Genomic DNA, 72089 nt, shown 5'->3' with positions numbered 1-72089 from the left:
CTTTGGCAATCTGGTGAAGCACAGGGACCCCTCCTTAGAATTATGTTGTTAAAAGAATAAAAGAAATTGCATAGAATTACCAAACAAATTAGATATATTGAAATAGTATCAAAGTATATATTTTTAAAGTTGACAGATCCCAAGTCAAGACCCTTCCTTCCTCATCCCTCCTACCCCCATTTAAATCAACTTTCTTATCTGATCCATAAGAAAAATGAACGAAGCTAGGATTCAGATTCAGACTCTTTCACTCAAATTCATTGGTCCTTGTAAATACAATTTTCCCTACTTGGAATTGTCTTTCCTACCATCATGGTTCCTTCCAAATTTTTTAATTCTTCCCATTCATTAAAGCCCAGGTCAAGTTTCACTTCTTCTAAGACCTCCGATGATTCCAGCCTTCAATGATCGTCTCCTTTAGCATCTGAATTTGAGCCTGGATCATACATATAGTTCTTCTGGGTGCTACTTTCTTGCCACAGAATTTTAGAGCTGTAAGACTTCCTAGAAGTTTCAGTGCAATCTATATCTGAAGCAATATAATCTCTGCCATAACAAACAATTGTCTGCACTCTATTTGAACACCTCTAGTGATGGAGAATGTATTGTTTTAGCTTCCTTTTGAACACTTTCAGTGTTTGGAGAGCTTTCTATCTATTAATATAACTCTCTCTCTCTCTCTCTCTCTCTCTCTCTCTCTCTCTCTCTCTCTCTCTCTCTCTCTCTCCATATGTATGTATATATGGTATCCCTATATGAGTATTGATCTCAAGAGACCTGAGATTGAATACCACCTCTGAACTCAGTTTTTTTTTGAGCAAATCACCTAAGTTCACCAAGTTTCAACTCTACCATCTGAGAATTACCTCTTAGAATCCTTCCATCCAGGCAAGTTTCACATCCTACAACAGGGTCCAGGAACCTCTGGCCAATGGGTAGTATTGGTGTGGCATTGCATTGGTCTGCCGCTGCAGATAGAACTAGAAATTCAATAAGTCCAGCAGCTTTTTGGGGTGAATTGTTTGACCAAATATAGCCCATGAATGATATTATAAATATCTACATAGTCCTTGACAGAAAAAAGGTTCCCCACCCTTGTCCTACATAAAACCCTCCCTGGTCCCCTAGTTAGTGTTCTCTCTCCTGCCCCAAGAATTATTTTGTTTACTTTGTGTACTCTTGTATTTGCTTTTCTTTAAACCTGTTGTTTCCCTCAGCAAAATGTAACATTCTTTTCAGTAAGTGTTTTCATTTTTGTCTTTAGATCAGGCAACAAGTTATGGTAGTATTGCATCTGGAATCAGGACAACCTGAATTCAAATCCAGCCTCAAATATTTCCTAGCTATATAATCCTGGACAAGTCACTTAATTTCTGTCTACCTCAGTTTTTTCATCTATAAAAGGAAGATAACAATAGTAGGTCTGTGGTGAGGATTAAATGAGATGATATTTATAAAGAACTTTATAAGTCGTAAAAGTGCTATAGAAACGCTAGCCATTATTCTATCACCAGGGCCAGTGGGGTGGTACAGTGTTGGAATGGGAATCTACAAGACCTGAGGTCAAATGTGAGCACAGTCCTTACTAATTGTGTGACCCTGAGCAAGTCAATCCACCCTATTTCCACATTTGCAAAATGACCTGGTGAAGGAAATGGCAAACCACTCCAGTATCTTTGCCCAGAAAATCCCAAATGGGGTAACAAAGGTCAGACATTGAAAAACAAATAAACAACAACATTATACCACCAAGTCTCAGAATAGTTCCTGGCAAACAGGGAAAGTCGCCTGTTGAACTGAATTGAAATGTTTTCCTCAGAGGCTTCCTGTCAGGACACTGAAGGTGTTAGAGAAATATGAGGTACAGTATTATTATATTGGGCAGCCTTAATCTCAAAACTCCCTCCCTACAATTTATTCCTATTGGTTCTAGTTTGGTTTTTTGAGACCACACAGAATAGATCTGCTCTCTCTCACTCCCTTTATACCCCCACCCCCATTCTATGACAGTTCAATTATTGAAGGAAGATAAAAGATTTCTATTCTTTAGGATGATTATCCCTGATTCCTTCAACTAATTCTCATATACTGGGGTTTCTAATCTCTTCATCAGCATCATATTCCAGCTTGTTAATGTCTTTCCAAAATGTGACCATTGAATGTGATCATCCATACATGGTCTGACCAGGACATGTCTATGAATATAATTTTAAAATGTGCTTAGCTTGTTTTTGTTGTCATGTCACACTAACTTCTTAGGAGGAGGAGCTCTGTTGTATGTTTACATATACATATATATATACCTACACATACACACACATATATAAAGTCATATATTATATATGTGGGTATTTGTATATATATATATATATTAACATATTAATATTTGTATATGCTTAGTTTCTAGCCGCACTTACTTTTCTCCTCCTACACATCATTGATGATGTACCTTTGGGCCATTTCTTGTGCAAAAGCTTCATGCTGTATTACCAGCCTTATACCTTTTCATTGGACCATGGGTCATATGAAAATGGGTTTCTTTCCAGATTAGGGCATCATAAGAGTAATAGCCACATAACAATGCCAACATTGAGAAGAGGGGCTTCCAGCTCTGCCATTCTTTGATCCATATTTTATAGTCCCTTTCAACTCTGACTTTCCATATTCTGTATTTTGTGATCAAAAATACCTTCCACTGTCGTTTTTTTTTAATTATATTATAAGGTTCCTTTAGACTCAGGCATTCTGAATGTGTTTTCCAGCTTTTTCATTCTATGTTCTAGAGTCCCTTCATCTCTGACATTTTATGCCTTATGTTTTAAGTTTTGCCAGATTTGTTCTTTGCTCTACTTCTAAGAGCCATTCATTCTAATTTTGGTATTCTGTTTTAAAGACTCTTCCAGCTCTGAAATTTTGCATTCTACATCCTACACTCTTTTAAAAATATTTTATTCATTTATTTTTCCAACTATATACAATGATGGTTTTCAACAAGCCTCTTTTTGCAAGATTTTGAGTTTCAGATTTTTCTCTATCTTTTCCTTCACTTTCTTCTTCCCCTCACTGAAAGTAATCTAATATAGGCTATATATATATATATATTAAATATAGATCCATATTAATCATGTTGTGAAAGAAGAATCAAGTTGAAATGGGTAAAAACATTAGAGGAAAAATACATTTTTGATATTTTTGATATTTTTGATCACAGGTATTTTTGATCACAAAATACAGAATATGGAAAGTCAGAGTTGAAAGGGACTATAAAATATGGATCAAAGAATGGCAGAGCTGGAAGCCCCTCTTCTCAATGTTGGCATTGTTATGTGGCTATTACTCTTATGATGCCCTAATCTGGAAAGAAACCCATTTTCATATGACCCATGGTCCAATGAAAAGGTATAAGGCTGGTAATACAGCATGAAGCTTTCGCACAAGAAATGGCCCAAAGGTACATCATCAATGATGTGTAGGAGGAGAAAAGTAAGTGTGGCTAGAAACTAAGCATATACAAATATTAATATGTTAATATATATAAATACCCACATATATAATACATAAAAAACTTTTGAAAATTGGGGCAGCTAGGTGGCATAATGGATAAAGCACCGGCCCTGGGGTCAGGAGTACCTGGGTTCAAATCCAGTCTCAGACACTTAATAATTACCTAGCTGTGTGGCCTTGGGCAGGCCACTTAATCCCGTTTGCCTTGCAAAAAAAAAAACTAAAAAAAACTTTTGAAAATTGAAGATAGTAAGCTTTGGTCTGCATTTAAACTCCTTATTTCCTTCTCTTGAGATGGATGGATGGCATTTTCCAATCACAAGTCTTTTAGAATTGCCTTTGATTTTCACTGCTGGAATGAACAAGTTCACATAGTTGATCATCACCTTATGTTGCTGTTAGTGTGAATAATGTCCTTCTGGTTCTAGGCATTCCCACTATTTCCAGTTCTTTGCCACTATGAAAAGAGCTGCTATAAATACTTTTGTGGACATTCCATGTTCTGTGTAAAACATCCCATTTGCCTCTAACATTCTTTGCTCTATATTCTAAGATCCCTGCTCTGTCATTTGGTTTTATAAGGTTCCTTCCAGTTCTGGCATTCTGTGTTCTGTATTCCTTTTAGATTCCAAATTCTATGTTCAATTTGCTAATGTCCCTTCTAACTTGTCTTCCTAGATTCTTTTCTAAGTTCCTTTCCAGCCCTATTATTCTGTTTTAAGAGTCCTTCTGATTTTCTGTTTCATGCTCTAAGGTCCCCTGCAGCACTGACATTCTTCATTCTAAGGACCATCCCATCTCTGATATTCTATAGTGTATTGTAAGGTCCTTTCTAGCTTTGCATTTAAGGATTGTAAAAGTCTCTTTCCAGCTTATCATCATGTTCCTCAGCTACTCCTGGGGAGTAGCTTTTGGCTAAGGGCTCCTCTAGGGAGAACAAAGATCCCTTGTGACCTAAGTGCCATAGTGTTTGGGGAACATATCTCACAGTTTCTCACGGTTCTACAAATGGTGGCAAGGTGCCCACGGGTGGGCAAGGTATTGCTCATAATTGAAAAGAAAAAAAGGCAATGTCCGCTCCGGTGTGTAATCTCCCGTTGGCAGCTGGATTCTAAAATCCCTTTGTTTTTTTCCTTTCTGCTCACGTCGCCCTTGGCGGATCTGAGCAAGAGGGTTGGGTGACAGGCATTTCATTTTTCATTTTTATTTTAGGGAAGGAGCTCAGAAGCATTTGTTTTGGCAACATGAGAGTATATAAATGTTCTTTGTCCTCCTCAACTTTACTCCCCCCTCTTCCCTCCACTTTGCTTAATTTAGACTCCTAACCTCTCTCTCATGGCCAGAAGCATCAGTGTCCTTCCTGACCCCTGATTTCCTTCTTCCTCCCTAGTGAAGGGGGCTGTTGGTCCCCACCTGTGCAGCCTTCCCAGAAGGTCATCCTGGCCTTGACCTCTCCCCTGCCAGTTCCTCATTCAAGGTTTAATCACTTCCCCCCTAACTCCCCATCCTGCTATTCTTGGCCCTATTTCTGAATTTATCCTGCCTCCTTCCAGGACCCTAGGACACATGAATGAGGTCTGAACTCTGAAAGCAGAGGGAGTAGAGGGTAGGAGATGGTAGGCTGGCACCTGTGACTTCCAGCAAAAAAAAAAAAAAACATAACAGGGAGGACAGACCCTTACTTAAAAGGAATGTGACAGAGTTTAAAAGAGAGCTAGATTTGAAATCAAGAGGACTGAATTTGGAATTGCATCTCTGTTACTCACTGTCTTGTAACTTTGGGCTTGCCCCTTCTTTCTCAGTCTCAGCTTTCTCATCCATGAGAATCTCAAGAGCTACTTTTCAGACTCGTTCCCGTTGGCCAGCCAGGTCCTCAGAGTAGTTTGACAAATACTAATAGATTTGGGGGAATCCTGAGAGGCTGGGTTTCTCTTCCTATCACTCATAAACCTCTACTAATATGTTTCTCATTGGTAGTTAGCAAGAAATAATTAGATTTTAGAAAGGATATTTTCTATAACAGCCTAGTATAAAGAGTTTGTTCAAAACATTTCCCACAAAAAGCCTAGGGGCAACTAACTCAAGTTCACACAAAATCCAAAAGGAGAACAGACTTAAACTTGGAACATTTGATAGTTGTGAAGCACACATGGAGAGAATGAATACATGTGGCCAAGGGGCAAATTCACAACTCTTGTTATTGGAAATCTTTTCTTGAATCCTTCACTGGCATTTTTTTCCTGGTGCATGGGATTATGCTCCTTGAAGCTGCTTTTTCTTTTGGGTGGTTATCATTCTATATCTGTCTTCATTTTGCTTGTTCTCAGTGAGGCTCTCTTTGTCCCCAATCTTTCTATTGTTGGATCTGCTTGTTCTAGTATGAGTCTCTGTTCTCATCTACATGCCTTATCTCCTATTGACCTCTTCACTTCAATAACATGGTCAAGAGAGAGGGAAGAAAGAAAGAAAAAGAAATTCTTTCCTCCCTTCTCCCAAGAGTAATTCCTTCATAGAGGCCTGAACCTGAAGTTCCTTATCAATGGGCAGCTTCCCAGTTAGACCCAAGAACTGCTAATATTTTTATACAAGAAGTTCTCACCTGAACTGAAGGACCACCGAGTATATATTGGTGTTTTGTGTTACAAACCTGTCTAACTTTTGGGAGTATTTTTGGCAAAGATTTTGGAGTGCCATTTCCAAGTCTGTTAGGGACTGTTGTGTATGAGAGCACTTTAAACTATCTTCACCTGGTGTCCTTGAGTATCAGAAGGTGTTTTACTAAGTGCCACCGGAGTGGGAGTGGATTAGGTACTGGGAAGGATATTTAAGCACTTGTATTCTGGTGAATAAATGGAGATCTTGATGAAGTACTTGTCTCCCTTGTCATCCTTATCATCCTTATCTCCCACCAGGGGACTCAACACATGATATCCAACAGGGACTCAACACAAGTCTAGTTCAACTTACAGATGAGAAAATTGAGGTAAACAGGGATAAGTGACTTGCCTAGGGTCACATAGCTAGTAAAGATCTAAGGTCAGATTTGAATTCAGGAAATTGAGTCTTTATGTCTCCAGGTCTTGTGCTCTAACAACTATACCATTTTACTGCCTTAGTATAGGTATAGAGCAGGGGCAGGGAATGTCAAGTCCAGGCTATATAAGGTCTATAAAATCATTTGATCTTGTGTTGCCATGGCAACTGTAATTTATACTAGAAATTAAATGTATCTAGGAGTTTTTTTTGTTAGTGAATTAATTGTTTGACCAAAATTAGCAGGCTAGTTTTTAAGTTGATAATTTAGTATGGGCTATGAATGATATTTCAAACATTCAAATGATCTTGGCAAAAAAAAAAGGTACCCCACCCTGATATAGAGACATAAAAAAATTTAAATCTATGTCAACTTATTGATTGAGATGATAGATGATAGAAGCTTCTCCTTTATGTAAGAATCACAAAATCATAATACTTTATGTTGTAGTAACCAAGATGCTAAAGTCTAGAGGGGCTAATGAGGGCAAGATGGACCTAAGCAAGATTAGGCTTAGGTCTGAGCATAAAACATTATACTATATCAGAGTACTTAATCATGGAGGAAGAAATAGTATTTGGAACTCAAAACTTTTTTTAAATTTTATTTAAGGCAGGGGGTTAAATAATTTGCCCAAAGTCACACAGCTAGGCCACATTTGAACTCAGGACCTTTTGACTCCAGGCTGATGGTTGTCCTTGGAATTCAAAACTTTAAAAAAAATTTTAAATTATTTTTACATTGTAATTGTGGAAAGATAAAATATTATTTTAAAAAATATAGTGAGATAATTTGTCTAGTTATTTGAGAGAAATTGAAAAGAATATTCTGTCCTCTCCTCTGCATTGATTTTTAGGAGATATAGGATTCATTTCTGGGAATCAGAAACTAAGACAGATTAGTCTAGTGAGATGAGCATGGCTATAGCAAAGTTCTGACTAAAACATATTTGGATAAAGGGATGATAATTAGAGAAATTATACCTACTGCTGAGAGATGAAAGGAAATTAAACTAGAGGAAGGGGAAGAGAAGAGAGGAAGTAAATACTCTGCCTTCCAACTCACAAGGAAGGGCCTGGTAGGATTTAGGAGTTGGAACAACAGCAGATGTAATAGGAAAGCCAGAACAGAACTATAGATAATGGAAAAGTGGGAGCAAAAGAAGCTTCAGCAGGGAGGGAGAGACCTGGGCTTTCTGAGTGATTTGGAGTGATGGAATGGAATACACTGATTAATAAGGCTTTGCCTAGGGAGAATGGTCTCACATGAACACATAGCATTTAGAACTGAACCTTAACTGGTTTGATTATTTTCAAAATAACCTAAAGTTATGACTATGATCAGTAGCTATTATGCCTTACAAACATAAAATTTTAGAAAATTAGAATTTCAGGGTATAGAATCCTAGAGGCATGGAATTTAGAATCACAGATCCATTTGTAATAAGTATGTTGCAACTCCCTTTCCCAGAACCAAGCATGTTACATCTGACCTTCAGGGTTTTAACTGTACAAATCCCTCTCCCATGGTCTTTCCAAATGCCCTTCTACAGAGGTTCCCTGCCCATTCCATTCCCAGCCCCAGGAACTTTTACAGTCTATTGTTTACAGGTATTTGTTGGTTTGCACCAAAAGTGAAGATTCTCTTTATACACTGTATCCTATATGCTGTGGGTGTTCTATGCATTTATGCTTAGAACCAGAATATACCATTGCCCCACCCTACCAAAAAAATCTTGTAGTGTGGAAGAACGGATAGGTCTTTAGACTTAAGGGGAGGAAGGAAATAAGTTCTTATTACCTAATATGAACCAAGCACCATGATAAGCATTTTTTATTATTACAAATATTATCTCATTTTATCTTTACAAGAATCCTAGGAGATGTGTTAAAATTTTCCCCATTTTACAATTGAGGAAATTGAGGCAGACAGAGATTAAGTGACTTGTTCAGGATCATACAACCAGGAAGTATCTGAGGCTAAATCTAAACTCAGGTCATTCTAACTCTAGTCCTAGAGTGTTATCATCGGGCTTTAAATTGGGTTCAGATTCTGCTTCAAACACTAATTGTTTGATTTTACTAGGGAAGTCATATAATCCCTTTGCTTTAGTTTCCAAATATATCAAATGAAAGAGTTAAATTCCATGGCCTCCAAGGTCCCTCTCATCTATAAATCTATGATTTTATGATCCATTGTTACTCACATGATTGTGAATCATGGAACACTATCATCTCTGAAGTCTTGAATTTGAGGATCACTCAGAAAACAGTGGATAGGTGATCTGTAGAAATGGCATGTAACCAAAGAAATATATGAATGATAAAGAAGATGAACTGGTTATATAGTTTGAGGTTGTTGTTTTTTTTGAGGGTAAGGGATAACCAACAATGGGTAGCCCATGTGCCTCATTAGTTTCCTCATAATGTCAAGAGAAAACAAGGAAGTCCATCAGAATGGTGGACAACCTTCCTGCTATGAACTTATGGGAATACATGGGCAAAAATGGCACAGGACAGACAAGTAGGGATGAATTATAACTGTAAGGGAAAATATTGGATTATTGGGATGGAAGCCATTGGAATATTTGAGTCTTCTTGCTAACTAGATGCTCACTTGTTAGAGTACAGGTACTATCAATATCAGCTGAATGCCTATGTCCTAGGAAATCCCTCTTTGGGCTTCTCTAGTTACTGCTTTGCTTTAAACTTAACCATCACTTTTGACTCTTCTCTCCCTCATGCCTTCTCCCCTCCCTACCCTCAACACACATGCACACAAACACACAAACACACATGTACATGCATAATCCAACCAGATTCAAAGTCCTCTTAATCATGCCTTCAGAAATTTCTCATATTTGTACCATTCTACCATTCTTTCCACTAATATAGCTTCCACCCTGTGGGTCTCCAGCCTCCATGGGGTCCTTGGAACCTGACAGGAGGGATAGAGTCAGCGAAATGAGTTGAGTCAACACAGGGGTTAAAGGCAGGAGCAGTTGACTGTCTGTTGTTCAGATTTATTTTTATAGTCTCAGAATCATGTATGCATCAAGCAAGCAAGCTAATCATTTCCTTGGTTACAAAAGTGTACAATTTTCATTACCAATCATATAGTTCATATGGTTACAAGTCTGATCATGTAGTTAATTTTTATCCCTGCTCAGGCCATGATGACCTCAACCTGTCTGTTACCTAGTGTATTACTACATTGTATAATTGTTAATTCATTTAAAGTTATTAAGCAATTCATTTAATGGGAAGTTTTTTTATATTTTCTGTGTAAGTAATGTTCTTCGATACACTCCCTTAACAATCTATAGTGAGGGTCATTATGCTTGTCCACCCATCCATTAACTCTTACAATAACCCATTTTCTTTTCAGCCCTTGTTGGTAGAAACCACGGTTACTGGATTTTTTAATTCTGTCCCACGAAACTAAGGCTGTTAGAGTTCACATATCGGTCACCTATACTAACTATTCTTTCATCATCTTTTTCATATATTCCTGTGTATGGTAAGGGGGACAAAACTGTTAATTTCCCTGGAATTTTATCTAACCCATCTTGTATCTGTTTTCCCTGTATATATTCATTCTGACATCTTGGAATTCCCAGTATTGGGTTTTCCAGAGATTTCATAATGTTGAAGCCTTTTGTATGCCTCAGGGAGAGGCAATCCTATTAAATCTGGCCAGAGTTTACAATCTGTTTTATTCAAGGAATTTCTCTGAAATCCTTCCTTTATAGTCATTCTACTATTAGGATGAGTAAGTATTGCAATCAATAATAGACCTATAAATATGGGTATGCATGGAATCCTTATATATATATATTGAAGAAGGAAGTGTTGTTCCATCAGGAGGTGTGACCACCTTGAGTCTTCTTGCTGCGACTGTGTCAAGCAGCTTAGAGACCCTGGCTCCCAACACCACCCCAGTTCAAGCTTTTGTAAGCTCTTACCAGGTCACCTAATTAGTCTTCCTCTTTTCAATTCAGCCATCATGTATCTGTCAAAATAATAATCTTGGCTCCCCACTGCTTATAAACTATAATAATTTGGCTTTTAAAGATATCTTCAATCTGACTGTACTTTACCTAGTTTGCTTTATTTCTCATTCATGCCTTTCTCCCATACTTTGTTCCAGTCAAACAGAACTTGACTGCTGTCTCCTTATCTTGACATGCTGTCTCCTATCTCCTACCTTTGTGAGTTCCCCTAGGCAGACTTCCTGCCTAAAATATGCACAGTTTTGACATTCTGACCTAGGCTTGCCTCCCTTTGTCTTCTCTTTTTCTCCCATTTCTTCATTCCTTTGAGGATCAAGTCAGGACAGTCTACTCAGTAAAACCTTCCTTGATCCTCCCAGTTGAAGATGTTCCTTCTGACCTTACATGTTCTGGGACACTTGGTCTACATCTTCCCTTTGCCCCTACAGCATTCTATCTTGTACTATAATTGTCTGGGAAAAGGTTCTTTCTTCTCTTTGAAGGAAAATAGGATCATAAGCAACTGGTAACCAATCAAATCTGGAAGGGGATATGTAATAAAAAAAACATTTTATTTACCTATTTGTTGTTTTTTAATTTATTGGGTTCCAACTTGTTAAAGGTTATGATTTTGTCCAGTATTTTGCATGTTTCTTTAGGAGTTTTCTGTCAATAGTTTTAAAGTTTATAATAAAAATTTTTAAGATCTTTAAGGACAAAGATTGAGTCACAACCAGAACTCTAGCATTCACAGAGTACCTTAAGGTTTGCAAAACACTTTTTCAGGCATTGCCTCATTTGATCCTCATAACAACCCAGGGAGGTAGGGATTATTATCCTAATTTAATGAATGAGAAAAATATACTCATTCATTAAAAGACTGAGTCAGAGTCACAACTCTTAGGCACATAGGTGGTACAGTAAGTAGGATGTGAACTTGGAATCCAACTTCTGACTTTTCCTAGATTAATGAGCATGGGAAAATCACTTAACTTCTGTCTGTCTCAGTTTCCTCATTTGTAAAATAGGAATAATAATAGCACCTACTTCCCAATGTTGCTATGAGGATCAAATGATAATCCCCTCCACCATGCTGCTTCATAATAGACACAGACATGGAAGACACACACATAGAAAATATGCTTGTCTCAGGTCAAAGCAATTCATGCCTCTGGCCCTGCTGAGCAACTGATGTACTCTGGTAGGTCCCTGATGTAGGGAGCCTGCATTGATAATATTTCTCCTATTTAGCCTCTTTAGAGCCAGGCAATTTTCTATCATGCCTCCCCAAAGCAGAAAAGAAGCTGTCTTCAAGAACTTAATTCTATGACATCTGAAACTCCAACCTTGGGACCCTGTTGTTTTGACTGGCAGTTGCTTCAGTCATCTATATCATTTAGGCCTACAGTCCAGCCATGCCTCATTTTCTGGATATTTCCATATTAACATAATGCTCAGCACACAGTGGACATTTAAATGGTTTTTCATTTGTTCAGAGCGGCTGCCTGCTTACCCTAGTAAAGGGAGTTTGTACTCAACAGAAGTAGTTCCTTAGATTGTCAAACATATGACAACCTTCTATCTGTTAAATGAGGATAATAATACTGCCACTATCTAGAGTGTTAGTGAGAGAAGTCAATCCTGTGACGTTGCAGAATTAATGATTAGTGATGCCATCTTCAAAAAAGGCATAATATCTGGGGGTAATAGTTCTGCCATGCTGTACCCTGGCCAAACCCTCCTGACAGATTGTATTTGAGAGCCACATTTTAGGAAGGACATTGTTAAGACAGGGAATGTCTAACAGACATAGTGAAAGACCTTGAGATTATACCACAAAAAGATCAAGTCATAGGGAGCTGGAATTGAAGGTGTTTAGACTGGAGAAGAGAAGACTTATGGGAGGTCTTGACAGCTGGCTTCAATTATTGAAGGACTGATTAGTGGAAGAGGGATTAAGGTTATTCTAGGTGGTATAGCAGTAAGAGGCACTGGGCCCAGACTCAGGAAGACTTTAGTTCAAATCCCATCTCAGATATTTACAATCCATGAGAGCAGCTTTACCTCAGCTTCTTCACTTGTAAAATGGATATAATAATTATTTTCCCCAGTTTTTATGAGATATTTGTAAAGTTTTTTGTTAAACTTAAATTTCTATATGAATGTTATTATTTATTATTACTATTATTATTAATCATTATTACTGAAAGTCAATGTACTCATTGTGTATAGAGGGTTGACTACAGAGTCAGGAAGATCTGGGTACAAGACCAATCTCTAATACACCATACTCATCTCAATGCCTCAGGTGACTCCCTAAGTGCTGGTCTTTTTTGGCAGAAGAAGTTTCTGGTCTGGAATTCCTACAGCAATTAAACATTAGGTCTGATTAAAATAAATTATTACTGAGTCATCTATGTATGCAATGGTGTGATATAGGGAACTACTAGAGCCATCTCAGATTGGTTGACTCCAGTTGTTTGATTTTTAGAGGGAGTATTTATGTCTCAAAAACTGGCAAACTACAAATCAGGGTTTGATTGATTGTTATGTTAATTGTCTAGATTTAAAACGGCCAATGGAAGAGAATGTCAATAATGCAGATTAAAGGCAAAAGTGTTACATAAATACATTTTTTCTTTTCTGGATAGCCAGTGATTAAACATTTACCAGTACACTGGTCTCATTTGCTCCTCCCAACAACTCTATGAGATATATCAATCATCTTCATCATCACCATCAGTTCCTTTTTATACATGAGGAAATTGAAGCTAAGAGAGGTTCTGTGATTCTCCCAGGACTGAGTGACTGAGGCAGGATTTGAAAACCACACTCTTTGAGAACCAGAGTTTACCAGCATATCCCTGGACTGGTGATGGAAGAAAAAGAGTATTGCATGAGTTAGGAGATTATGGATGTAGAACATAGAAAATAATGCCAGACAGTTTTAATAGGTCAATTTTGCTTATCAAATTTTTTCCCTTTCTTTAATTCTTTGATATAATGGATAACTATCTGAAAGGGAAAAGGATAAGGGGAATGTTGGGAATAAAGATAAAATCAATTTATATTTTAAATAAAAGATTACAGAAACATTTATTAAGCACTAGATATGTGACAAATACTATGCTAAGCATTGGTTACCAAAGCAAAATCATCAGTCCCTTCCTTCAGGAAGCTTACACTAATTGGGGGGGGGGGGGTGATCTTAGATAGAAAGGAGTGATAAAGTGGGCAGGCAACAGAACTTTTTCAGGAAATTTACAAGGGCAGGTAGGTGGCACAAGAGATAGAATAACTGGCTTGGAGTTAGGAAGACACATTTTCTTGAGTTCAAACTTGGTCTTAGATGCTTACTAGTTTGCATGGCCCTGGTCAAATCACTTAACCCTATTTACCTTAGTTTCTCAACTGTAAAAAGAATTGGAATAGGAAATAGCAAACCTCTCCAGTATTACTACAAAGAAAATCCCAAATGGAGTCCCAAAAAGTCAAATATTACTGAAACAAATGAACACAAGGATGGTGAGTGATTTAAATTCCCTTCCAAGCTCATTATACTCTGTAGGACTAAAATCCTAAAATTATAATTCATGAACTGTAACTGATGTGTTAATCTTTCACTAGTCAGCCAGAGGACATAATTAGCCCAGAACAAAAGCATTTATTAGAGGAATAAAGTGAAAGGATTTGCAGTCTAACATTTCCCCAAAATCTAGGCTAATCTATCTCACAATGAAAAGGACAAGAAAATACAGAGATCATTTATGAGGAACCAATATGTGAAAAAAGTACAAAATGGCATGCTCTACCTCCAATACTGCAGGACCCCTGATACCACCTTGTAATTTTTCTCTTGTCTTCTTCACTGGACAAGATATTTTGGCTAAAGAGAGATTCTCTTCCAGATTGACTAGTTCTACTCACTATCAAGTGCTTTGTTCAACTGAGCACATTGGGGCTCTCTCTAAGGCCGTTTTGCTTAAATGGTTGACTCTAGGCTCAGCTGATATTCTTTCAGGTAGACTAGAGGGAGACCTCCAATCTCAACAGCTCCTTCTTCAGATGCTGATCTCTCTTTAATAAAATTTCTATCTCTATAAAAATTTGGAATTCAGAAAACAATATCCATAAATTTTCCTTTCAATCTCCCTACAAACACATGTCTTCCTAAGCCAAATGCTCCTCTGCAGAAAACCATTGTTGACAGGGAAAAGAAAATTTTTTCTCTCCTACGCAATCTGCAAGATACAAAAAGCGAGTTCTTAAGAAGTCAGAACTTCCTTCATAGTTTACTCACTACACCAGGATCACTTCTTCTCAAAGTATAGTCCAAGGAATCCTGGAAGTCTCCAAGACACTATAAAGGGAGTCTCCAAGACACTATGATGTCAAAATTAGTTTCATAATAATATCAAAAATGTTATTTGCCTACTAAAATACTGCCTTTTCTAATTACATTTCTATGTTGTCAGTTTTTCTTCAAAACAACACATGGCAACAGATTGAATGAAGAAGTAGGTACATGAATCCAGAAACCCAGACATTTAAGAGATGTCCAAAAATAGGTAAAAGCAATTTCATTCTCATGGTTTTTTGAAAATATAGCTAGTTTTCATAAAAATGTTATTTATACTTACATATGAATTTTTTATTATTTTAACTAACTCATAAATAATTTTGAAATATGTTAGTTTTGATTTCTAATATGATACAATAGCTGTACATACAAATACACACAAAACTCTTTGGAATCCTCAGTAACTTTTGAGAGAGTAAAAAGAGTCTTGAGACCAAAAATTTGAGAATCAAAGCTCTAATTGATTGTCCCAAATAATCCTTAACCACTTTTTGATCTTTTCACATGCATATGAACCATTTTAAGTGAGACATATGAAATATTTTCAGATGGGAAAACTCAATTCCTCATACCATTCTTAAGCAATAAATGGACCACTCAAGGTCTAATACCTTGTAATTCATTTAAAAAAAATTAAATTGATTTCAATCAGCAAAAATTATTCATCCATTCCAACCAAAGAAGAAAGAAAAACAAAACCACTGCTATACACATATATAGCTAAGCAAAACAAATTTCTGTGTTGAACAGGTCAAAAAAGATATCTCATTCTGCATGCCTAGTCTCTCACCTCTCTATAAGGAGATTAGTAGCATATTTCATCATCAGTCCTCTGGAATCATGGGATCATTACTATGTTCAGTTAATATTATTGTCTTTGCATAAATTGTTCTCCTGGTTCTGCTCACCTCACTATGTATCTAATCATACAAATCTCCCAAAGTTTCTCTGAAACCATTTCTTTTGTCATTTCTTACAGCACAAGTAGGAGTCTATCACATTTATAACTTGTTCAATTGTTTCCAAATTGAGCTAGAAAATCTGGATTTTGACAATAGTTTTCCTGGGAAATTTAATTTTGGAGATTCTTTGAGGTGGCTAGCTGGTGGAGTTTTTCCTATTTCTACTTTATCCTCTAGTTCTGAGAGATCTGAGCAGGTTTTCTTTCTTGAAATTTATTATTTCTTGATTTCATTTCTTGAAATATGATGTCTAGGTTTGTTTGGTTTTGGTTATAGCTTTCAAATAGTTCAGGTTTGTTTTTGTATTTTTCCCAATTAAATGTAAAGATAGTTTTCAGTACTCATTATTTGTTTTGTTTTTGCAAGGCAATGGGGTTAAGTGACTTGCCCAAAAGTCACACAGCTAGGCAATTATTAAGTGTCTAAGGCCATATATGGGGTACTCCTGACTCCAGGGTTGGTGCTCTATCCATTACATCACCAGCAGCCCCCCAGTATTCATTTTTTGTAAGATTTTGAGTTCCATTATTTTTCTCCCTCCTTCCCCATGCAGCAAGTGATTGGATATAGGTCATACATGTACAATTATGTTAAGCATATTTCCATATTAGTAATGTTGTGAAAGAAGAATCAGAACAAAAAGGGGGGGAACCATGAGAAAGAAAGAATAAAACAATATTTTAAAAGTGTAAATAGTATATACATATTTGAAGGGCATATTTGAACTCAGGTACTCCTGACTCCAGGGCCAGTGTTCTATCCACTGTGCCACCTAGCTACCCCCCAAAATGGTATATTTTTATCTGCATTCAGGCTCCATAGTTCTTTCTCTGGATGTATCCATCATAAGTCTTATGGAATTATTTTAAATCATTGTCTTGCTGAGAAAATTTAAGACTATTATGGTTGATCATTAAACTCACTTCACTCAGCAATAGTTCATTTGTCTTTCCAGGTTTTTCTGAAATCCACTTGCTCTTGATTTCTTACAGAACAATAGTACTCAATAACATTTATATACCACAACTTACTTGTTCAACCAATGTCCATTTGATGGGCATCCTCTCAATTTTCAATTCTTTACCACCACAGAAAAAGCTGCTATAAATATTTTTGAACATGCGGGTCCTTTTCCCCTTTTTATGATCTTTGGAATACAGATCCAATAATGGTATTGCAGGGTCAAAGGGTAGGCACAGTTTTGTAGTCCTTTGGGCTTTGTTCCAAATTACCCTCCAGAATGGTTGACTTAGTTCACAACTCCACTATAAGTGTAATAGTGTGTCAGTTTTCCCACATCCTTTCCAACATTGATCATTTTCCTTTTCTTTCATCTAAGCCATTCTGTTAGGTGTGAGATGATATCTCAGAGTTGTTTAAATTTACATTTCTCTAATCAATAATGATTTTGAGCAATTTTTCATATGATTATAAATAGATTTAATTTCTTTATCTGAAAACTGCCTGTTCATACTTTTTAACCATTTATCAATTGGGGAATGACTTGTATTCTTATAAATTTGATTCAGTTCTTTATATATTTTAAAAATGAAGCCTTTAATAGAGACACTGGCTATAAAAATTTTTCCCAGTTTTCTGCTTTCCTTCTAATGTTTTTACTTTAGTTTTCTTCAGTTTACTTTAGTTTTCCTTCTAATCTTGTTTATTTTGTATGTGTAAAAAACTCTTTAATTTAATGCAATCAAAATTATCCATTTGGCATATTATACTGCAATCTATCTCTTGTTTGATTATAAATTCTTCTCCTCTCCATAGAACTGACAAATAAACTATTCCTTGTTCTCCTACTTGGCTTATGATATCATCCTTTGTCTTTCATACCATCCTTAATATCATGCACCTATTTTGACTTCAACTTGGCATAGGGTGTGAAGACGTTGGTCTATGTCTAGTTTCTGCCAGACTATTTTTCAGTTTTTCCAGCAACTTTTGTCAAATAATGAGTTCTTATCCCAGAAACTGTGATCTTTGGGTTTATCAAACAGAAGATTACTATAATCATTTACTTTTTTTGTTGTTACTAATCTATTCCACTGACCCACCACTCCATTTCTTAACTAGTACATATAGTACTGCTGCTTTATATATAGTTTTAGATCTGGTATGACTAGGTCAACTTCCTTTGCAATTTTTTTTTCATTAATTCCCTTGATTGATTTTTTTTGTTTTAGTTTTTGCAAGGCATTGTAATGGTGTAATTTGGGCAATGACTTGCCCAAAGTCACACAGCTAAATAAGTATTAAATGTCTGAGGTCACATTTGAACTCAGGTCCTCTGAACTCCAGGACTTTATCCACTACTCCACCTAGCTACCCCTTCTCTTGATTTTTTTTTTTTAGATTTTTGCAAGGCAAACGGGGTTAAGTGGCTTGCCCAAGCCACACAGCTAGGTAATTATTAAGTGTCTGAGGCCAGATTTGAACCCAAGTACTCCTGACTCCAGGGCCAGTACTTTATCCACTATGCCACCTAGCTGCCCCTTCCCTTGATATTCTTGACCATTTTTTTCCTCCAGATGAATTTTGTAATTATTTTTCTAGTTTTATAAAATGAGTTTTTGATGCTTTGATTGGCATGGCACTGAATAAGTAAATTAATTCAGGTAGAATTATCATTTTTATTATCAATTTTTCAGCCTACCATGAGCAATTTATATTTTCCAATTGTTTAAATCTGACCTTACTTGTAGAAAAGTTCAAATTGTGTTCATCTAGTTCCTAGGTTTGTCTTGGCAAGTAAGCTCCTACCTATTTTATGTTTTTTAGTTATTTCAGGTGGAATTTCTCTTTCTATCTCTCACTGCAAAAAGATCCTGAGGTTTTTTCCCTCATTGCCTATTCTAATTCCTTCAATTTGTTTTGTTGTTTTTTTTTTAGAGAATGGATTTTTTGAGAAGGTACAAAAAGATCAAATGTTTCAAAACATTTTCCCCAAACCTGGAGTGCAAGCTCTCCTAATATACATGAAGTTCCCTAGGTAGAGTGGGCTCACACCTGAGGGACAGGTTTTGAGAACACCTGTGACAAAGGGATGCTTACTCCTTCCTGGGGCTGGAAGTCTTTTTCCTCCTTTCTTAGAGTCCTCATGAAGTTTCTCTAAATGGTACAGCAGAGAGCAGAACCTACAGTTGGGAAGACCTGAGTTCAATTCTGACCTCAGGCTCTTACTATCTGTGTGACCTTGGGCAAGTCACTTAATCCCTGTTTGCCTCAGTTTCCTAATCCATAAAATGAGGATAATAATAGCACCTACTTCCCACAGTTGTAAGGATCAAATGAGATAATATTTGTAAAGTACTTTGGGAACTTAAAGTGTTATATAAATTCTAGTTGTTAATTATCACATTAATTATTTTTAAAAGTTTTTATCAGAGAATCTGGCATATAGTAATCACTATTTAAACGTTGGTTGTGATGATGTACTCCTTGTTGGACAGATAGCTCTAAGAGTTTGCCTTTCAGTTAAGAGCTGGCATTGGTGTCCACTCTGTCCCACTTCAGATACTATCATAGGCTATATATACCTTAGCTGCCATTCAGCTTCAGAATGACTGACACACAAAGAACTTAATAAATGCTCTGCATTTCCCAAATGCACTCCATTCCTTAGGATACTTGCTTGCCTAAGAACAGAAAAGAATACATATACCATCAGTCGAATGGAAGCAAGGCAACCTACCTTCCCTTACTTAGGTGACAGACCAAAGTAGCCCTCCCTCATTAAAGCCAAAAAGGAAAGAGTGAGGTGAGAGTACACTGAAATCTAGTTAAGCAGCCAAGTACAGTCCTCTCAGCAATATGTCATCCATGCCAACAGGAAACAGTCTCTAGTTAAGTTTCTTCCTCATGGATGGACTGGAAGCAGGAAGGGAATATTTGCAAATGATAGACCAGTCTCTTATTCTTTCTCTTGCCTTCCTCAGTTCAGAAGCCCAAGTGTTACAGTCTATAACCCTGGAATCTCTAGATGCTAGACTCCCATGAACTAGTTTTTATGCTAGAGGATTTTTTAAAAATCTCTTTGGCTTCTTGCTCCCACATGGAAAATCCCTAATAGACCCATGATATAACTCATTTCTAGGTTTTGCCAAAAGTGAGTAACAGGAGCTTTCATATAAACTCTGGGAGTCAATTAGGTGTTCTGTATCCTCTTAGAAAAGTTCTTATGGGCATGACCACACTCTAGGGGAAGTGCTCCTAGATATATTCAAATAAAGATCCACATCCTATACTTTTACTAAGTCAATTGGGCAACTAGTTAAATTGTTCATAGATTCTCCCCAATCCTCTTATAGCTAATAAGGAATCCTGGAGAATAAGTGGAAGGCAGAAATAGAAAAAAAAAACTTCAAAGTTTGAAAACTGCTTTACTCACAGAGATCTGGGCAAACCAGCTCAAATAGGAGCTTATTGTTAAGATTTTAGTGTGAGCATTTACACCTTGAAAATTGTCAGACATTCCAAATCACACAATACTTCTCTGGACAGCTAGATGATGAAATGGGTTGAAAAGTCCTGGCGTCAGGAGGATCTAAGTTCAAATCTGGTCTCAGACTGGATTTGTTAAGTGACTAGCTGTCACTTAACCCTGTTTGCCCCAGTTTCCTTATCTGTAAAACTATTTGGAGAAAGAAACAGTATAGCACTCCAGTATCTTTGTTTAAAAAAAATCCCAAATGAAGTGATAGCCATATGTGACTGAAATGACTTAACAACAAACAAGTCACAAGCTGAATTATTGTTTTGTAGATTGTTTAGACTTAAGAAAGTAATAGAGAAAAATCACAATAGGGAAGATTAAAAATGTGTCATTTTTGCCCTGTTTGTGGTGACAAAGAATTGGAAATTAAGGGAATGTCCTTCAATTGGGGAATGGCTTAACAAATTGGAACATATGTATGTCATGGAATACTATTGTTCTATTAGAAACCAGGAGGGATGAGAAGTCAGGGAAGCCTGGAAGGACTTGCATGAACTGATACTGAGCAAGATGAGCAGAACTAGAAGAACATTATATACCCTATCAGCAACATAGGGGTGATGGTCAACGTTGATGGACTTGATCATTCCATCAAGTGCAACAATCAGGTTCAATTTTGGGCTATCTGCAATGGAGACTACCATCTGTATCCAGAGAAAGAATTGTGGAGTTTAAACAAAGACCAAAGACTAAGACCTTTAATTTTTAAAAAAAATATTATCTTATGTAATTTTGCTGTCTCTTATACTTTGTTTCTTCTTTAAGGATATATTTTCTCTCTCATCACATTCAACTTAGATCAATGTATACCATAGAAACAATGTAAAGACTAATAGACTGCCTTCTGTTGGGGGTGGGGGGAGAGGGAAGCAAGATAAGGGGAAAAATTTTTAAATTTAAAATAAATAAAATCTTTCTTTTTTAAATTTTTTTATTTAATATTTATTTATTCTCATTTTGTACAAGCAATGTTTTTTCATACATTAATAAAATATTCTTGTTTAAGAGTAAACATAATACTCCCTTCCCCCAAAAAATATAGACTCACTTGAGCGAAAAAGTAAAGGGGACAGAAAAAAATTAAAATTAAAATTAAAAAAATAATAGTAATAATTGTAGGTATGGCCAGGTGGTGCAGTGGATGGAGCACCAGCCCTGGAGCCAGGAGCACCCAAGCCCATATTCGGCCCTGTACAGCCAACAATCACCCAGCTGTGTGACATGCAAGGCACCCCAACCGCACTGCCCTGCATAAAACAAAAAGAAAAAAGAAAAAAAGACCTAAAATAAAATAAAATAGTAATAATAGTAGGGGAGGCTGGGTGGCAGACAGAGCACTGGCCCTTGAGTCAGGAGCACCTGGGTCTGAATCTGGCCTCAGACACCCAATGATCATCCTGCTATGTGGCCCCAGGCAGGCCACCCAGCCCCATTTGCCCTGCACCCCCCCAACATAATAATAATAAAAAATGTGCTTCAGTCTGTGTTCCAAAACCACCAATTCTGTCACTTGTAGATCACATTCTTTATGATAAGTCCATCACAAAAGTTACTTCCATATTTTTCCACCATTGCCATTGCTGAGTGCAACTCACCCTTTTGTATTTCTCCACTACCATGTATTATATTTTCTCTGTCCTTTCATTCTGATTGTGCTGTAGGGTAGCTGAGTGGCACAGCAGACAGATCCCTGGCCCTGGGGCCAAGAGGCCCCGAGCCCCGCTACCACCCCTTAGGCCCAGCATCCACTTGGCCCTATGGTTCCAGACAGGCCATCCAATCCCAGCCCCTTGCAAGAAGTAAAAAAGAAAATGTGTTATATCTGACCACTCTCCCCCCATGGTCCATCCTTTCCTCCTTCATTCACTTCCCCCTGTCCCCACCCTCTCCTTCTTATTCCAGACATCTATACTCCATTGAGTATATATGCTGTTTCCTCTCCTAGCCACCTCTGATGAGAGCGAAGATTCCTTCATTCCCCCTTGCCTTCCCCCCCTTCCATATCATTTCAATAGCTCATTGTAATAAAGAAAAATCTTATTATATGAAATATCCTGGCCTATTGCCCCTCTCCTTTTTCTTTCTCCCATTACATTTCCCTTTTTTCTATTGACTCCATTTTTACACCATATTTTATCTTCAAATTCAGCTTTCTCCTGTGCTTCAACTATAAAAGCTCCCTCTACCTGCTCTATTAACTGAGATGGTTCATATGAATATTATCAGTATCATTTTTCTATACATGCAGTTCATCCTCATTAAGTCCCTCATATTTCCCCCCTCTCCTCCAATCTCCATGCTTCACCTGAGTCCTGCATCTGAAGATCAAACCTTCTGTTCAGCTCTGGCCATTCCAAAAGGAACCTTTGAAATTCCCCTGGTTCATTGAAAGTCCATCTTTCCCTGGAAGAGGACATTCAGTTTTGCTGGGTAGTTGATTCTCAGTTGCATTCTAAGCTCTTTTGCCTTCTGGTATATTATATTCCAAGCCCTATGAGCTTTTAATGTAGTTGCTGCTTAGTCCTGTGAGATCCTTGCTGCAGCTCCATGGTATTTGAATTGTGTTCTTCTGGCTGCTTGTAATATTTTCTCTTTGACTTGGGAGTACTGGAAGTTGTCTATAATATTCCTGGGGGTTGGTATTTTGGGATCTCTTTCTTGGGGGGATCTGTGGATTCTCTCCATTTCTATTTTGCCCTTTGCTTCTAGGATATCGGGGCAGTTTTTCTGTAGTAATTCTTTGAAAATGATGTCAAGGCTCTTTTCCTGATCATGACTTTCAGGTATTCCAATAATTTTTAAATTATCTTTCCTAAATCCGTTTTCCATATCAGTTGTTTTTTCAATGAGATGTTTCACATTTTCTTCTAATTTTTCATTTTTTGGTTTTGAAGTATTGAGTCCTGATTTCTCGTAAATTCACCAATCTCCCTGAGTTCTGTTCTTTGTCTGAAGGATTTGTTTTCCTCAGAGAGTTTTCTTATCTCTTTTTACATCTGGCCAATTTTTCTTTTTAAAGCATTCTTCTCCTCCATAACTTTTTGAACTGTTTTATCCATTTGCCCTAAGCTGGTTTTTAGCATGCTATTTTCTTCAGCATTTTTTTGGATTTCCTTGACTCAGCTGCTGACTTCATTTTCATGTTTTTCCTGCATCTCTCTCATTTCTTTTCCCAGTTTTTCTTCTAACTCCCTCATTTGATTTTCAAAGTCTTTTTTGAGCTCTGTCATAGCCTGAGCCCAATTTCTGTTTTTCTTGGAGTCTTTAGATGCAGGAGCTTGTGCTTCTGACTGAGTGTTTTGATCCTTCTTGGGCTCACAGGCAAAATATTTCTCAATGGTGTTCCTCTTGTTTCTCTGCTTGCTCATTTTCCCAGCCTTAGCCTGCTTTGGGGGTGCTTCCTGAGCTTTTGGGACACTCCCACAAGGGTCTCAGTGTGTGAGGCTCTGTCCTCTCTCCTGGTCTGTGAATGACCATAAGCGCCCCCCTCTGCCATGGGGCTGAGGTGGGGGGGGCCCTGCTGTTCTATGGGGGGGCCTAGACTGCGATCAGGATCTGAATGTGGTCAGAGCCCCAGCATCCTGTTCCAGGGGCAGAGGACAGAGCTCCACAGTCTCTCTCTCTTCACTCCCCTCCCTAGGTTCAATGGGCTCATGCCCTGGGAGCTCCTGCTTATCGGCTCTACCTGCTTCTGTTTCCAGCTCTGGGCTGCAGAAAGACCAAGCTGCTCCCTGTGTGCCCCAAGGGCTGGGCTCCACGTGTTCTTTCTGGCAGAGGTCCCCTGCTGTTCCCCCACTTTGTGCCTAGTGCTCCTTGGGGTGCAGCTCTGGAGACTCCCCCGCTGCTGTGAGCCGCAGCTCCCGCGCCCTGGGGCTGCCTCCGGGAGGCTGAAGTTCTTTGGCTCTGGCAGGCCACCCCTCTGGCGGGCCGCCCCTCCAATCCCGGGGAGCAGAGCCTTTCTGCTCTTTTTCCAGGTTACCTTGAGTAGGAGAACTGCCTCACTGGGTCCCTTTGTGGGTTCTGTCTCTCAAAAGTTTAGTTAGAGTCCTTAGTTTATGAGTTTTTATCAGAGAGCTCCTAAGACTGGATCCCTTCTTGTCACCATCTTGGCTCTGCCCCCTCCATTTATGATTTCTTATAGAACAATAATATACCATAGGATTCATGTACCATAACTTGTTTAGTCATGCCCCAGTTGATGGGCATCCCTCAATTTCCAATTCTTTGACACTAATAAAAGAGCTACTATGAATATGCTGGAACATGTAGGACTTTCCCCATTTTTTACAATTTCTTCTGGATATAATCCTAGAATTGAAATTGCTGGGTCAAAGGGTATGAACAGTTTTATTGCTCTTTGGGCATAATTTCATATTGCTCTCCAGAAAAGTTGGATCTGTTCACAATTCTACCAGCAATGCATCAATGTCCCAATCCTCCCACAACCTCTACAACATTGATTATCTTCCCTTTTTCTCATCTAGACTAATCTAATAGGTGTGAGATGATACCTCATTGTTGTTTTAATTTGCACTTCTTTAATGAATAGTGATTTAGAGCATTTTTCATATGATTATATATAGCTTTAATTTCTTCATTTGAAAACCATCTGTTCATATCTTGTGACTATCAAATGAGGAATGATTTGTGACCTTATAAATTTGATGCAATTCTCTATATAGTTTAGAAATAGGAACTTTATCAGAACTCCTGATTGTGAAGATTGTTTCCCAGCTTTCTGCTTTTCTTCTAATTTTGGCAGCATTGATTTTATTAGTGTAAAACCTTTTTAGTTTCAAATAGTCAAAATCATTCATTTTGCAGTTTATAATGTGCTCTGATTCTTGTTTGGTCATAAATTTATCCCTTTTTCAATCAGATAGAGTATTTTTTTGATTTATTAATTTGTCTATGGTATTGCTCTTTAGGTCTAAATCACATACCCATTATTACCTTATTTTGGTATAGGGTGTGAGATGTGGGTCTTTGCCTAGTTTTTGCCATACTATTTTCCAGTTTTCCCAACAATAGTGAGTGTATCAAATAGTGAGTTCTTATCCCAGAGCCTTATGTCTTTGGGTTTGTCAAACAGTAGATTACTGTACTCCTTTATTACTGTTTCTTCTGAACCTATCCTCATCCACTGATCCATTACTCTATTTTTTTTAATAGATTTTTTCAAGGCAATAGGGCTAAGTGGCTTGCCCAAGCCCACACGGCTAGGTAATTATTAAGTGTCTGAGGCCGGATTTGAACTCAGTTACTACTGACTCCAGGGCCGGTGCTCTATGCACTGCACCACCTAGCCACCCCCATTACTCTATTTCTTAATCAGTACCGGGCAGTTTTGATGACTGCTGCTTTATAGTATAGCTTTAGATCTGGTGGAACTAGTCACCTTCCTTTACATTTTTTTTTCATTAGTTTCCTTGCTATTCTTGCTCTTTTGTTTCTTTAGATGAATATTGTTACTATTTTTTCTAGCTCAATAAAGTAGTTATTTGGTAGTTTGATTGGTATGGCACTGAATAAGTAATTTAATTTGGGTAGAATTGTCATTTTTATTATATTAGATTGACCTAACCATATGCATTTGACATTTTTCCAGTTATTTAGATCTAACTTTATTTGGGTGAGGAGAGCTTTATAATTGTGTTCATACAGTTTCTAGATTTGTCTTGGGAGGTAGATTCCCATGTATTTAATGTTGTCTACAGTATTTTAAATGGAATTTCTCTTTCTATCTCATGTTCTTGGGCTTTGTTGTTCATATATAGAAATGCTGATGATTCATGTGGGTTTATTTAATATCCGGCTACTTTGCTGAATTTGTTCATTGTTTCAAGGAGTTTTTTAGATGATTTTATCAGGTTCTTCAGGTATACCATCATATCATCTTCAAAGAGTGAAAGTTTTGTTTTCTCATTGCCATTTCTGATTCCTTCAATTTCTTTTTCTTCTCTTATTGCTATGCTAGTAATTGTAAATTACTAGCAATTGTAAATACTATATTGAATAGTAATGGTGATAATGGATATCCTTGTTTCACCCCTGTATTTATTGGAAATGCTCTGTTTATTCCCATTAAATATAATATTTGTTGAAGGTTTTAAATAGATACTGTTTATTATTTTAAGGAAAATTCCATTTATCCCTAAACTTTCCAGTGGTTTTTTTTTAATAGGAATAGATGTTGTATTTTATCAAAGGCTTTTTCAGCATCTAATGAGATAATTATATGATTTCTGTTGATATTGATATGCTTAATTATGTTGTGTTTTCCTAATGTTGAACCATCACTGGATGCCTGGTATAAATCCAACCTGATCATGTTGTATTATCCTGGTAATAATTTACTGTAGTCTTATTGCTGATATTTTATTTAAGATTTTTGAATCAATATTCCTTAGGGAGATTGGTCTACAATTTTCTTTTGTCTTGGTTCTTCCTGGTTTAGGTATCAGCACCATGCTGGTGTCATAAAAGGAGTTTGGCAGAATTCCTTCCTCACCTATTTTTTTAAAATAGTTTATATAGAATAGGAATTAATTGTTCCTTAAAGGTTTGATAGAATTCACTTGTAAATCCATCTGGACCTGGAGACTTTTTCTTAGGGAGTTTATCAATGGTTTCTTCAATTTTTTTTTTCCTGAAATGGGGTTAAGTAATTTATTTCCTCTTCTGTTAATCTGGGCAGTTTGTATTTTTGTAACTATGCATCTATTTCACTCAAGTTGTCCAATTAACTGCATATAGTCTGGCAAAGTAGGTCCAAATTTTCTCTTTAATTTCCTCCTCAGTGGTGGTTAGTTTACCCTTTTCATTTTTGATACTGGTAGTTTGGTTATCTTCTTTCTTTTTTTTTTTTAATCAGATTAACCAGAGGTTTGTCTGGCTTTTTCATAAAACCAACTCTTAGTTTTATTTATGAGATCAATGGTTTTCTTGCTTTCCATTTTATTAATCTCTCCCTTGATTTTCAGAATTTCTAATTTGGTATTTAATTAGGGTTGTTTAATTTGTTTTTTTTTCCCTAGCTTTTTTAGCTGCATACCCAATTCATTGATCTCTTCTTTCTCTATTTTATTCATATAGACATTTAGAGATATAGTTTCCCCTCAAAATTGCCTTTGCTGCATCCCATAAATTTTGATATGGTATCCCATTATTATCATTTTCTTGTATATAAATATTGATTATTTCTATTATTTGCTGTTTGATCTACCTATTATTTAAGATAAAATTATTTAATTTCCAATTCTTGGTTTATCTTTCTCTGCCCCTTTATTACATGTAATTTTTATTGCATCATGGTCTAAGAAGTGTGTATTTATTATTTCTGCCTTTTTGCACATGATCAGTTTTGGTGAAGGTGCCCCGTATTGCTGAGAAAAAGATATATTCTTTTCCATTCCCATTCAGTTTTCTCCAGAGGTCTATCATATCTAAGTTTTCTAAGATTTCATTCACCTTCTTAACTTCTTTCTTAGTTATTTTGTTGTTAGATTTATCTAGTTCTGAGAGAGAGATTGAGGTCTCCTATTATTAGAGTTTTGCGGTCTATTTCTCCTTGTAATTCACTCAGCTTTCCTCTAGGAATCTCAATGCTATACCACTAGGTACATACATGTTTAGTAAAGATATAGCTTCATTACCAAAGGTGCCTTTTAAGAAAATGTAGCTTCTTTCTTTATCCCTTTAAATGAGATTGATTTTTGCTTTTACTTTGTCTGAGATTAGTATCTACCTCAATTTTTTTACTTCCACTAAGGCATAATATATTTTGCTCCAAGCTTTTACTTTTATCCTGTGTGTATCTCTCTGTTTCAATTTTTTTTCTTGTAAACAACATATTGTAGGATTCTGTTTTTTAATCCATTCCGCTATCCCCTTTTATGGAACAGTGCATCCTATTCACCTTTACAAATTACTAATTCTGTATTTCCCTCCATGCTATCTTTCTCCATTTATATTTATCTCTTTCCTTTTCTCTTAATCCTCTTCACCAAAATTTTACTATCTTTCCCCTTTGTCTTTTTTTAGGAATTTAGTTTTCAGTTTATTTTCACTTATACCTTCCCTTCTCTTTTATCAGTCTCTTCTTCTCTTATCTTTCCTATTCCCTGTCCCTCCCTTCCCTGTAGATTAAGTAAGATTTTTAAACCCAAGTGGGAATGTATCTTATTCCCTCACTGGGCTAAATCTATTGAATAGAATTTACTTAGCATTCACATTCTCCCTTCTTTCCTTCTAAAATTATAAATCTTTGTGACTCTTCCCTTGGTGCTTTAATATTATTAATCAGCTATAATATAGTTAATATATTAATAAATTATAGTTATAATAATTTTTTACTTTATCCCCTTTTTTCAAGTATATTTCAAATATACATGAGCCAAAATATCATCCAAAGCCATATCATTTCTTGAACTATTTGTGCCCTTCCCCCCCCCCCAGGCCTATTTTCTTTCACTTTACCACTCCTCCCCACCTAGGGTACTTAACACCTTGTTAAGTAAAATACTGGATGCTAATCTAATTAACTATAAGAATCTTGAGGGGTGGCTAGGTGGTGCAGTGGATAAAGCACAGGCCCAGGAGTCAGGAGTACCTGGGTTCAAATCTGATTTCAGACACTTCATAATTACCTAGCTGTGTGGCCTTGGGCAAGCCACTTAACCCCATTTGCCTTGCAAAAAACTAAAAAAAAATCTTGAAGATCTCTAAGTACTGGGAAGCTCTGGAGGTCTCACCTGAGAACTTTACAAATGATTGTAAGTAACAAAGACACTGTCTCAGATCCTCACAGTTTATGATGCCTTCATTAGAGAAGGTGCTTAGCACCTTGTGATTAAAGTGAGCCTAGTATAATGAGACACTTAAGTTGAAGTTAACACTCCTGCTTTTTTTTTCAGGGCTTTTTGTCTCAAACATAGTTATGTGATCTTGGATCTCTTCAGTTGAGAGACAAGACCCAATTATACTCAAATTCCTTAGGTTCATTATCTTCAATTATATTCTACCCTCTAATTTTCCTTAGGGAAGTAAAGTTCTAAAGAATTAGAATTATTATATCTTCCCTTTTAGGGACCAACATTTGTTTAAAACAATTTTGTTTTTTCAGTCCCCTTTTTCATTTACCTTTTTTTTTAAAATGTAACACTTCAGTCCTGTATTTGGTGATTAAATTCTCTGTTTAGTTCTGGTCTTTGTGTCAGGAAGTTCTGGAAGTCCTGTATTTCATTGAACATTCATCTTTTTCCTTGACAGTATATGCTGAGTTTTTGCAGGGTAGTACATTCTGGGTTGTAATCCCAGGTCCTTAGCTCTCTGATATGTTATTCCAGTTCTTCTGATCCTTCAACATTGAGGCTGATAGTTCCTGTGTCAGTCTTTTGCTTTTGTATTTGAATTGTTTTCTTTTTGCTGTTTGCAATATTCTTTCTTTTATTTGAGGGTTCTGGAATTTGGCTGTTACAGCCCTTGGAGTTTCTCTTTCTGGAGGGGTTTTGTGGATTCTTTCAATTGTTATATTGTTATTGTTCTAGTAGGTCAGGGCCGTTTTCCCCTTAAAATTTTCTGCATGATGTTTTCTAGGTTCTTTTGTTGGTCCAGGTTTTCCAGTAGTCCAATGATTTGTAGATTGTCTCTCCTGGATCTGTTTTCCAGGTCATTTGTTTTCCCTAGAAGGTACTTTACATTTTCTTCACTTTTTTCAGCTTTTTTATTTTGTTTGATGGAATCTTGTAGTCTTGTAAATTCATTAGTTTCTAACTGTTCAATTCCAATTTTTAGGATTTTATTTCCTTCAATTATCTTCTGTCTTTCCTTTTCCAGTTGGTTATTTTTACTTTTAATGGAGTTGATTTCTTTGGTCAACATATCACAATTTTCCTGCATGACTTTCATTTCTTTTTTTTTTCCATTTTTCTTCCTCCTCTCTTCTTTGGTTTTTAAATTCTTTTGTAAGCTCTTTGATGAGCTTTTGTATTTGAGTCCAATTTATAAACTGTTTTCATACTTCTTCTGGTACTTTTCCTTTCAAAGTTTTCTTCTTCAGATATGGCATTACTGTCATCCTTATCTGTGCAGTATTTTTCTATAATGAGCACTCTTTTAGCTTTTTTGTTCATCTTTGTTGTTGAAATTCTGCTCCTAGGGTATACGGAGTATAGTTCCAAGCTTTTATTTTGCTGGCTGGGGTCTGATCCCTGGCATGTTGTTGGCCAAGTTGTTGCCTATGTAGTCCAGGCCTTGCCTTTGCAGAGGTTTGTTTCCTCCTTTATGCCCAGGTTCTGACTTAACAGTAGTTTGTTCTTGACCCAGTCCTATCTTTTACCCTGGTACTCTCAGGGTTCAGACTTTGTTTAGGGTTGGGCTTGCTATCTAGCTGCTGGTACCTCTGTTTTTTATTAAGCTGTGGGATCTGGATTGCACTGTGGCTAAAAGCCACCTGCTGGTTTTTCCCACTCTCCTGCCTCCTGGACTTTACTTCCCCTTTTCCCCTAACGAGACAGACCTACACTGAAGATCCTCCACAATGTCTGCAGTTGAAAACTTCTTTGAATCTTCTCTTTTTCTTGGTGGGATCTGTAGTGTGAATGTCATAGTAGAGGCTTCATTTAACTTTGGTAAGGCAAGACTCTGGGAGCAGGTCAGCTTCATGCTGTCATCTTGGCTCTGCCCAGGAAGCCCCACTTTAAGGTTTGCAAACTATTTTACACATATCACATTTGATAATGCAATTTGAGCACTGAAGATTAGGCATATTTGCCTGAGGAATTCAGTATCACTCTGGCAATGAGTAATTGTTTATAATTGCCATTTTCTGTTTGATTAATTTAGATTCAGACTGGAAATAGGTTAAATATATTAAAGCAATTTTACCTAATACATGATTTTAAAATATATCTAGTCTGTGATACATTCTTATCCTTGCCATATTTCATCTTTGCTAAGATTTGGTTCCTGACATGCAGTGATGCCACCACATCTTTAAAGTTATGGCATTAATGTGGATAACATTATACATTTGTCTGTGATCTCCTTGAGGGTAAGGATTGGCTTTTATTTTTCTTTGTAGGATCAAGAATTTGTAATCAAATAAAAATGCATGTAATGCCTTGAATAAATCTTTAAAACTTAAGAGGGCTATATCTAGAGATGATGTGATGGAGATCATAAGAGGCCTGTGGAGCTAAATCGTGCACAGAGATGCAGGAGAATCCTCAAGGATTTGTGTTTCTCAGGGCTTCAAAGGGAACTTCCACCCAGGACTCACACATGACCAAGATGGAAAGAAGGTGGAAGGAGCATGGTTCTGGGATTCCATACTTGAAATAATGATGTATGCTGCCCCATTGGGGCGGGGGGGCTTCAGGTAGTGGAGCAAGAGAGCAGATAGATCTTTTTTCAGACAAAAAAACAAAGAACAGGCCATGAGCAGACTCACTGATACAAACTGACCTGCTGCCTCAAGTTTGAGATTAAAGTGAAATAAGATGCTCTTGGAACATCTGACAGTTAACAAAAGATACCCTTAGTCATAACAGGAAAAGGATATTCAGCAAGGACTCAGCAAGGCTATCTCTGAGTCCAGCTTGCCTATGCTGAAGTTGATCATACTTCTGATCAGCGACTGGTCAGAAGCCTGCAGGTGGAGCCAGCAGTGCTCAAGCCCTGGATTTTGTCTGTAGAGCACCAGAAATCTATGTCAACTGCTCTGAGCCAATGAGGTCACAAATACACTTTTAGCAGCTTTAAAAAAAAAAAGACATTCTTTTCCACCCCCTCCCAACATATGATATGATGATTAGAATAAAAACAGAAAGTGTATCCAGGACAGATCAAAATGCATCAACAACTGTTGGTGACAGAGAGTGAAATCAGGTCCATAGCTCCTTTCCCCCCCAGAGATAATGGTGGAGAAGTTTCCAGACTTTGAATTCCAATCCCTTTTTTCAATAGACCCCTCAGACTGGCTAGAGAGCAAAGAAAAAAATCAATCCCAATAGTAATGCAATAGAGATTATTGCATTCTGCTAGCAATTGTTTTAGTGTCGATTTTCATTTTCTGAGTTCTTTGATACTGCTAATAAATTATCTATCCATTAATATTTATTTGAATATTCCCCTAAATTTGAGGATTTGAGATAAAGAAAGGGGAAGCAAATTCCTGGATTAAAAAGTGAGAGCTAAAGTGAAGGTGGGGGAGAGAAACAGAGACATTATATATATATATATATATATATATATATATAGAGAGAGAGAGAGAGAGAGAGAGAGAGAGAGAGAGAGAGAGCAACAGAGAGAATTGTATTGTATTTTATTGACTGATTTCATATATAGATTTCAGATCATATCCACTAGACTGCCTTTGAACTCAAGAGAGAAAACTAGCAAGAAGACAAGCCCATGGAACAATGCTGTGCTTGTTCATGAGTGTACCCTTTTCACAGATCTATTAGCTCAACATTAGGCAATTCTCTGTGCTTTGCATACAAACCCACAGTACTTCCCCCAAAATAAATCAGTGTAAATATAAGCCCCTTATTATTATTATCATCATTTAATTTTGGTGTTTACTTATTAATTCTTGATGCAATAGTTTGGGAAAAATATTACAAAGCTGAACTATTCATATTTGGGAAAGGATATTAACAATGGTGATACCAGAAATACATATTTGAGATGAGATCATCTTAGAGGATCTGAGTGCTATGATTGCTGTTTTAATTGTAGGATACCTTAGACTTTAGGTAATTGTCTTGAATTGATAGAAGCCGAGGAAGAATGTTGGATTTTAATAGTCTTGTTTCTGACTAATGAAGCTACAGTAAGTTTAGATTGTAAACCAAAGAGCAGCTGTGCACTTAGCTTATTTATATATTGTGCTCTGATTCTAGGAACATGTTCTGACATAAAAGGAATTATTTAAACTAGAAGATGTTACAATGGCTGTTCCCTTTTCTAAGTCTGACTTGTTTGTTATCTGTTTGGATTTTGTGCCAGTTAATACTGAATATGAATTGTGGTATTCTTTGGATAAATTAGACTAATGAGAAAGGGGAGAAGTCTTGTAGGGTTCTCTTGGGTAGGGAGAATCCAAGATGATATCAATACTAGATTCTCAAAGATGCAGCAGCTAGAAAAGAAACTGAGCATCTGGATACATTTCTAAATGACTACTTTAAAAATGAACTATACTGTAAAATATTATTTTTAACTTCATATTAAGAATATTATTCATGGGACAGCTAGGTGGGGCAGTGGATAGAGCACTGAACATGGAGTCAGGAGGACCTGAGTTCAAATTTAACCTCAGACACTTAATACTTGCTTAGTTGTGTGATCTTGGGCAAGTCACAATGCCATTGCCCTGCAAAAAGTAAAAATAATAATAATAATAATAATAATAATACTGTTCATGAATGAGGTCAATAGAGTTCTGGGCCTGAAATCAGGAAGACTTATCTGCCTGAGTTCAAGTCTGGCCTCAGATACATATTTGCTTAACCACACTTAATCCTGCTTGCCTTAATTTCCTTATCAGTAAAATGAGCTGGAAAAGGAAATAGCAAAGCACTCCAGTATATTGGTCAAAAAAAAAAATCCTAATGGGATCATGAGAAGTTTGGACGCAACCAAAAAATGACTAAACATCAGAGTCTGAAGCCAGTGTGATCTGGAGCTATTTGAAAGTAGCTCTGGGGTGAACAAGGAGACTCAGAAGTTCTAAGCAACCCCCCTCTGCCTAATCAATTCCTCCAAACCAGTGGGTTTTCTGGACCTTGTCAAGAGTTCCAGTAGGTGACAAACCATCTTCCACCTAGAGTCCAAAGAGATGCCATGGTGGCAGAAGGGAAGATAGAGGGAAGATAGAATTGACCCTAAAGAGCAAAGATAGGAAAAGTTGTCAGATTGGACCAAGGAGGTAGACAGGAGGTTGGTGTTGCAATCAAAACAACTGTGAAGGCATTAAAAGATACATGTGGTTTCAGAAGGAGGGAAAGATATAAAAGGTGTTGGAAAAAAAAAATTTTAAACCTTCCCAAAATGACCAAATTTTAAAAAGTGAATCAAGTCCTTCTGCGCTTATCTCCCACTTATCACATCTTGTCGGTACATAACCCCCATCTGAGGGGGACTCATGGAGAGCACGACTTTAAAAAATGCTTATTGAACTGATTAAATGGATTATGTATCTCTTCTCTCCAGTACAAAGTTTTTATGAGGGTCATCAGGGTATTTTTTAAGTAGAAAACAAAGCAGGCTTTCACAAGGCATATTAAAGAGGCACTGTCGCTTGAGTGCTGAAGTTAAGGAAGGCTTGAATCTGAATCCGGTTCCAGATCCCCGGGCAGGTCACTTCACCCCATGCCTCACTTTTCTCATCTGCAAGCCCGGGCTGACAGCCGCTAGCTCCTGGGGCTGCTGCGGGCAGCGGGTCACGTTTGCAGAGACCCGGGAGCGGCCCGTCGGTTTCGCTTGTTAATAACAGTTGTCGGTTTCAGGAGCTAACGCTTCCGGCCGAGTGCAAGGACCGGAAGCTGCGTCCTCTCCCGGGGACGGAGCGCCCTTGGATGACGAAGGCCCCGGGGCCCCGCCCGGAGCCGCGGCTCCGCGGGAGCGGCATTCTAACGAGCTCCGAGGCTCCGCCCCGGAAGTCCGCCCTGGGGGGCGGGGCCCCCGAGGTTCTGCCGGGCGCGGAACCGGGCCTCCGCGGGGCCCGCCGGGCCGGACGCATGGCGCCGCGCGTGCTGCTGGTGCGCATGGGCCGGCTGCCCTACGCCGAGGCGCTGGGCCTGCAGGAGCGCTGGCTGCGGCGGCTGCGGGCGGCGCCCGGGCCCGGCGCCGAGGCGGGCGCGCTGCTGCTCGGGGAGCCCGCGGGGCCCGTGTACACGGCCGGCCTGCGGGGCGGGCTGCGGCCCGGCGAGGAGGCCCGGCTGCGGGCGCTGGGCGCCGACGTGCGGCGCACGGGCCGCGGCGGCCTCGCCACCTTCCACGGGCCGGGCCAGCTGCTGGCGCACCCCGTGCTGGACCTGCGGCCCCTGGGCCTGCGCCTGCGGACGCACGTGGCGGCGCTGGAGGCCTGCGCCCTGGGCCTGTGCCGCCGCCTGGGGCTGCCGGCCGCCCGGGCCCGGCCCGCGCCCTACACCGGCGTCTGGCTGGGCGACCGCAAAGTCTGCGCCGTCGGTGGGTGAGCGGGCCCCGGGCCGCGGGGAGGGGGCGCGGAGAGCCGGGAGCGCCCGGCCCCGGGCCGCGGGGAGGGGGCGCGGAGAGCCGGGAGCGCCCGGCCCCGGGCCGCGGAGAGCCGGGAGCGCCCGGCCCCGGGCCGCGGGGAGCCGGGAGCGCCCGGCCCCGGGCCGCGGAGAGCCGGGAGCCCGGCCCCGCCGCCTTTCCCGGGCGGGAAGCCGAGGCCAGGGAGGGGGCGGCCTGGCCCCCGGGGCCCGCCTGCGCAGCCCGCCTTCTCGCGGGGGCTGGCCTTTGGGCCCGGGAGAGCGGTTACGGGGCAGCCGAGGGCAGAGAGGAGGGAGCGCCGGCCTTGCGGCCGGGGCCCAGGGCGGGCCTGCCGCGGACGCTTACTGGCCCAGTCACCGAGCCCCCTTTGTCAGACGACCTGGAGGGGAAAATGGCCGATCACCCAACCCCAAAGTAGGGTCATGGAGAGTGAAAGACGACTGAACTGATTTCGTAGTCGTTATCTATTGCTGACGCTAGTTGCCAGGCCCTGTATGGAACACTTTACAACCATTATCTCAGTTATTCAGTGTCTGAGGCCGGATTTGACCCCAGGTCCTCCTGACTCCAGGACCAGTACTACTCTCTCCACTACATCACCTAGCCGCCGCCCCCCCATCCTTTTTCTTATAACTTTGTACATCCTGAGATTGATAGAGATTAAGTGACAGGGCCGGATCATAAGTGCCCAGAGGCAGAATTTGAACTCAAGACTTCAAATCCATCACTCCCATCTACTTTGCCACAAGGAGGGATTTGGCAGCTTGTTGGATATGTACAATGAGAGAAATAATGACTAACTTTTTTTTACAAGTCAGATATTCAGAATTTTGCTCACATTTTCCCCCAGAATTAATAATACATAATGAGGTTGCCTCCTCAAGCAAGCCCCTGCAAACTAGTTAGCCTACAGTACAGAGTTCAAGCACTAATGGCATTGTGAAGAATGAATATTGAGGAGTCAAGACCTGGGTTCTAGCCCTTACTCTAACACTGAAGAGATTTGTTACTTTGGACAAGTCAGATGACCTCTGAGGACCTCAGTTTCCTCTTCATTGAAATAGGTAGATCAAATTTGAAATAAGGGGAAAATTGTACCCTCTTACTTAGAAGCCATAGTGAAAACTAAAACACCCATAAGCTTATTAACTCTCTTCATCTGCCCAGGAGACTCAAAGAGCCAGAAAGGAGCTTAGGACATAGGTGTCAGTTCTGGATTTACCACACAGGACTCTTCTCCACAGGGGATGTTATATCCATGATTGCTTCCTGTGGTCTACAAATGGAAGATGGATCCCTTTTCTTCACCTCTTGACATATATACCTGTATACCTGAAGCTGAGAGGTTTTATTTAAATACAAGATTAACAAAATCTAAAAGCTTTCCACTGAGTAGAACATCAGTCCAAAAGTAACAGAACAAAACTTATCTCTATTGAGATCAATGTAAAAAAATCAATTGCAGAAATACAAAATGAGAAAAGAGTGGCTCAGTAACTGTTCATATGAAGACAAACTAGGGATTTCATAATCTTTAAGCCTAATAAGAGATGTGGCAGCCCAAAAGGACATATGAATAGGAAATGGTGTCTAGGATAAGGGAGGTAATCGGTGACCATTCAACCAACTTCCATCCTAGTCAAATTACAGATGGAGTCTTTTTTGTTGTTCTTGGCATCACATTTTAGGAAGGATATTACAAACTGAAGAATTAGGGATTGTGCCATAAAAGGATTAGTTGAAGAAACTGGGTGTTTGCTCTGAAAGAAGGGAAGGTGAGGATCCCTCTGTAAGGGATTATATATGTTGTTCTTGTCCTCAGAAGGCAGATCCATTGGTAGTAACTTAACTGAGGAAGGGCAGATTTCTACTTAGTAAAAGGAAAATGTTCCTAAAAACTCAGAGCTATCTTAAGACAGGATGGCTTGCTTTGGAAGGTGATAAATTTCCTGTCATTAGGAAAACTAGATCAATTGTTGGGGAGACTAATACAAGTGTTTCCTGCATTGGCTGAGGTATTAAACCAGATAACCTGAACAGTCTTAATGCAAGTTTGGATTCTCTGATTTTAGGAGTCCGATGTGGAAGGCACATCACATCCCATGGTCTCGCTCTGAACTGCTCCACAGATCTGACATGGTTTGAACACATTGTACCCTGTGGCCTGGTGGGAACAGGAGTCACCTCCCTCAGTGAAGAACTCCAGAGGCAGGTCACTGTGGAAGAGGCCACAGACCCCTTTCTGGAAGCCTTTGAAGAGGCCTTCAAGTGCACGCTGACATTGCATGACGAGAATAGTGACTGACAAACCTTTCCCAAGGAACCGCAGCATCAATCAAATTGCTGACCAGCCCAAGAGATAGCCTGGGAATGGACAGACATTATTTGTAATAAGCATTGGACTTGGGAGTCAGAAACCAAGATTCAGATCTGGGCACTGACATTAACTAGTTGTGTCATCTCAGAAGACTCACTTCCTCTCTCTGAACCTCAGTTTCCCCATCTGTAAAATGGGGCAAAGTCATATTTGCACTGCCTTATCTACCTCAAAAAACTAATGAGGAAAGAGTTTAATTTTAGGAGAAGAAATTGAAATAGTTTCATATCCCTGCTCTGATGCAATTGGCATGCTTATAGGTTAGGTGCTTCATCCATGAGCCTTTGTTACCTTGAATATGGTAATAACAGTTGTACTACTTACCTCACCAGATTATTGTGAAGAAAGTGCTTTGTAAGTCTTTAAGGGCTATAAGATGAGGTAATATATATTTAAATGTATAGGTTATTAGCCTTAATTAAATCTATATGAAAGATTTTTATTTAATGATTTCAGTCTGGCATGTCATTCTAACAAGGGAAGAAAGAACATAGAAGGGAGCTAGAAAAGGGGAGAGTAGGTCCCCCTCACACTCACATGGAGTCAAGATGGGGAGGGGGGAGATGGAGCGATCTAGGAAGAGAAGTGTTTAGTGAGTGGGTCTTAATTGATTAGAATAATGGGAGAAAGGTGGAAGAGATCTTGGAAATTAAGTAGTCCTGACCTCTCTCTTTACAGATGGGGAAGCCTAAGTCCAGGTAGATTGAGGGACTTTTCCAAGGATACACAGTCACTGGGAGATCCGGAACTTAGTGATGGTTCCCTCAACTTCAAATTCAGGGATTTGTCTTTCCTCTTTCTTAGCATTAACATCAAGTGTCCAACACAGGGCCTTGCTCAGTAAGTATTTGTTGGCTGGCCAATAGTGGGTGACCTAGGACCATAGCTTCCTTATCTAAACAGCTACTACCATTCCCCTGCCACACAGAGCTGCTTATGTTACAGGATCATGGCTGCATAGCCAAGTAACCGAGTTCACTGAGTCCTAAAATTATAGGGTCCTTTAGAGGTCATCTAATCTACTCCCGATTCTAGCACTATTCAAGGATGCTCATAATAACCCTGCTACCTGTCTCCAGCTCAGCATTTGATGTCTCCAACTAAGTAGTTTTCTCCTGTAAAATGAAAAATTTGAATTAGATCTTGAAAATTCACTCCAGTTCCCAGTCATACTCACCTCTGACACTGTGTGTGGTCTGGGCTCCTTCAAGTACAGCACTTGGTTCGTGGGTTCAATGATTCACATTTACCAGTCAAGGTATATAAAGGCCTCATGATTAATTTGTACCCTTAGGTGACTAAAGTAATTCAAATTTAAGTTGTAATATAAGAGGTATTTGGGAAAGAGAGTTGGCCTTGGGAGTCAGGAAGACCCCCCAACTCAAGCCCTGTATAGAATGACCTGGGACAAATCACAACTCAGGCTCCTCTAAGACTATTAATCTGGAGATCAGTTGCTGATCTTGGCAGTTTATTCCTCAAGAATTCCTTCCCTATGTCAATCCACAAAATTTTAGTAATCTTCTACTCTGGGCCATATATCTGCTGTCTCTCCCCCCCCCCTTAAAAAAAAAGACCCAGGCTCAATTACTACACCTACTAGCAATGCAAACACTTGTAATCCTTCACTTCTTAGTTTATTCATTTATAAATTGAGGCTTACATACTGCACTCTCCACCTCACAGTTTGGTTTAAAAATTTTTAAAAAAAAGCAATAAAAGATGTCAAACTAAATACCCAATGTCCCGGAGAGTTTCTGAATCCTAAAATCCCAGGGTTTCTGAATTGGAAGGGAGCTCTCAATGTTTGCTTCCTTAGATATTAGTGTCCATTTTTATAGGGCTTTATTATCCAGAGACTTTTCAAAGAAACAATCCAGTAAGGGAATAAAGGTTTATCCCTAGTTTCCAAATAAAGAAACTGAAGCTCAGAGAGATCACAAAATTTAAAAGGGGAAATCATATCCAAATCTTGTTCACGTTCATTTGCAGAAACCCAGAGAGGAAAGAACTTAAAAGTATTGGAACCTGAGAGACCATAAATCCCATATCTTTGAACATTGCCCCTTGCCCAACCCAGTACATTTCCCTCTAAATTTTAATCTCATATTTACTTTTAATACTCTAAATTTGTGTAATATGTTTTAGGTGTGTATAAAACATATACATGTATGTTTTGTACATACACCCCTAATGCCCTGCTCCCTAATAATAGAAGTTGCTTGAGGCCAGACATTTTTTTATCTTTGTATCCTTAGCCTTTAAACTGGCACATAATAGTTACTTAACAGGGTTTTTTTTTTGCAAGGCAATGGGGTTAAGTGACTTGCCCAAGGCCACACATCTAGGTAATTATTAAGTGTCTAAGACTGGATTTGAACTCAGGTCCTCCTGATTCCAGGGTTAGTGCTCTGTTCACTGGGCCACCTAGCTGCTCCATTATTTAATAAATAATGATTGATTAAATAAATAAGCACATCTCTACAATATTCCCAACAAGTGACCTTTCAAGCTAGAAGATCTTTGTAAAGGGAAATCCACTATATCCTGAAGGGAAAGGATTCACTTAAGATCATAAGGCAGCTGGGTGGTGATAAAAAGACTGGACTTAAAGTCAAAGACCTGAATTCAAATTCTGACTTGGACACATTTGTTCAATATGACAGTGGACAAGTCACTTAACCTGTTTCCCTGTTGCTAAAATGGGGGTAATACTCTAGGTGGGTTGAGCACTAGGCTTGGACATAGGAAATTCAGTGCAAATTCAACCTCAAGCACTTACTAGCATTGTGACCATACAGAGGATCTTCCAATCTCTAAAGTAACATGTAGAGTAAGTAGCTTTCTAACCTCTTGAAGTTTCGTTGTGGGATAACTGTTAAGAAATCCTTCCTTATATTGAGACAAAATATACCTTGTACCTTCCTTCTCTTCCCCCCCAAAAAAGAAAGAATCAGCTATTTAGAGATAATCAATCCACCTATACTTAACTAATGCAGGCCCACTTCTGGAGGTGGATGGGGTAAGGTGGGAGACAACAAAAAGATTTCTTACATGCATTGGGAAAGTAATCTCTTTTTCCTCCCCACTCTCCACATTAATAAAGGCTGCAATGAAATGAAATATTCAACCATTTCTAATTGGAAACATCATCAAAAGTTCCTAAATTAAAGAGAAGTAGCCCTTGTCCTTGGGACAGAATATGTGGCAACAATCAGTGGAAAGTGCTGGAGATCAGAGGACCTGAGTTCAAATTCTGATGCTACCACTTGCAATTGGACTGGAGGACCCTCAAGGTCCTTTTCAGCTCTAAGTCTTAGAGTCATCTTAGGTCACACTGAAGGGGTGGTCCTCCAAGAGAAGGTCAATGATCTTGAAATTCCAGGTTAGCTTGAGTAGTTCTGATCCAAAGCAGGACTCCTTAAGCCTTAGCACTGAGAAATTTAGATTAATGTCCTACTGGGTAATCTTTCATTCCCATCAGCACCAATGTCAGCCCTAGGCGCCCTGTTATCACTGGGAAGAATTATGGGAGGCTACATTCCTTTCCCGAAAGGAAATGTTCCCCAACAAAGACACCCGAATTAATGGCTCAGTTTCCAAGCCTTTGTTGACTTTGGCAGGCTCAAGATTTGGGCTCTGCTTTGCTAATTGGCTTTTGTTGACTCATAGACCGTCATAGCTGAAAGGGCTCTTGGAACACAGAACATGCTAAGTTAGAGCTAGAAGGAGCCTTAGGAAAGAGACTGTTTGACCAGGGAGTCAAAGATCTTGACTTAGTTTAGGTCTTGAATTAGAAGGAACCAAACTCTCATGTTTAAAATTATGAACTGGGAAAGCATCATTAAACAATCCCATATGCAAAGGTCAGAAAAAAGAGTCTATTATCTACAGTTTGATGTGTGTAGGTATGTGGTGTATGCATGTATGTATTAAATCTTGGGGTCCTATGTGAAAACATGAATTTTATGTCACTTCATATATATGGATATGGACTATCATGAACATGAGTTCATTATACACACCTTGATATATATGTGTGTATATATATAAATATATAAATGAGAATAATCACAGGAGGAAATGTGCTGACTCTCCACAGTATCACCTGGCTGCCACACACACACACACACACACACACACGTAGGCATGCACTTTCATACAGAAGGTGGTACATATGTATGCATGAAAGTGCATATGTGTGAGCACATAATTCAAATTTAACTTGATAACATCAATAGTGGTCTGTGTGGCTGTACATTTCTGAATTTCCCTCTGCTCTCTTCTATGTATTTCTTTATGTTTCATTCCTGCTTTTCTTCTTTCTTTGTAATTACCCCTTCTATAGCTACATACACACAAAGGAAATATACCTCTTGCAATCACTATAGTTGAACAAAAGAAATGTGTGTTGCATTGGTAGTATCTGAAAAAATATGTTTTGTTTTGCACTTATGGGCCATCGCTTCTTCCCCATCAGACTTCTAGAATCTAGACAGTTATTGTATTGATCAGATTTCTTAAGTTGTTCAAAGTTGTTTTCATTTACAGTATTGTGATAATTGCGTAAAGGCTTCTGGTTCACAATTCATTCTTTCACTTCATATAATAACACTTTCTATCAAGTTGCTGTCCAAGTGGGAGGCCCACTGCTAACCTCCTACACATCTAATTTCCCAAAACCCTTATGTTCACAGTAAATTGAATAATGATCAAGAAATCCACTGAAAACTACAATTTCTAACTTCTTCCACCTCAGAATGTTTGCAAAAAGGCAGCTGGAATCCCAGGGGTAAAAAGAAGGATGACCTCCCAGCTCAACCAGAGCCTGTAGAGAGAGCTTGGAGGCTGAGGCAGCAAGAGTGGACTGTTCCCCTGAGAAATCTCAGCCCCAGGATGCTCATCTTGAATACTCCAGTGAGTGACAGTGAGAAGGACAACCAAGGCCCAGGAGCTCTGAGGTCTTTAACCCTGTCCCAACATTGCAGAGAGGACCCTGAGGATCTAGCACTCTCAATCTTTTTTTTTTATGGGGGGGGGGGTTGCAAGGCAAATGGGGTTAAGTGGCTTGCCCAAGGCCACACAGCTAGGTAATTATTAAGTGTCTGAGACCGGATTTGAACCCAGGTACTTCTGACTCCAGGGCTGGTGCTTTATCCACTGCACCACCTAGCTGCCCCTAGCACTCTCAATCTTAAAGATCCGGGAGGGGACCTAACCATATAAAAGGTGGAGGTCAGTACAAGAAGCTCAGGGGCTTCCCAGGGTGAAGGCTGACTGCTCCACCCAAATGTGCCACAGGGAATATTGGCTGCCCCCCCCCCCCGCAAAAAGACACACACACACACACACACACACACACACACACAGAGGATATTACAACATTGAAAGTACCCCAGTAATAATAACTTACATTTCTCTAGCATTTTAACGTTTGCAAAGCTCTTTATGTATGCTATCTAAGTCATCCCTTACAACAAAGCTGTAAGGTGGGTGCTGTTATTATCTCCACTATACAGATGAGCTAAGGCAGGTTAAAGTGATCGCCTAACTAGGAAGTATCTGAGGCAGTATTTGAACTCTGGATTTCTTAATTTTTTACATCTAGCTGCTTCTAATACAACTAATACTCCCATTTTATAGATGAAAAGACTAAGAACCAGATAGGATAGTAAAAGACATATGGTGGAGGGGGGAAATGGGATTAAAAGAAAAATAGAAATAACATAAAAACAGGAGGGTAGAGAGATTGAAAGGCAGAGGGAGGTGAGAGATAGAACAGTGAATCAGAAAGGAGTCAGAAAATGAGAGACTGGGCAGGAAAAGAGATGAGGGAGAATGAATAAGGATAGCTAGAGAGATGAGAATAAAAAAATGGAAAGTGAAATAATGAGAAACAGATCAGGCTGGGGGAATGAGAGAGATATGAAAGGAAGAGACAGAAGGATGCAGCATCGCAGATAGGAGGAGAGTAAGAACCAAGACTCAGGGACAAAGAGAGAGCTGAAATAATCAGAGAGACAGAGCTAGGGGTATAAGGAGAAAATGAGAGACACAGCCAGAGGGAAGAGAGAAGGATGCAGAAGCAGAAGAGTGAAAGAATCCTAGGAGGAGGGAGAGAGAGAGAAAAAAAAGATTGATGCCAGTAGACCAAGTTCAAAATGGGGTTAGACAGGGTGAGAGTATAGAGACTGAAGGGCTGTGGACTCCCACCGAGTTGCAGTTAAAAATAAACAGACTTGGCCCGGCTACTTCCTCCCATGACTCATTTTTCACCTCCCAAGGAGAGCTAGCTAAGCTGAAGCCTCCAATCCTTGTGAGTCCTTACTCCAACATCACTTGCAATACACCAACTATCTATCCTTCTAGACCTTTCGCAAGTTGCACCTTTTCCAGGAAGATTTACCTGATGATTTTAACCCACATTCATCTCTCCCCTTATCAGGGTATCATAGCCTCTGTACAAATACCTGGAGGCATTTGATGATATTCAGCTTTTATAAAATCTCAGCCTCATCCTTCAAAATGAGAGTTCCTGCTTTCAGAATGACCTATGTTCCTGTTCCTCATACGTAGTTCTCCCAATCTCCTCTCAAGGCCTTTGTATTTATTGGCTGACTGCCTGCCTAGAATGTACTGTTCTATCTTCCCCTCTGCCTCTTATAATCAATTCGTTGTTTCCTTCAAAGTTCAGCTCAAGCTTCATTTTCTACACTGAGGTCTTTGATCCCCTAGCTGTCAATACCTACCCTGACTCAATGATTTTGTATTTGTGAGATTATTTTGTATATTCTTCTACATGAATACATATATAGAATGTGTGTGGACACACACATTTATCTTTCCCAGTGTAATTTAAACTTGAGGCCAGGGACTGTTTTTTTTTTTTGTCTTTGTATCTCCAATGTCTAAAACAATGCCAGTCACATCTTAGATACTTAATAAAGATTTGTTTATTAATTTAATCCCAATTATAAGGAGGAAGAAACAGGTTCTGAGAAAATGAATGAGAAAGGATTCACTCTCCTATCATTTGCTAACATTTTCCCCCTATACTATCCTTCCTCTCTGGTGATGAGGTTGGTTGCAAAAACTAAATTGGTAGGGCAGGTAGGTGGCTCGGTGGATAGAGCACTAGCCCCGGAGTCAGGAGGACCTAAGTTCAAATATGACCTCAGACACTTAATAATTGCCTAGCTTTGTGACCTTGGGCAAGTCACTTAACCCCATTGCCTTAAATAAATAAACTTTTTAGAAACCCCAAAAACTAAATTGGTAGCAGATTCTCATTGCCTTCCAGTGTTAGTAAAAAGTTACAATCTTTCACTGTCCCCTGATTGGAAACCTAACCTCCCATACCTCCATGAGGCCCCAGTGGAGTGGGATGGTAAAAATGGAGCGAGGGCATCCTGGAGCCAGCTCAAACTGTCTCTCCAAAGCCCATTGTTTTACACCTTAGAAACAACAAATGCTACAAACCACAGCTGAATTTATTATTTTATTGTCTAGAGAAAATGCTAATAATGCAGATTAAACTTAAGTGTCTTGCATTCTTTATTTCTGGAGAGCCAATTGTCAAACATTTACCACAAGACCTCTGGAGGAAAGACAACTAATCCCACCACATCCTTAAATATTTACCATTCCAGGACCCCTATATTCTCCTCACTCCTTTAGACTAATAGTACCTAATTAGCAAGAATGATGGATTAAAATAAAAGGGTTCATCCATTTGAGACCTTAAAGACTTTTTAGTCCAATTCTCTTATTTTATTCGATGAGGAAACAGAGGCACACAGCTAATAAATAGCAAGGTTGGGATTTAAATTCAAGTCATGTGACTAAATCAAATACACTTTCCCCCTATAATGCCCCTTTTCAGTCAAACTCCCACATCTACTTGATGACATTCTCTGCCTTGGACTTTTCCACTGCCTATCCATTTCTCAACTTCTTGCAGTCCACTCCACTAACACTGTTCACTCTCCATGAATACAGATTCATTTTCTTTTCAATTCTGAATTCTCTTTTTCACCCCAGTTCTTCCCCCACCCACTGAGAAGGCAAGAAATATAATGCCAATTATTCATATGAAGTCATGTAAAACATTTCCACATGAAACATGCAAGAGGGAAGGGCAGAGCAAGGAAAATAATGAGAGAGAGAAAGAAATGTTTCTTGGGCTAATTAAATCAATACCTTTGAGCTGTTTTAATTTACATTTTTTCTAATTATTACTAATTTAGAGCAAATTTTTTCAAATAACGATTGATACCTTTGATTTCTACTTCTGCCTGTTCATATTCTTTGATCATTTCTCAATTGGGAAATGGCTCTTATTTTTATAAGTTTGTCTCAATTCCCTGTGTATTTGAGAAATGAAACTATTATCAGAGAAACTTCCTGTAATCCCCATCCCCCAGCTTCTTGCTTCCCTTCCAATTTTGGCTGCATTGGTTTTGTTTGCACAAAATGTTTTAAAGTTAATGTAATCAACATTTCCCATTTTTGTATCTTGTGATATACTCTCTATTTCTTATTTTGTCATGCTTTCCCTGACCATAGATCTGATGGGTACTTTTTTTGCCATGCTCCTCTAATTTGTTTATGTTATTATTCATTATGTCTAAATCATGTAACCATTTTGAGCTTATCTTGGTGTATGGTATGGAATGTGGGTCTATGCCTAGTTTCTGCCAGACTACTTTCTAGTTTTCCCAGAAATTTTTTGTCAAATAATGTATGATCTTTGTATTTACAAACACTAGGATTATATAGATGTATTGTGTATTGTATACCTAGTTTATTCTATTCATCAACCAATCTATTTCTTATCCAGCACCAGATTGTTTTGATGATTACACTTTATCAACGGGCTCTTTCTGAAAAATTATTTTATTTTTAATTTATGGAATAAAATAAGCATTTTTATAATATAATTTTTAAAAAGATTATTTTACATGAAATTGCAAATCTACTATATACAACTTTCTATTCCTTTCAAATGTACAACCAAAATCTTATTTTTCCTTTTCTTTTCCTTCTCTCTTTTCTTCCCACCCTGGAGAGGGCTGTCATTAGACACAAAAAAATATGTATGTGCAAAATTATTTTATACATACTTTTATTTATTAGTTCTTTCTCTGAATGTAGATAGTGTCTTTTATAATTAATTTAGATTTTTTTAAATAGACAAAATAACTTGTTCATTCAAAGTCATTCTTAAATCAATATTATTGTTACTGTATACAAGGTCCTCTTGGTTCTGCTGATTTCATTCTTCATTATTTTTGTACAATCTTTCCATGTTTTTCTAAAATCATTGAGTTCATCATTTCCCATAGAACAGTAGTATTCCATCACAATCTTATGACACATCTTGTTCAGGCATTTTTTTTGTCAATGGGTTCTTTTCAAGAAAAAAGAATTTTATGTCTTTTGTTTTTACATCACCTACATTTCTCAATGTGTCCCACTTTTTCCCCCTCTTAAAGAACTGTGTCTTATGACAAAGAATGAAAAGAGGAAGAAAAAAAACAGTTCAGTGAAACTAAATACTGTATAAGACCTGGTGACATATTTTGTCCCATACTCTTGGTTCTCTGTTAAGTAGGTGGTTTGGTGGATAGAACACAAGACTTGGAATCAGGAAGATGTGAGATCAAATCCTCCTTCAGACATTCACCAGTTATGTGACACTGGGAAAAATCCCTTACCTTTTATTTCTGCTTGATTTCTTCATTTGTAAAAATAAAGATAATAATAGCACCTATATCCCAGGGTTATTGGGAAAATAAAATGAGATGATAGTTATAAAACACCTTGAAAAATCTATGCCAGTTTTTTTATTACCTCTGGAAAATTACTTATGCCAATGAACTCCTAATTGGTAAATTCAATAGTTTTTTTTAAATAAGTTTCTTTCAATTAGGAAAAATCTACTTTTTTTCCCTCTCCCACACCCTACATGAAAAAGAAAAAGGAACAAAATCCTGGTTATAAACATGTATAGTAAAGCATTAGTAATTTCCTCTTTGATTATGACCAAAATAAAGTCTCCTTCTAAACTGAGTCCTTCATCTCTCTCCTGGGCAACTTATTTCATAATTAGACCCCTGGAATCATGTTTGGTCAATTAATGACAGTCACCAAGTCTTTCAATTCAATAGATTCTTGTCAGATTTCATCCTTCTTGATGTCTCTGCTGTTTTTGTCAATTCTAAATATTGTCTGCACCCTTACCATTTCAAATAACTTCCACCTGTTCTCCTCTAAGATTGACACCTCCTGCATCTGTGATCATCTGTCATTGGCTGTGTCCTAACCATTGTGGGATTCAAATAAATTAACAACCAGTTCTCTGCTCTAATAACCTAATAACCAAAGAGAAATACTGAAAGGTAGTTTAATATTGCATGCATTTAATATTCAAATAAGAACAATAAAAGAGGTACACAAAATTAGATTTATGCTATATTACTCACAGTAAGCAAAAAAGTGATGTATGGAGTGAAACCAGCCTGGTGACCACAGCAGTCAGTGTTGGAACATATGCGTATTCTACCTATTCTAACTTTTTTCTTCTACTTCCATGGCTTCCAAAATGGATGATAAGAGAACCCTTGAAATCTATTTTTTCTATTAGTTCATTTGTCCCAGTTTTCTGTTGATTTCAACATTCAGGTAATATATTAGGGGAATTTTGGGCATAACACAAAGCAGAAACAAATGACAACTTGTCACCCCCTGGTTTGGCACTTTTTATGTTTTATGTTTATTTACTGATGTAACAAAAATGAAGGAATTAAAATGTAGTATTTCATCAAAAGTATAAGTTTTGGGGGCAGCTAGGTGGCACAGTGGATAGAGCACTGACCCTGGAGTCAAGAGTACCTGAGTTCAAATCTGGCTTCAGACACTTAATAATTACCTAGCTGTGTGGCCTTGGGCAAGCCACTTCATCCCATTGCCTTGCAAAAAACCTAAAAAGCAGTATAAGTTTTAAGAAGTGAATGAATAGGGGTGGCTAGGTGGCGTAGTAGATAAAGCACCGGCCTTGCAGTCAGGAGTACCTGGGTTCAAATCCGGTCTCAGACAATATTTACCTAGCTGTGTGGCCTTGGGCAAGCCACTTAACCCCGTTTGCCTTGCAAAAACCTAAGGAAAAAAAAAGAAGTGAATGAATAAATATTGCAAGCATAGTTCCATCAATTTTTTTCACCTATAGAGGGAATGAACATTACTACAGGCACTTGGAAAATGGTGTTGCACAGATGGACATTAAAAAAAGTAAAGAATGTAAATTTGTGATTTCCAAATTGGGCAGCCACCCAGGTACTCACCTTAGAGAGAACTGTGATTACAAGTGCCATTTTAACAATTGTTTTGGCAAACTCAATATAATTAGGTATTGGTTCTACTGAACTGGTACAAACCAACTAAAACCCACCACTGGTCCTAACCTTAGACATAGATGTGCCAGAGAGTTCTGACTTTCTTATCTTTCCTTGCTATAGTCTTTCTACTGGGGATTACATAACTTTTTTTTTTTTAGGTTTTTGCAAGGCAAACGGGGTTAAGTGGCTTGCCCAAGGCCACACAGCTAGGTAATTATTAAGTGTCTGAGACCGGATTTGAACCCAGGTACTCCTGACTCCAGGGCCGGTGCTTTATCCACTGCGCCACCTAGCTGCCCCCGGGATTACATAACTTTTTGAAGATTACTGCCAGCCCTAAACTCCATCCTGAGCCCACAATACAGAAGTCCCCATTCACATCTCAAACTCAACATTTCCAAAACTGAACTCATCATCTTCACCCCAGGCTCACCCCTCCCTGATACTTCCCTGTTTCTGTTGAGGGCAATACCCATCTCCCAGTAACACAAGATCCCAAGGATCATCCTTGCCTCCTCTTCAGTGCCCCTATATCCAAATGTCAGAGTTTTGATGATTTGGCTCCTTTAATAATCCCATCCCCATCCCCTTTTCTCTGTGCACACAACAACTACCAACCTAGAGAGATTCTCTTTATTTCTTTCCTGGATAATTTCAAAGGTTCATGATTGGTCTCCTGGTTTTTATTATTTCTTCTTTCTAACCCTTAACCCCCCACCCCTCCAATCAAAAATGTCTCCTCTTTCCAACATCACATATCACTTGGTTCTTGTTTTATGCTCTCATCATCTTTTCTATTTTCCAAGTATTTAACTAGTGTGAATTTTATAGTTTGTAAAGCACTTTACTTATATCTCATTTTATCTTCACAATCTTCCTGCTGAGAGAGATGTAACTTGCCCAGCATCATATAGCTAGTGTCCAAGGCAACACTGGAACTCGGGAATTTTTGGCACCAAGTCCAAAGCTCTGTGCAGTATACTGCCCTAGTTGCGTGCTCTTTTGGTAATTCCAAATTCCTCCCCCCACTATTCAACACCTCCAGATGATAAGCTTTAGGGTCGCAGGTGTGGTTTCATATCTAAACTGCACCTCAAAGCCACTTAATGTAATTGTTGAATGAATGACTGAAACATATTTGCAAATTGTCTTGAACCAGTTTGATGTTGGGTACTGCCAGTATTGTGCCTGTTAATAAATCATGCCTCCTTCAAAGACAGAAACTGGGTCACAGGAATCTTGTCTCCTCTTACCACATTTATCTCAGGGATGGTCACACAACTGGTATTCTATAAAACTTTGACAGACTGACTTGAAATATCTAATAGAAGATTGAAGAAGTCAGGAACTGGAGATGAAAAAAAGTTCATATTAGGTTCCTCAGGACTCCAAATACTCAACCAGATTCACTTCAAGAACAAGGTGTAAAAGACCCAAAGGAAGGTGTACAAGGCCCTCATTTTCTCAGATTGAAGAAGGAAAAAGACTGAGGGACAACTTAATGATGATGATAATTTGTCTGTCTATGAGGGAGGAAAGAGACAGAGGAAGGAAGAGTTACTAGGTTTACTGTAGTCGAATAAAACGTATTGAATTAAATTAGTTTGATTTAACAGTGTCTTTCCCCTTGGACTGGGTTCTCCCTGAGGGCAGAGATCTGTTTCCCCTCAAGCCAGAGCTTTGTTGAAGTCTGGAATTCAGCATCCTTTCTATTTCCCCCCAGGAGGTGCTCAGCACAGGACTCTACCCCAGTCTTGCTCAGTTGGTACCCTGACTGGGTTTCTTTCTCTGCTGAGCTTCTCTCCCTTGGATCTGGGTGATTAGAATCCTTAGAGTATTAGGTATTATTAGGGAAAGGGTCTTTCTCCACAGTGGTCTATGTTTAATCATAAAAAAGACACATTCCTAAGTGAATTGCAGAAATTGAACGTTTAATCATTATCAGCACTTAATGTTTTCTACCTAGCAAAGGACATATCTTCCCACTCCTGCCGGTCTCTGTCTTCCTGACCCAGTCTCCCTAGGGTACCCCAGATATCCCAGACATCCCAATCTCTGTAGCCAGGTCTAATGAGAGTGAGACTGACTTCAACCTCAAGAAGTTGTTCTGAGCAAGATCCAGACCTGGCTGGTCCCCATCTCCAGACAGGAACACTGGAAAATTGTAGAAGGGAGCCATCTTTGGATATGAAACACAGAGTGACAGAGCTGGGAGGGACTTTAGGGATCATCTAACTCCACAGCCTCATTGTTATATAGACAGAGAAACTGGAACTTGCCCAAGGTCAAACACAGAGCCCAGGAAGGATTTAAGACTTCTGATTTTTAATCCAAGGTCTTTTCTGCTAGACTACCACCTTGGCCAGGGATTCAGGTTTGGAAAAGCAGGAGGCCCCTTGTGTTAGACCTCAAGAAGGACTCTTGAATGAGGAAAATTGTCATCTATTGGAGTTGAGGGAGCCACTGGGAACCTCAAAAACCCAATATGGTTTTGGGCTTCATTAAGGAAGGCCATTATTCATTAATGAATTTGCTGGCCACTTGGCAATCCATCAACTGATGCTAATTAAACTTTTTATTTTACTTCCACAAAAACAAAACAAAACACAACTATCTTTATGCGTAATTTTAAAAAGTGCTTTTTAAAAAAGGAATTGCATAGTATCCAGAACAAAGGAGGTAAATTTAAGGCCAGTGGTCAGTAGAAAGAATGATTTTGAGTCAGTCTGGTTTTAAATTCAGATTTTTGCCACTTACTAGCTGTGTGACATTGGACAAATTACAAAACTTCTCTGAGCATCAGTTTCTTTTTGGCAATCTGTGAAATGTTGGTGTTAGAATTGATATTTGAAGTCCCTTCCAGTACAGATCTTTGATTCCGTTTTAATCTCATCTTCCACTGCCCTAATCAGTACACATCTGGATTATTGTATGCCCCTTTGGGGCCATATTTTGCCACATTTCAAGAAAGTCAAGCTGGGAGTGTGACCAGAAGGGGGTGAATGGAATGGTGAGGAGACTAGAGGCTACACCATAAAAAAGATAGGAATGAGGATATTTACCTTAGAGAAGATTTAGGGGAAACATGATATCTTTCTTCAAGTATTTGAAGACTGTCATGGAGAAAAGGGATTAGACTTGTTTCGTTTGGCCTCAGAGATGAGAAATAGGAGTGATCCGTGAAGGCAGATTTCAGTTGGATATGAGAAAGATTCTTCTAAAGTGTAATGAGCTGCTTTCCAAAGTAATGGGGTTTCCATCAGGGGAGAGTTCCAGACAAAGCTGGAAGACTTGGCAGGGAGGTTGTACAGTGGAATCCTGAGTAGTTGCTTTGGGGAGGGGGCTATGGAGAGGAAGGGAACAAATTTTATTAAGTGCCTACAATTCCCCAGACATTGTATGAAGCATTTTACACATATTATATTATCGGGTTCTCTCAGGAGGACTGGAATAATTTCCAATTTGCAGTTGAGGAAACCGAGGCAGAGATTAAGTAATTTGCCCAGAGTCACACAACTAGAAAGTGCTTGAGGCTGGATATGAGCCAAAGGACTCCATCCACTCTGCTACAGCTGCCTTAGGTTGGACTAAATGATTGCTGAGTAACCTTGTAGCTTTAAAATTCTGAGTCTAAAGGGGAACAAGCACAATATTACACACTTAAGCTAACACAGTGGATAGAGTACCAGTCCTAGAATCAGAAGGACCTGAGTTCAAATTTGACCTCAGACTCTTGACATTTACTAGCTGTATGACCTTGGGCAAGTCATTTAACCCTGATTGCCCCTCCAGAGGAGAAAGTGAGGTAGTGACTTAGCACAACAGCCCCCTCACTTAAATCTAAATCACTGCTTTTCATAGCATCATCTCTCTAATGAAGAACAAGCAGTAAGAGGAGCAGCAGCAGCAGCAGTAGTGTTTTCAGGAGGAGCCTAGGCTAAGTTATTTCTTCCTTACAATATCTCTACACCAATCAATTTTGCCCTCCCCCCGCCCCCATTTGAATAGGAGCTCACTGAGGGCAGGGACTACCATCTTTCTGTCACACTGCATTCTATTTAGCCCGGTGCCAGCCAATTTAAGTAAGTAGTAAATGTTCATCGATTTGATTTAAGATGGAGAGAGATATTTATCTATTAGAGATGGATAAAGAGAATGTGAACTCAGAAAGGTCTATTGGTCTATTACAAGGATTGACAACCCTTGAAAAGTGTTTAGAACTGTTTCCCTACTTATTCTTGACCTACTTGGGATGGGGGGAGGGGAAAATTAAGGTACTAGGTGTTATACCAGCTGACACCGATTTCTTGAAGGAACTTCTGCAAATCATACTCCCTCTATTGAGGCTCAGTATCCTCATTTGTAAAGTTGAAATAGATTATTTCATATATATTCGGATAGCTTTTTTTTGCAAGGCAATGGGATTAAGTGACTTGTCCAAGGTCACACAGTTAGGTAATTTATCAAGTGTCTGAGGTCGAATTTGAACTCAGATCCTCCTGACTCCAGGGCCGGTGCTCTATCCACTGCTCCACCTAGTCGACCCCAGATAGCTTTTGATAGACAGACTGACAGGCAGATAAATAGGTAGGTAGGCAGGCAAACCAGATAGATGGATAGATAGATGGATGATAGATAATTAAGTCCCCATCCAGTTCTTTTTTTTAAAGAAAGATTTGATTTATTTTGAGTTTTACAATTTTTCCCCTCATCTTGCTTCCCCCCCCCCCCCCCACAAAGGCAGTCTATTAGTCTTTACGTTGTTTCCATCCCATCCAGTTCTTAAAGAACTTCTGAACCCTGGAGAACGTTTGGAATCGTTCCCAACATCGCCCTAAACAGGTCTCCCGGTCCCAAGGGGCAGGAGGTGGCAGGGGAGGGAGGGAAGGAAGGGGAGGGCCACATGTTCCTCACTCTACTGTGACACTAGAAATGTCTGGGGAAGCTGAGGCCCACATGAGAGGGTGACAAGATCGGGGCTGAGTGCTGAGCTTTCTACGTCTGGCCAAGAAAACAAGCCCAGCCCTGCGCTTCCCCACGCCCACTCCCACCAACCCCACTGTGCTCTCCGGGAAAGCGGCGCTGGTTCTCTCTGAGACTGGCACTGGAGAACCAGTGGGAGACTAGGAGGGAAGAGGGTGTGAACAAGGGGCCCAGAGGGCCGGGGTGGGGCGGAGCGGTCCAGAAACCCGAGGAGAAAAAAGTGGGGCTCTGGAGAGGCTAGAGCCAGAGGCTGGCGGGGCGGGGGACTTGGGGGGTGCGGAGAAAATGCTGAGAGGGAGGTGCGTCCGGAGAGGGAAGCTGAGGAGCCTGAAGTGAGAGGTCCCTGAGGGGCGCCCGGGGGGCTGGAGACTGCGGGGGGCCACGAGGCCTGGAGGAGGCCACGCAGCTGGGAGAGGAGCCCGGTGCGGGGAGCGGCCCGCGGTGGCCACCCTGGAGAGGCCCTGGACGGCGATTCCTCGGGACTAACCCTGAGAGGTATGGCCCGGGGAGCCCTGCGAGCATCACTGCGGGGAGAACCCGAGGGAGGCTCTCCCAGTGGTGGGGGCCTTGGGGGCGGTGGACGGGGCACCCAGCGGGGCTCCGCGGGGCAGCGCTGCCGCAGAAGAGCCCCTCGGGGGCTCCGGAGCCGCTGCGAGGGAGGAGGACGGCAGGCCGGGCTCCGCGGTCCCGGGGCGCAGGGAGGCGGCGGGCTGGATGAGCCGGGCATGCTCCCGGCTCCCCGACGGACAGCTCCTCTGGGAGCGCCCACCGGCTCCCGCACAGGTGTGAGGCTCAGGAGGGCTCAGGAGCTGGGGACGCAGGCACAGGCACCCCGGTGGGCGAAGAAAACCGAGGCCCGTGGCTCTGGAGAAGTCTGGCCGGATTTCGGCCCCCCCCTTCCCTTTCTTTGTCCTTTTCTGCAAGTCCAGGCTAGAGGCTCAGGATGAGAAGTTTTTCTTCTCTCCTTTCCGTGGTTCAGGAAATCTGGGTCAGAAGCCCGGAGAGCTCGGTTTCTCCACGCGTTTGCTCTAAGAGCTTGAGTAAGTTACTCAAACCCTTTCTTCCCCTTTGCAGGGAAGGGTGAGGGCAGAGTGCCGGCATAGGCAGGTACACAGAGCCTACTCTCATCAGACCCTCTGCTAAGCCTTTTTACAAGCATTACTTCATTTGATGCTGAGGTAGGTACTATATCCCCACTTTTCATTTGAGGAAACTAAGGCAGTGCTTAAGCGACTTGCCTACATTTGGCCTCAGACCCCAGCAGTGCAACCGTGGTCAAGTCCTAGCCTCAGTTTCCTCAATTGTAAAATGGGTGTAAAAATAGTACCTACCTTCCAGAGTTGTGAGGGTCAAATGAGATATCTGCTAAAAGCCGAGCTCAGAGCCTGACCACGGGTGGCATCAAATCAAGAATCATCCTTTCCCCCTTCTTAGTTACATGACTAATAAGCATCTGAGGCTGAATTTGAACTCATCTTCTTGTCTTGGGACTCAACGTTCTATCCACCTAGCTGCCTTTTGAAGACCTTTTACCAAAAAAGTATCCCCAATGCTGATTTGTTTCTCAGAGGAAGAGTGTGAAGAGAAAGCAGTTTGGGGGCCTCTCTTAACAGAAATCACAGACTGTCAAAGTTAGAAGAGATCTTAGCGCATATCTAGTCCACTACTTCCACCCACATCTTCATTTTACAAATGGAGAAACTGAGGCTCTAAAATGGAAAATGTCTTGTTCTAGATTACTTAGCAAGTCTTGGAGTCAGGGGGAGAAGAGTTTGAATTCAGCCTGAGATACTTACTTGCTGTGTGATCTTGGGCAAATAACTTAGCCCTGATTGCCTCAAATCCAGGGCCATCTCTAGTCATTCTGATTCATATCTGGCCACTGGGTGCAGATGGCTCTGGAAGAGAAACTGAGGCTGATGACTTAGCACAGCAGCCCCTCACTCAAATCCAATTCATGTGCTTGTCATGGCATCACTTCCCTGATGTCATGGTCTTCTCTGAGAAAGGACAAACATTAGCAAGTCTCTGACAAGCAATCAGGACTTAGAACGATTTAGAACCCAGGTTTCCTTACAGCCAATCCAGGCCACTAACATTGTCCTGCATTGTGATGTTTCATCACTAACTAAATTCTTGAGCACCTCATGCTTTTGGCACATCCTTACCCCACCCCATAGGACTCCATCTAATCTAAATGCCTTTGAAAGAACTAAAGAACAGAAGGGGGAGGGGAGGTTGGGGGGGAAGCTGTTGAATGAGAGGAACAAAACACTTTAAGGCTCTCTAATCTTTCACTTGGGTTGCTATTTCTACTCCTCAAAATTCTTTTCCAATACCTCCTTTTGTTTGATTTTCAGATTTACATTATCACCTCCATTAAGTTAGCAAGTCATTTCATGTCTTTGAGCCTTTGTTTACACAAGAAGAGGAAGAAGGGAGACCGAGGAGACTTGGCCTCAGTGGCATTAAGTGACTTATTCAAAGTCATAAAGTGATAGCACTGAGGCTTAAACTCATCTTTTGATATAAAATCCATCCCAGAGCTCATTCCTCAAAATTGACCATCCCTATTTGGGGGGGGAGGGATATAATATCTGAGTGAGAAGCCCACAAGGTATTTCCCATCCTTAACAAGACAAGTTACCTAGCTACCCCTTGAAGTGATTTATCTAAATTCTACACAATACACAAGTTGGTGGTAGAACTAAGGTCAGGACCCATGTCTTCTGACATTAAGACCCTTGCTACTGAACCAGCTTATATGAGGAATATATGTGATTATATAAGGCAATATAAGGAATTTGGGGAGGAAACAGTCACTTGGGGATGATGCAGCCCAAGATCCTTTATTGATCTGGAAGGAAAGGGAAAAAAAGATTAGAGGGAGCTCAGGAGAGAAGATTAAAATGTGGAAATTAACCTGAGAAGGAAGAAAACATGGTATGAAAGGAAGGCTACAGACTGTCTGTCTATTAAGGAGTGGTTTGAGGTGGGTAAGTATGAATACCCAACCCCAAGTCTTTAGGTACACAGTAGAGGGTGTTACTGGTGACTTGGACCCAGGAGTGTTTACCTTTTGCATTGAATGTTAAGGTGTGTTACTACCCAATGGAGCCTCAAAGGCCACTTAAAAATTCCTTTTCTGGGACTGACTGATCCCTCTACCTGAGCAGCTCTTTACCTTTTGTTTGATATCTTACTAATTTTCCTGATATCCATCCATCAACCAATCATCAAACACTTATTAAACACTTACTTTCAAGCAGGCACACCCCTATCTACATACATATACATATATATATACATATGTGTGTATATGAATATAACATTTTAAACATTTTGTTGTTGTTCAGTCACATCTCATACTTTATGATTCCATTTGTTTTTTTTTTTTTTGGCAAAGATACTAGACTGGTTTGCCATTTCTTTCTCCAGTTCATTTTCATCTCCAGTCCATTTCAGATGAGAAAAGAGGCAAACAGTGACTTGTCCAGGGTCACATGGTTAGTAAATATCTGAGGCTGGATTTGAATTTAGATCTATATGTGTGAGACAGAGACAGACCGGATATGGAATTATATTAATTTAGCAACTCCTGAGGTGAGGAAACTCCCTCCACCAGTACATATAAGGCATCTTTTTTACATTTATAGGCCTGGGAAATGTCTAGTGAACTAAGAGGTTAAGGGTCTCACAAGTTGTATGAGGCAGGACTTGGACCTGGGGCTTCCTGGCTTTAAAGTCAACTTTCTTTTCATTTTTTTAAGTTCATTTTTATTTTATTTTCAGTTCTAGGTTCTCTCATCTTACCTAATGAGAAATCAAGAAATATAAAAACCATGAAATCATGCCAAGTAAATTTCTACACTATCCATGTTCTTTTTAAAAAAATGAAAGAAAGAGAAAAGTATACTTCAATCAAATTTTAAGTCTTCTCAGTTCTCTCTCTGGAGGTAGATAACATTTTTCATTATGAACTCTTTGGACTTGTGGTGGGTTATTGTGATTAATGATTAAAGTTACTAAGTCTTTCACAGTTGATTATCATTACAATATTGTTGTTACTGTGTAAATTGTTGTACTGTTTCTGTCTGCATCACTTTGCATCAATTCTTGCAAGTTTTTTTCTGAAATTCTTTCCTTCATTTTTTATAACATAGTAGTATCCCACTGAAATCATATGCCACAACTTGTCCAGCCAATCCCCAGTTGCTAAGCATTTCCCTCTGTTTCTAATTCTTTGCCATCACAAAAAGAACTGCTATAAATATTTGTACATATAAATCCTTTTCTTTTTCCTTTGATGATATCTTTGGGGACATATATACCTAACAATGTAATCACTGGATTAAAGAGTACACATGTTTTGGTAACTTTTGGGACATAGTTCCAAATTGCTTTTTAGAATGCTTGGACTATTCATAGCTCCACTGATAGTACATTAATATATCTATTTTCTCACATTCCCCTCCAGTATTTATCATTTTCTTTTTCCATTACTTCAGTCAATTTGATGACTGTGAGGTGATATCTCAGAATTGTTTTAATTTCTAGTTCCCTAATTCTTAATGACAGAGCAATTTTTTCATGTGGCTATTGATAATTGATTTTTTTCCTCTGAAAATTGTGGGTTCCATATGTTTTAACTATTTATCAATTGAGGAATGGCTTTACCTATAAATTTGGCTCTATTTCCTATGTATGTGAAAAATTAGACTTTTATCAGATATTTCCTGCAAGGATTCCCCCCCCCCCCACAATTACTTACTTTTCTCTTAATTTAGTTGCACTGATTTTGTTTGTGCACAACCTTTTCAACCTTATATAATGAAAATTATCCATTTTATTTCCAGTGAACCTCTCTATCTCTTAAGATCAACTTTCTATTTACTATTTCACCACTACAATCTGGCACCTACCTCTATAATTAGGTACTTCATAATACAGTTACTTACCTGTTCTATCAATAACTACTTATATTGATTAAGTACAAATGGATTAAATGGTAAACTCATGGAATCTCAAAATGACCTGCAGTTTTCCCCTTTCTCCATGCCTTTTCTCTAAGCATGAATTCCCTCCTGTTCCCTTATTTCCCTGCTGAATTTCCTTTAGTCCTTTAAATCTCAGTTTCATAAGCTAGCTCCTCCAGGAAGCCTGCTCTGTCCTCTCTAATTAGTGATGACCTTTCTCATTCTTGGATTATTTTGCACCTTCCTGCATAATGTTTTATCTATGTTTATGTTTGATTCCATAGTACCGACTGAGCTCCATTAGGACAAAGCTTTAATCTTATTAAAACTTTCCTCCCTGCCCCACACCCCCTGCTCCCCAGCCTATAGGCTGCTTGTGAGTCTCCCTGCCTCAAATCGCTTCCTAATCTAGTCCATCCTCTACTCAGATTGCTCTCCCAAAATTGGAGATCTAATTATGTCACCTCTCCTATTCAGTAAATTCCAGTGGTTTCCTCTTATCTCCAGAATAAAAAATGAAATTCTCAGTTTGGCTTTTAAAACTCTTCTAACCTGCCTCTTTTTACCTTTCCACTTCTAATAATTTTTCTGTTGAGTTGATTCAGTCATGTCCAATTCTTGGTAATGCCATTTGAGGTTTTCTTGGCAAAGATACTGGAATGGTTTTGCCATTTCCTTCCCCAGTTCATTTTATAGATAAGGAAATTGAGGCAAATAGAATTAAGTGATTTGCCCAAGGTCACATAGCTACTAAGTGTTTGAGGCAGGATTTTAACTCAGGACCTCCTGTCTCCAGGACTGGTGCCCTACCCACTACACCACCTAGCTGCCTCAATGTTTGTACATAGCTGCATGTTTTCTATTATACTGTAAACTCCTTGAGAGTTACAGTTACCTTTCTTTGGATCCCTGGTGCTTGATACATAGTAGGTGCTTAATAAATGTTAGTTGCCTGTTAAATCAGACATTTGTACACAGTAAATGGTTAGTAAATATTTGATTGAATTGGTTCAGACAGTTTATTTGGAAAGAGCTCAAAGGGAAGGGAGGAGGAAGCAGAGTGTGATTTAGTGGAAAGGCCCCAAGACTTGGAAGTCAGAAGACCTCAGTTTGGGTCTTAGCTCTACTTTGGTCTTGTTTGTGATCCTTCCCCTCACTGGCCCTCATTTTCCCCATTTGTTAAAGGAGGAGTTTGGATTAGAAGCAATCCTAGGGTGAATTAGAACTTGATTAGGTCTTGAGGCTTTTATAGGGTCAGGAGAAGAGAAGAGGCTCTGGAAAGTCACTCCAGGTCTGGGGTATTTTGTGAGCAAAGAGACTAAAGTGACCCTAGAATGTGTAGGGGACAGTGAATAAGGGTGTAGCAATAAGGAGGAAGGGAAAGGGGGAAGTTTTGGTTCCTTCATTTTAGATCAAGGCTGGAAAGGGAAGTAGGAATGGGGTGAGAGGCCTTGTGAGGATCACAGGACTGCTTCCTTCCTGACTCTGGATGCAGTTGTTGTTGGGCCCCAGAACTAGGGCCAGGCAACTGGAGCCTGATGCTAGCTAGAGAACTGTGGGTTGGACCCACCAGTATGCATATGGTCTTGACTTTCAATAGAACATTCCAAATCACTGACCCTCTTCCAAGAAGCCTTCCCAGACTAATCCTATGAGGCTCCATTGTTTTTCTTCCCTGAGTCCAACTCTCTATTTCATAGGAAATCCTCTTTAGAAGTCTTGGTAACTCTTGCTACCTTCGTGTTTATTATCTCTCTCCTTCAGGCTAGGACAGAAACTGCCTCCCCAGGCTGAATAGAAGGTGGGACTCCCCAACTTCAGGGGAATAGAAGGTGGGACTCCCCAACTTCAGGGGTCATGTGTCCTCCTCAGACCTTATGGTTCTCTGAGGGCAGAGATTATCTTCCTGTTCAGACAGGGGTTTCCTGAAGACAAAGTCTGTGTCTTTTTTCCAAGACAGAGAGCTTAAAAGAAAAGGAATCTTTGTCTTTAGAGAGGTAGCCTTGGCTACCCAGCTGAACTGTGTAGTGAGTAGAGTGCTTGATCTGGAGCCAGAAAGGTTTGAGTTCAACACCTGCCTCAGACTTCCTAGTTATGTGACCCCAGGAAAATCACTTTACCTGCCTCAGCCTCAGTTTCCCCATCTGAAAAATGGAGCTAATAGCAACACTGACTTCACAAAGTGGTTTGAAAATTAAATGAGAGAGTGTAAAATATTAAATAAATGTTAAGTATCATCACCTTCCTGATGTCATGATCTTCTTTGAGAATGAAGTACAAACAACAATAAATGCTAGCTATTGCTACAGGAGCATCATTGAGGATGGGTTCTCAGTATGTAGCCCCTCTATCCATGGTTCTTTACTCCTCTGTCATTCAATAATGAAGTCAGATTCTGTCACTTTAACATCTTCCACTAATTGTGAGTCACATACTTACTTGATTAGAGAGAGATTCTGGCATCTTGGAGTTGGGAGAAGCAGGAGAAGGGAGGGAGAGATCACAGGTATCAGGACAGATACCAGAAGAAGTCTGAAGTGTAAGAGTTGGAGGAGGGGGTTCAGAGATAATTTAATCTACCCTTTTGTTTTATAGAGAAAGAAATTGAGATTTAGAGCAGGGAAGAGATTTTTTTTTCAATATTACAAAAATTTGTAAGTATTATATAGGATATGTTAACATAATACTAACTTTTAAAGTTTGCAAAGAGCTTTATATGTTAACTCATTTGATCCTCACTATCATCCTGGGAGGTAAGTTTTCTTATTATCCCCATTTCACAGAATAGAAAACCAAGGCAAATAGAAATTAAATGATATATTCAGAGTTGTGTAGCTAGGGTCTGAGGTGGAATTTGAATTCAGGTCTTCCTGATTCCCAAGACCTACACTTTATCTACCATATCATCTAGTTGCCTCTCCTTTAACCTAGATTTCCTGATTTGGAGCTCAGTGTTGTCTACATTCTGATATCCTGCCTCTTGGTCCTGAAGTGGAAGGCAACTTTAGAGAACTATAGGACTCCTCCTGGAGCCCCCATCCCTTCTCAGTCTTCATCCCTCTGTTTGTCCTGGGACTCTCTTTCAGAATTCTTCTCTCCTCCTGCCCACCTCTGCTCCTGTTGAGGTCAGATCTTTCTAGAGCCCTGCCTTCCAAGTACCAACCCTTGCAGGAGTTTGGATCCTTGCAAGATGAAACTGTGAGCCCTGGGGTGGGTGGGTGGGGCAGAGATGCCCTGACATGGGAATGACTTAATTACAGGAATACTGAGGACTACATTCAACATTTATACTTCACCCACAACCTCTCAAAGTCTTAGAATACTCAAAATTGCCAAGTAATGATCATCCCTTATCCCAAAACAGGGGTAGGGAGCAACTGTCCTATGGGCTGGATAAGGTCCTCAGAATCATTTAGTCTGGTGCTGCCATGGCAACCATAGGCAGAATTCAAAATTCCAGAAGTATAGGAGCTTTTTAAAGGGTGAATTAATTAAATTTTTGACCAAAAATACCAGGCAAATGATAAATATCCAATGCCACTGGCAGAAAAAAAAGGTTCCTTCTCCTGTCCTAGACTATAGAACATGAAAGCAGACAAATGTTTCTGCAACACAGAATGTCTGATTTGGGAGGGACCTTAGAACATGGAACATCAGGGCTTGAAGACAATCTAGAATAATGAATTCAGAGCTGAGAGGGTCCTTCAGATTTAATCCATGTCTCTCATTTTACAGAGAAGGAAACTGAGGTCACAAGATTTGTATCCAAGATCCCTGACTTCCAGTCTGGGAGTCTTCTCATTGCCTCTCTCCTCTTCCTTTCAGGGTTCATGGCCTTTTGTTACCATTATAATTTTGTTTTCCTTATTCTTCTTTTTTTTTTTTAGGTTTTTTCTAGGCAATGGGGTGGCTTGCCCAAGGCCTAGGTAATGATTAAGTGTCTAAGACCGGATTTGAACTCAGGTACTCCTGACTCCAGGGCCGGTGCTCTATCCACTGCATCACCTAGCCACCCCTTCCTTATTCTTCTTAAAGATTCCTTTTTGATTTCCAGAGTTCCCCTATGTGACTCCGGTCTTCTGAATTCAAGAAACAATACTCTAGTCACTGCACCAGCCAACAGCCTCCAGGGAAGAGAAATCTAAGGAACAGGGTCTGGGAAGGACTCTGAGGAGTCAAGGAGAGTGAGAAGATGCCAGATATATACTGCTTTGTCTTTAACATTTCATTTCTGAGGCATGTCTAGGATCTTTTGTCAGTAACTTTTAAAAATTTAAATATTTAATTTATTTAGTTTTCCAACTACATGCAGTGGTAGTTTTCAATAATCATTTTTGCAAGGTTTTATGTAATTGAAATATGAATTGAAATTCTATTTTATCTTCAACAATCCTCTCTACCTCCTGTCTAGTCATGGATTCTTCCCCCACTGATCTTTATTTAATTTTAGAAATTTAAATATTTTATTTATTTGTTTTTCCAATTACATGCAATGGTAGTTTTCACCAATCATTTTTTTTGCAAGGTTTTTAGTTTTACATTTGCTTTCCTTCCTTTGCTTTCCCTTTCCTCTAACAGAAAGCAATCTATTATAGGCTATACATGTATAACCATACTAAACATAGATCCATTATTAATCATGTTGTGAAAAGAGAATCAAATCCAAACAGAAAAAAAAATTAGAGAAAAATACATAATCTTTTGTCAGTAACTTGATTCAGCTGAGTTCATTGAAGGAAGCAGGGGAGGATGTTTAAAGCTCTGACATCTATTTGATTTGTGACCTTGGAAAGATCCTTTCCCCTCCCTAGCCCTTAGCTTCCCCAATTAAAAAATGAGGGAGTTGGTCTAAGTGAATTCTGAGGTCCTTTCCAGTCCTGAAATTCTGTGATGCTAAACAAGCCCTAAGGATGTTGACATTCTGTGTTCTAATACAGTTCTTCCCAGTCCAGTCTTAACATCTCTGATTTTATAAAATCCTCGATTCTTCCAGCCTGGGTTTAAGGCTATGGTCTGTGTATTGACTATTTGAGTTACCGCTTCCATCATTTTTCTGTTTTTTTTCCCCTCCCCTTCCTTTCTCCTCTCTCTTTGGTAGGCTTATTGTCTCATCCATCTCCCAGAAGTAAGGAGGAAAGACAGAGAAGTCTTGGGGTGTTAGGTCAGGGGGTAGCAGAACCTAGGAGAAGATCCTTAAAAGTGAAATTTCTGGAGTTCTGAAATCCTTCTGGTTTAAAGGGTCAAGGACCTCTTCAGAGGATCATTAAAAGAAGAATGAAATCTGATAAACCAAAGACCTCTACAGAGGGACTGCAGAACCCCAGGGATTTTGCTCTTCTTTTGATTTCAATCAATCAGTTAACATTTTTAAGTAACTATTATATGTCAGACCCTGCTAAATTCTGGAAATTAAAAGATGAGACAAAAGAATAGATCCTGCCTTCAAGGAGTTTACAGTCTAATGGGGGAGACAACATGCAAACAAATATATACAAAGCAAGCAACATATGGGATAAATAGGACATAACAGAAGGAAGGAATGAAATTAAGAGAGGATAGGGAAGGCTTCCTATAGAAAAGGGGATTTTAGTTAGGATTTAAAGGAAGCCAAGGAGGTCAGTTGTAGAACAGAGGAGGAGCATTCCAGACCTGGGGGATGGCAGAGAAAATGACCAGGGAGTAGCCTTCTCTCTGGAGAAGAGAAAAGTGGGATGTCTTCTTAGGCCCAGATTCTTACACACAATGAACAATTCAACTGAACAAACTGTACTTTCCAAAAAAGCTCTATGCTGGATCAGATATAAATTTAGATAAAGCCAGGCCCCTACCCTAGAGGAGCTTATTACAATACAAAGTATTACATAGGAAATGCATTCAAGAGGTCCACCAGAGAACTATGTGGGATCTGAGAGGGGAGAGAAGTCTTTACTAACTAGAGGATGGGAATGGAGAAGGAAGTAAGGAAAGCTCCCTGGGGTTCTGAGTTGAGCTTTAAAGGATGGGAGAGAATTAATTAGTAAAAAAAAAAGTGATTGAACATTCCAAACACAGAGAATGACCAGGAGAAAGGTTTAGACACTGGAAATTATGGGGTGAATTTGGGGGAAGGACTCAACCATTTTGACTTGTTCGTAGATTATGTGTGGGGGAGTAGGTTGTAACAAGGCTAGAAAGGTAGGTAAGGTGATACCAGGTTGTCTAAGGCTTTGGTTGTCAGAATGAGGAATTTGAATTTTTTCTCAGAAGACAAGAAGTCAGGGCGGCTAGGTGGCACAGTGGATAAAGCACCAGCCCTGGAATCAGGAGTACCTGGGTTCAAATCTGGCCTCAGACACTTAATAATTACCTAGCTGTGTGGCCTTGGGCAAGCCTCTTAACCCCATTTGCCTTGCAAAAAAAAAAACCTAAAAAAAGAAAAGAAGACAAGAAGTCCCTGGAGATTTTATATGATCAGTCAGACCTACATGAGAAAGATTATTCTGGTAGTAGATACAAGATGGATTAGAGTGGGGAGAGCAAAAGTGGGGGGGACTTTATATTATTATAAGCAATAATGATAATTATTATTATCATTATTATTATCCAGGATAATTATTATGAGGACACATCACATCTTATACTAAGTAGAAAAGTGGAAAACATTTGCGAGAGATACTCTAGAAAGAAACTAGCCCTAGACCTTGGACCATATAGAGTTAGTCCAAGTCCCTTGCATGTGACCCTGGCTTTCACCTTTCACTGTTGTCAGCCATTTCAGTTGTGTCCAACTCTTCTTTTGTTTGACAAAAAATTCTTGGAGTAGTTTGTTCATTTTACAGATGAGAAAACTGAGGCTAACAGGGTTAAATGACTTGCTCAGGGTCACACAACTAATAAATATCTGAGGTCAGATTTGAAACCAGGCCACTGTGACACCTGGCTGCCCCTAAAAATAACGATAGTATATTATTATTAATAATAATTATAACTAGTTTATACTCAACACTTTTAAGTCATTACATTTTCCAACTCTCTTTTTATTTCAGATTAGGAAACTGAAGTCCAGAGGTGCTTAGTGATTTGGATAAGGTCCAACAAGGCACCTCATTTTACAAATGAGGAAATAGGTCCAATCCAAGGGAAAATGTTTTATCTAAGGTCATACAAACCTGAGACTGACCAAAGTCTAGAACTAATACTAATCCTTTTTGAAATATTAGGTTTCTCCCAATCTAAAAAATTGTAAATAGCCAGAATTCAGAATATGTTATAATCAATACCTTGCAACTAATCAGTCAATTGGTCTTTTTTAAATTCCCCTGGTTTGGCTAGCCTCCTACTTGGCTACCTTGGAGCAGAAGGAGAAAAAAGAGAGACACATACTGATTTGGATACAGTTCTTAGCTGGGTCGGAGAAAAGATTCACATAACTGAAACAAAATACTATAGAGGTCAGATTGTAGCAAAAGTTCTTTCAGCATTCATTCACTTATTTATTTATTTATTTGTTTGTTTGTTTATTTATTTATTTATTTTTCCAACTACATGTAGAAACAGTTTTCAATAATCATTTTTTGTAAGGTTTTGAATTCCACATTTTTCTTCCTTCCCTCCCTCCTCCCCTTGACAGAAAGTAAACTAATATAGGTTATACATGTATAAACATGTTAAACATATTTCCATATTTGTCATGTTGTAAAAGAAGAATAAGAACAAAAAGGGAAAAAAACCATGACAGGGAAAAAGGCATAAAACATAAAACAAATTTAAAAAATTGAAATTAGAATGCTTTGGTTGGCATTCAGATTCCATATTTCCTTCTCTGGATCTAGATGGTATACTCCATCACAAGACCTTTAGAATTATCTTTGATCATTGCATTGCTGAGAAAAGCTAAGTCCACCAAAATTGACCATCTCACAATGCTGCTGTTAGTGGATACACTGTTCTTCTGGTTCTGCTCACTTTACTATCAGTTCATGCAAGTTTTTCTAGGCTTTTCTGAAGTCTGGCCATGTAGCAAGGGTTCTTAACCTGGCATCTGTGAACTTGTGTTAAAACATTTTTTTTATAATCACATTTCAATATAATTGGTTTCCTTTGTGATTACCTAGAATTCTATGTATTTTATTTTATGCTTTTAAAAAAACATGGTGATTCAGAGAAGGGGTCCATAGGCTTTCTCAAGGTGTCTGGACACAGAAGTCAGCGGCACTTTATTAAATGCTTACTGTATGCCCATGGAGCCCTTTGGAATAAATGTAACAGAGATGTCTCTAACTCAGCATGTCTAAAACAGAATTCATTCTCTTTCTCCAAAAGCCCCCTCTTAGAACTTCCTATTTCTGTCTAGGAAACTACTCTATTTTACCATGGAAAGTCATCACCCCAGTCCCAAGATCCATTCAAGTCAACAAGTCAAGTCAATAAGCATTTATATAGAGCTTACTAGGACCAGGCTTTTGATAAATACTGGAAATATAAGCAGAAAGATGGTCCCTGCCCTTAAGGAGTTTACATTCTAATGAAAGACCACATATAAAAGGAATCATAAAAATGGATAGGGGTGGAGAGGGTGCAAGAAGGTGCCTTCAAGAGTCTATGTGAGACTAGAGTGGAATTCAGAGAGGAATGAAGATGGGAACAGGGCTGACCTGGGCAATATCCTTAAAATAGAGGTTCTCAGAGAAACAAAAAAAGATAAACAACCCCAATCTTGGGGAAATGAAGAGAGCTCTGTGGGCTGGGTAGGCTTTCCCCAAGAGGTGGGACTAGATTTGGATCTTTAAGGAAGGGGAAAGGGAACTAGAATTTATTAGTACCTACCATGGACAGGTATTCTACTAAGCACTACCTATATTATCTCTTTTGATCCTCACAATAGGACTGAGAGGTAAAGCTACCATTGTTTCCCTCATTTTATAGTTGGGGAAAGTGAGGTGGACAGAGGTTAAGTGACTTGCCCAGGGTCACACAGCTATTACATGTCTGAGTGTATATTTGGATTCAGTTCCACTGAACAACCTAGGGACCTTTAAAGTCAGTTATAGTTTCAAATTTTAAAAAAGGAAGAAACCACCTAATTAATCTCTCTCTCTCTCTCTCTCTCTCTCTCTCTCTCTCTCTCTCATCAGTTGGTGTGCTTAGAGTCCTCATCCTACCTTGCTTCTCTGATCTCCTAAGGCCATGGAGACTCCCAGTGGGACAGAACCTTGGTATGAGAGCCTGCAGGCAGTTCTGAGAGCGCTGAATGCCACACTCCACAGGAGTCTTCCTTGTCGACCAGTTCCAGGACCAGAGCCAGGACCTGGGCCAGGACCTCTGCTGGGCAACCAGACCCAGGGTTCTCAGACTGGCCGAGATGACAATTCCTACATGTACATCCTTTTTGTCATGTTTCTCTTTGCTGCCACTGTGGGCAGCCTCATCCTGGGCTATACCCGTTCCCGCAAGGTGGACAAGCGCAGCGATCCCTACCATGTCTACATCAAGAATCGCGTGTCAATGATCTGATGAGGTAGGGGATGACAAGCAGGTGGACCCAGGCATCTGGAGACTGGCAGAATTCTGAGCCCCAAAGTTCTAATCTTTCAGATCTCTGAGGCTGAATCCGACTATACCAAAGATTATACTAGGACTTAGAGCTAGGTCCACATTAGGTCCAAACCTCTCACTCTAAAGGATTGTGGAAGCTGAAGCCCAGAATAGGAAAGTGTTTTTGTCTCAGGTCATACAGGTAACTCAGCTCCTCAGTGCTCCCATTATGTAATTCAGTTCACCAAATATTTATTGCTCTATTCATAGTGCTGTGGTTGAACCTGTGGGATTCTGCAAAAAAAATAAGACATTCTTATAGCTCATACTCTGGTAAAGGAGAATTACGCACAGATAATCATTATCCAAAGTAGATTATGCTAAGGACCTTAATGAAAGTTTAGACATGGGAAAGGAGGGGCAGAGGGGCTCAAAAAGAGAGAATATTTCTAGTCTGGGATGTGATCAAAGTTGACATCTGAATGGAAGAGGGGCGGGAAACCAAGGAAGACTTGCTAGAAGAGGAAGCAGCATTTGAATTGTGTGTGTGGGTCGGGGGCAAAGCAATCATAGAAAGTAAGATCTGGGCCACAGGAAGGAGGCATGCCATGACATTGCAGCATAGGAACCTCAGGAGAGCCAGTTGAACGACCTTAATAACAGTCTACCCCAGGAGTCAACTGCTGCCGCCAAGCAATTTCCAAGCAGCAATGAACAAAAAGGGGTCTATGAAAAACAGCAACCTTGGCAGTCACCAAATCTGCACTGGGAGGCCCAGAATCATGGCACAGAATGATTGAGTGCATTGTGGACATAGCAGATAGAAACAAGGCTGAGGAATTTGGGGATCTCTTCTAGCTGTAGCTGTCAGGGTCTGGGGTCAACACTTCCTCACTGTGAGTTAATGTTTACTCTCTGGGATTTCCATCCAATCTGGATGTCCCTGAAGAAAGGAATACCTGATAGTGGCTTTATTTGTCTGACTCTGCCTATTTATCTGGATAGTAAGAGTGAGCCAGGGGCATGGAGTATGCCACTGTGATACCAATAAATTAATTACCTCTACCGATTTTGCTGATTCTATGAATGCCAGTCTGAAGCGCTCTCTTTCCTTCATGATTAAGGACTAATTTAAAAGAAGAGTTTGACATTTGTAGAGATATTGAGAGAGATAAAGGAATTTCAGAAAAGGAATAATTGGTGAGTTGAGCACAGAAATGGAAAAGGATGAAATTGTGGGTCACCCAATTTGACTAAGACATAGGATACATAATGGGAGCATTACAAGAAAACATTGATAAGGGAGGGAAGATTCAAGACCTTGAAGACTTCCAATGACACCTTGAGGAATCTGAAGTTTACCCTGTGGGCTATTGGGAGCCCCAAGGGAGAAATAGGTTTTTAAAGCTGTACTTTAGGAAGATGATAATCAGGGTGGGAAGGAGGGGAAGAAGGACAATAGATGATCATATACCTCACTCCAGAGTTTTAGAAATCCCAGGATGGGTCTCAAGAGCAAGTAGCTGAGATTATCTTTGGGCACACTGAGCCAGATGTCCCTGGACACTACTTCTATTGTGCCTTATTGGAATGGAAAGAACCAAGTTCCTACCCACCAGGCCTCAAGATGGCACCTTTGACCATCCAGCAAGAAATCTATTTGTCAGAAGGAGAGGGTACTGATGCCTGGTGGATGAGCTGAGTCAGTAATGGAAAAGAGAAGATTGGGGACATGAGGGGAGGCAGAGAGGGCTGGGCTATTGGAATGTCTTCTGTTGAAAATAATAAAAATCCATCAAGTTTGTGTAATCCTTCATTCTTTTCAAATCTATTTTCATGTGCCTTATCACTAGATCCATCAAAACTCCCTATGAATGGGTAGTGCAACGAGTTATTCCTATTTGACAGATAGACAAACTAAGTCAAAATGAGTGCCCAAGATTGTCTCCTGTGAACATGGTAGAGCCAGGATTAGAATCTGGATCATCTGACTCCTAGGTAAAGTTGAAGCTGTATGAAGCCAGCCTAGTATTCAAGAGGTAGTCCTTTTACTGACCTCTGTCCAACTCTGGATCTCATTCTGGAGGACCTTTTGAGGACATTGGCAAACTAGAGAGGAGGACTACAGTGGAAAGGAGTCTAGAGACTGTACTGGTGAAAGAAACCTGGGGTGTTTCTCCAAGAAGCAATGTGCTATTTTGTGCTACAAAATTTGGAGTTGGCAAGGCCTGGGTTCAATTCCTACCTCTGGTACACCCTAGCTATGTAACCTCTCTCCTCAGTTTTTAAAATCCTGACATTTCTCATCTGTAAAATGGGCAACCCTCACTGAATTGTCATAAGGCTCAAATAAGATGTTTGTACAGTTCCTTATAAACTTTAAAGTAATATACGTGGTGTTTGAAAGAATCTTAATACAATTAAGGTTTTTAAATTACCCTAAGAATTTTTAAGGGACACCTTGTGTAAATGTAAGGATCATAGACTAAAGGTTGGCAGGAAACTTGGATAGCATATAGTCCAATCCCTTCATGATACAGATGAAGAACTGAGACTCAGAGATAGCAAGTAACTATATTCAGCCCAGAGAAGAGTTAGGGGAACTGGGATGACTTTTTAAAGTGCTTAATACAGTGTCCTGTGCAAATTAGGTCCTTAAGAAATTCTTTCTGATTTTACTTCAGGTATTTGAGAAGCTATCACAAGGCAGGGTGATCAGTTCTACAAAGTCCCAGAGAGCAAAATTTGGGGCTGCTGGAAGAGAACTACAGGAAGACAAATTTATGCCCCCAAAAGTGGAACTGGGAGACCTTCACCACACTCACATCCCTTCAGATTCTGACATGCCCCATGTAGCTAGACATACAGAAAGGCACCATTTTATAGCATTTTAGCAAGGCTTGCAAAGCACTTTCTTTAAAATATCCCTATGAGGAAGGGAGCAAAATGCTTACTAAGCTCATTTTACAGAAGTTAAATGACTTGCCTGAGATCACATGCCTAATAATTGGCAAAATAGGAATTCAAAACTTAAAGATTTATTTTTTTTTGTTTTTGTTTTGTTTTGAAAGGCAATTGGGGTTAAGTGACTTGCCCAGGGTCATGCAAGTTAAAATGTCAAATGCCTAAGACACCCAAAGATTTCATGAAGTCAAATCTAGTGTTTTCATACTTTATTCCATGATAGATTTTTTAAAATTTTGCTACATAAACCATTTTATTTCTTTTTAAAATTAAAGAAGTTTATTGATA

The 72089-nt window shown here is 39.5% G+C and overlaps 2 protein-coding genes across 5 annotated transcripts; both read left to right on the top strand.

The window, feature by feature from the left end:
• The first annotated feature begins 35058 nt into the window (after nt 1–35058).
• Nucleotides 35059–37900, top strand: LIPT2 (lipoyl(octanoyl) transferase 2). The gene is made up of 2 exons (XM_074216863.1): nt 35059–35547; nt 37665–37900. The coding sequence occupies exons 1-2, from the start codon at nt 35097–35099 to the stop codon at nt 37895–37897; spliced, it is 684 nt and encodes a 227-aa protein (XP_074072964.1). The 5' UTR covers nt 35059–35096; the 3' UTR covers nt 37898–37900.
• KCNE3 (potassium voltage-gated channel subfamily E regulatory subunit 3) lies at nt 35472–71742 on the top strand. Of its 4 annotated transcripts, none has more exons than XM_074216867.1 (2): nt 35472–35547; nt 68438–71742. In XM_074216867.1, the coding sequence occupies exon 2, from the start codon at nt 68490–68492 to the stop codon at nt 68814–68816; it is 327 nt and encodes a 108-aa protein (XP_074072968.1). In that variant the 5' UTR covers nt 35472–35547; nt 68438–68489; the 3' UTR covers nt 68817–71742. The 4 variants fall into 4 exon arrangements, with proteins under 4 accessions (XP_074072968.1, XP_074072967.1, XP_074072966.1 ...); XM_074216866.1 differs by lacking the exon at nt 35472–35547 and adding an exon at nt 42799–42886; XM_074216865.1 differs by lacking the exon at nt 35472–35547 and adding an exon at nt 54670–54843.
• Nucleotides 71743–72089: the final 347 nt, after the last annotated feature.

Source organism: Macrotis lagotis, chromosome 1 (genome assembly GCF_037893015.1).
Source record: "Macrotis lagotis isolate mMagLag1 chromosome 1, bilby.v1.9.chrom.fasta, whole genome shotgun sequence".
Classification (NCBI taxonomy): Eukaryota; Metazoa; Chordata; class Mammalia; order Peramelemorphia; family Peramelidae; genus Macrotis; species Macrotis lagotis.
The sequence above is the reverse complement of the archived record's forward strand: the minus strand, read 5'-3'. Positions and strand labels throughout refer to the sequence as shown.

Excerpts from the sequence above, each read along its gene's own strand:
- LIPT2 (XM_074216863.1), top strand. The coding sequence starts at position 35,097 with ATGGCGCCGCGCGTGCTGCTGGTGCGCATGGGCCGGCTGCCCTACGCC. Across the intron at positions 35,548-37,664 it reads CCGCAAAGTCTGCGCCGTCG|GAGTCCGATGTGGAAGGCAC; the intron begins GTGGGTGAGCGG and ends CTCTGATTTTAG.
- KCNE3 (XM_074216867.1), top strand. The coding sequence starts at position 68,490 with ATGGAGACTCCCAGTGGGACAGAACCTTGGTATGAGAGCCTGCAGGCA.